Source organism: Caretta caretta, chromosome 10, assembly GCF_965140235.1.
Source record: "Caretta caretta isolate rCarCar2 chromosome 10, rCarCar1.hap1, whole genome shotgun sequence".
NCBI lineage: Eukaryota > Metazoa > Chordata > Testudines > Cheloniidae > Caretta > Caretta caretta.
In genome coordinates this window covers 70,580,113-70,651,061 of record NC_134215.1, presented here as the reverse complement: position 1 = coordinate 70,651,061, position 70,949 = coordinate 70,580,113, and the positions used below count along the sequence as shown (strand labels likewise).

At 47.0% G+C, this 70,949-nt stretch overlaps 2 protein-coding genes and 1 long non-coding RNA gene across 6 annotated transcripts; all 3 read left to right on the top strand.

The window, feature by feature from the left end:
• The first annotated feature begins 12,587 nt into the window (after nucleotides 1-12,587).
• Nucleotides 12,588-16,511, top strand: AEN (apoptosis enhancing nuclease). The gene is made up of 4 exons (XM_048866898.2): nucleotides 12,588-12,658; nucleotides 13,321-14,104; nucleotides 14,712-14,912; nucleotides 15,540-16,511. Exons 1-4 carry the CDS (start codon nucleotides 12,597-12,599, stop codon nucleotides 15,735-15,737), a joined length of 1,245 nt encoding a protein of 414 aa, XP_048722855.2. The 5' UTR covers nucleotides 12,588-12,596; the 3' UTR covers nucleotides 15,738-16,511.
• On the top strand, nucleotides 12,605-33,016 carry ISG20 (interferon stimulated exonuclease gene 20). 4 transcript variants are annotated; one of them, XM_048866899.2, is made up of 4 exons: nucleotides 12,605-12,658; nucleotides 24,176-24,413; nucleotides 26,246-26,446; nucleotides 31,922-33,016. In XM_048866899.2, exons 2-4 carry the CDS (start codon nucleotides 24,183-24,185, stop codon nucleotides 32,012-32,014), a joined length of 525 nt encoding a protein of 174 aa, XP_048722856.2. In that variant the 5' UTR covers nucleotides 12,605-12,658; nucleotides 24,176-24,182; the 3' UTR covers nucleotides 32,015-33,016. The 4 variants fall into 4 exon arrangements, with proteins under 4 accessions (XP_048722856.2, XP_048722857.1, XP_048722859.1 ...); XM_048866900.2 differs by lacking the exon at nucleotides 12,605-12,658 and adding an exon at nucleotides 15,858-15,940; XM_048866902.2 differs by lacking the exon at nucleotides 12,605-12,658 and adding an exon at nucleotides 18,868-18,980.
• A 16,867-nt stretch (nucleotides 33,017-49,883) lies between these two features.
• Nucleotides 49,884-54,154, top strand: LOC125643761 (uncharacterized). Its single transcript, XR_007358813.2, has 3 exons — nucleotides 49,884-50,025; nucleotides 53,178-53,256; nucleotides 53,746-54,154. It is a non-coding gene; the product is annotated as an uncharacterized LOC125643761 (long non-coding RNA).
• The last annotated feature ends 16,795 nt before the right edge of the window (nucleotides 54,155-70,949 follow it).

The following is a 70,949-nucleotide window of genomic DNA, read 5'->3' as shown; positions in this document are numbered from 1 at the left end:
TCAGGTGAGAATTAACTTAGTCCTGGCTTGGACACCCTGCTACCTGTCTCTGCCAACCCAAAGGATTCTGAGCCTTTCTATTTGAAATAATGTCTGTGACTATTCCACTTTCCCAACAAGTTCCTTTGAGTGAAGAGACGACCTCTTACAGAGGAGAGAGGCACTCACTAGAGCCATAGAAAGAGGGAGTCTCAGAGTCTATGGGTTTGCCATTGACTTCAATAGAGCCAGGATTTTCACCCTATGTGAACTACTGATTTACCAAGGGATTGTGCCTAATTTCTTAGTCAGGCACCACTGTGTGTGTGTGCATAAACCTGAAGCGCGGCATACAAGGCAGGGGATGTCAATGCACTCGTTAACATCAACATGATCTTAACAAGAGTTTGCACCAAGTTACCAGCAGTTACCGATCATGGACGGATTCAGGGGATCATTAAATTAGGGTACGTCTACACCAGAAATTAAGGTGCTATTACAGTGCAGGTAAGCTGGCTGTCTAGCCTTGAACATTTCCAAGAGTTTGCACAGCTTTGCTGGCTGGAGAAGCCAGGATATGTATATCGCTCTGTACCTCCCAGCTGTGTGCGGGAACCAAGGAACAATAGCCCATTTCTGCTAGCTGCAGTGTACATGTAATTTCTTCCTGATGTACTTTCTACCAATCTCATTTCCAATGGCAGCTGCTGGTAACTCCGTGCAATTTTTCTCAACTGTCTTGGTGCACCTGGTATTTCTGCAGACAGAGTGTTGAAGGACGAGACTGCTGTCTCCTGCGGAAAGAATCCTCTCAGGTACATTAACTGCACTTTCCAGGCCACTGAGGAAGACATGGCAGCATTATATAAAGGTCACAAAATGCTACCAACCTGCTGGCTGCTTTTGAGCTGGAACAAAAGGAGGTGGTGGAGAGAGAAAGAGACACAGAGCAATAGTTCTCACATGATCTCAGCCCCGTAAATAGCTCTGCCATGGAAAAACTAGAGCTGAGCCTGTATTTCCCAAAATATTATTTATGGAATAAATGTGATCTGTTCTTCTGCTCACATAATATCCGTGCCCTGATGATGGTTCCCAAATGTAGTCATTATCCTAAATAAATCCACTTTTTCAAATTTATTTCCCCATACAGACTGGTCTGCAACAGTCCCCTGTGAGTGTCCAGTATGCACTATTCAGGCAGTGAGGGCTAGCTGTGATTGGCCAGGTAAGTCACATGATCCTGGGCTTGTTTCTCTCCTCTGATAGGGTGAGCCTGACAGCACTTCCTTTGCAATTCCGCGACTAGTAAATTAAGAAATCAGTTTCTGTAGAGGTCTGTGCATGCCTTCCACGAACGCCTGCGCTAGGAAAACTCAGCTGCATTCATGGTCATGGTCATGGAAAGTGACCACAAAGGGGGCTTGAATGGAAACTCAAGGACCAAATTCTGCTCTGATTTACAACGGTGCAAACCATGAGTAACTCCACCAAAAAACAATTAGAGACTCTCACTTATCCCAGATTATCTGTATACCCCATATTGGGGTCCCTGTGCAGCCAGCTCCCCGGCATGTTTTAGGTTCTGAGGACTTCTGCAGTAGGAAAGGAAAAAACAAGAGGGGATTTTAAATGCATAATTGACTATGGAAAAAGCTAGTGAAGCTAAGCAAAATAGCAACTGCAGTTCAGGTAATAAAAAAAAAACTGTAACAGAACTAATCCGCTGTGACGCACAGAGAAGGCTGTCTCCATAAACCTGTGCTAACAACTCCTACTCAAGCTCTTGGCATGTGTATACCTGCACTGATTATGGTTTTTGTTTCTCTGTGTGCAAGTTCACTTTTGTTTCAATGGACATGGGCATCGTATTATGGTCCGATCACTCCCCGCTAACAATTACTTGGCAGGATAAAGCAAGGCCAGCGATTCCAAAAGAATAAAAAATTAAGAATTACCTACAGCAGTATCCCATGGGCTCACAGAATATAATAAACAAGATTAGAAATGGCTACAAAACCAAATGACCTTCCAGGGCCCTCCTAGGAAGTTATTGTGGGACTGTCATTAGGGGGGAATTAATTAGCTTAGCGGCAGGGACTGGGGGGAAATGTTTGTAATAGACGGCTGCAGATTTAGGGAAGAGGTTTAATAACTAGGAGAAATTCATAAAAGGAGAGGAACATAAAAATTAAATTACAGTTTGAAGCCAATTTAAACCTTTTAATTTCTGAAAAGACAGAACAAGCCCTCAGGTGGTGAAGAGGGGAAAGCAGCGAGACTTAGACTTGCTCAGCCGACAAGCTTAGGGCAAAGAAGGAGGAATGAATGGCTGCAGCAATGAGACTGCAAAGGGAGGTGTGCATCATCTCCCAAAAGATATTGGTTCTTATTCCCCCCCACCCCGGGGTACTCCCACTACTGACATCAATGGAGTGCCCCTGGCATCACGCTGGGGTAAGAGAGAGGAGAATCAGGCCCAGACAATGCAAGCCACCTTCTTTAAACAAAGAAATAAGAAGGGTCTGGATTTCTGCTCCCAGCTTCCACACCGTGGGTGGGCAGGACACTGAATTATGAAGGAGCGAGGGGAGTGGAATTCCAGCTTGTATGCTTTGCTGATTTCCGCTCCCTCTCTGCCAGGAGGGGGGATGGGCTAGCAAAAAGGCTTTTGAGTTTCCCATGTTACGTGAGTGCGTGCAGGGCCATGATGGCCAGTCAGAGGAGGTGAATTGTCTCACAACAGAGCTGGTTCTCCTTGGGCCTGGGTCAGCTTTCCAGGTCCACTCTCTACAGAGAACTAAAGCTGAAATGAGTGGGATGTCTGACCATGCCCAGCCAGCACTAGAGATGATCAGGTGACATGCACTCGTAAGTACCGTGATCTATGGATAATTTTACTGCTACGACAAAGGTCACAGCTGGGATCTCCATGGACACTAACTGCTCTGAGCACTGCCACAGGCAATAACTTTCCCGGTATATGTCTGGGCTGTTATCAATTTAAGCCCATTGGAATGTCACATTCAATAACAACATTAGACACTCACATCCGCTCCCATCTTCAGAGAGCTTCACTGCATTCCTGGCTGGGCAGAGAAAGGGTACCAGTCCCAGAGGACAGATGGGAAAACTCAGGCACAGAGGGGGGAGTGACTTACCCAAGATCATGCGGTCAATCGACGGTGCAGCTGGCCAGAGAACCCAGGAGTGTGACTCCACGTTCCCTGCTCTGACCAGCTTGCTCCTGCCTGGAGACAGAAATGGATCAAAGGAGTCCTAACTTCAGTGATCTCTCTGGCCTTCTTGACAACCTGGGCATGAGAGCCTGCCTGCTGATTGCCAGGCTTCCAGCATGTGCAATAGGCATATCAGATATTCACTTCATTCATTGGAGGTGGGCATGAGGGACAGACTCACTGTACATGACCTGTCACAGGTCAGGGCAATTGCACCTGTATTTCCTTCTCGTGGTCCAGCAAGGGCACCCACTCCAGGCTCCTCAGCCATCACCTCTCTTGGGTGGAGACATGCTGCTCTCTCCCTCCTCACGGGGGTATTTCCAGGTTGCATTGTTCCCCAACTATACTGTGATATCCCCACAACACCTCAAAGATGGCACCAAGTGTGATTGCCATGGTTAAGCTGCTGCACAGCTCTTTCTAAGCAAGCACGTTTATTCTTAAGGTGAAAGCAGTGCAGAGAAAACAGATTAAAACAATGAAAGAACCCACCACAAGTGCTAATAAGCTTACCAGAGATCACCCCAACTCCAGCCAGGCTCTGGCTGGTGAACAGTTCTGCAAGTCCCACACAGGGGTTCTTCTATGGTCACAAGTTCCTAACAGCTCTCACTCAGAACAGGCACCCAGTCTTACAGGGCTTCAATAGGCCAAAATCCTTTCAGCCCCTTCCTAAGGTTTACCACCACCCCCGGATCACAGGTCCTGTCCATTTGCTGGGTCAGAAAGGAGGCCCTAAATCAGTTTAAACTCAGCTTATTTATCTAAAAGTCCTTCCTTTGTCTGCTAGTCTCTAGAGAAGCCAGTCTGACCAACTATATGCAAGTCTCTCAAGCCGGGGTGGGGGAGGGAGGGTTCCTCTTGGGAAGTGTTACACCCTGAGTGAATTTGCCTAATAACGCCCCCCTGGTTTTAGTACCTGGAGGAGCCATGGTTATCCTCTCACATGGAACAACATACAATCCCTGGCTCACAATGCTACATACATTTAATTCAATAAGGTTTGTCCAGGACATTGTAGGAAATTGCCAGCTCTGTCGCAGTATGTAAAGGGAGCACTCCCGTAGCCTCTCAGGGACTGACATGGCTCGGCGAGATGTAGAATGGGTGCTCTGGGCCTGGCTGGGCTCACTCGCCCAGCCCCTGGGGGGTGGACATTGAGTGGGTGAGGTGTGGATTGGCTGCTGTGCTCACTGGCCCCGTCCCTTATGGAAGACTAGTGATTTTGTTGTTCTATAGCTCATCTCATGACAACAAGTCACAGTCTGCCTTATGGTGCATGGCCTCCTCATCAACACTGTGCCCCGCACTTGCTGAACTGTTGAACACTGCCTGCGCCCCTCCAGCTCCCCACTGTTGTGCTCTTTTTGGGGTACGGCAAGGTGAATGGAGTGCATTAGGGGTGTGATTCATGGATACCCTGGGGCAGCCAGATGCCTCCTCTCTGTTTCTGATCACCTCAGTTGTTGCTTTTGTGAGCATCTCAAGGGAAAGCAATGAGAGGGTGGGTCTGAAACCCATATTTACATCTGCCAGAGCAAGCAGCATCCAGCAACCCACCACTGTCACCCCAGGGAACCTGCACTCCTTCCAGGAGTCCGATCAAGGCTAGTTAGTACCTGGTCATCAGCACAGGCCAGAGGGAGAGAACCTGGAGCTCTGGGCATCAGTGATTCTGAGCAGACCTTCAGACAATGTCTCACAGTGGGGTCTGTGTATGTGCGTCCTTGAGGGTTTGTGTGTGTACGTGTGAGAGAGAGCTTCCCAGCATTGTGTGTGAGAGATCAGGCAGCTTCCCAGGATTGTGCACATCTCCAGCTCTGTATATCTGCACACTCTGCATCTCCCCAGGCTTGCGTGTGGATCTTTGTGCACTTGCTCACTCATCCTCTCTCCTGTCTGCTGCTCCCCATCCTGTTCTCACTCCATTCCTGCCTTTCACTGATGCTCTGCTTTTCATTCACCTCCTGCTCTATTTCCCCATGTGATTTGATTGGTTAAGTGCAGGGGGCTGAAGGAAATGCCATTCACACTTTCGCCCTGCAGCAAGCCTTAAAGAAGCTGTTCTTCTCCAGAACTCAAACCACAAAAAAGTTCACTTGAGTTCTACTATCAACGCTCAGACTCACAATGTTCAAGTGGCTTCAGAATCCCCTGTGATGCACTTCAAGTGTCTCCAACGAGAAGCAAATGAACGTAACCATATCCCTACTTTTATCAAAGGCAGAACCTGTGGTTTTGCAGTTACTGTAGTTTTTGGAACCACAGCAACAAAATACTCCTTGGCAGTAATTTTAAGGGCAGCTCTCTCTCTCTCTCTCTCACACACACACACACGCTTCAGGACTTCCATGTGTGTCAGAGATACAAGGTACTGTACGGTTTCAGAGTGACAGCCGTGTTAGTCTGTATTCGCAAAAAGAAAAGGAATACTTGTGGCACCTTAGAGACTAACCAATTTATTTGAGCATAAGCTTTCGTGAGCTACAGCTCACTTCATCAGATGCATACTGTGGAAAGTGTAGAAGATCTTTTTATATACACACAAAGCATGAAAAAATACCTCCTCCCACCCCACTCTCCTGCTGGTAATAGCTTATCTAAAGTGATCACTCTCCTTACAATGTGTATGATAATCAAGTTGGGCCATTTCCAGCACAAATCCAGGGTTTAACAAGAACGTACTGTACGGTGACATAAATGGATCATGTACATTTGCTATAGCTAGGCAGGGTAGTTGAAATCACAAACATTGCAGTAATGGCATGAATATCCACAGCTGCAATGACATGCAGAGGGAGGCAGAAAAGCAACCCGAGTTCGTCAGTGCTCTGTCACCGGTCAGCACAGCCAGTATGCTGGTAAGTTGGTGCCCTCTGCTCACTAACTATTGGAGGACTCAGCATCTCTTGGCTTTCCAGGTGCCTGGTTCCACACCCTTGTACATTGTTTTCATTTTAAACGTCCATTTTTTGTCTTTTTTTCCATTTTCAAAAGCACGTGTCAGGGCCACGGGGCCAGGCATTGCCTGGGCAGCCAAGCTGTGGAGCAGGACATAGGCATGCCACCGCCTCCTGAATAACACCACCACCTTGGAATTGGCTACAGTGATCCACATCCCCTCAGAGAGGATTGTATTAGTATATTTTAAAGCCACAATGGACCTTTAGATCATCTAGTCTGATCCCCTGCACCAATTAGGCCATAAATCCTCACCAGTGACCCCTGCATCAAGCCCATCACTTCTGGTTGAGCTTTTTGAAAGCCATCCAGTCTTTAAAGGCTTTAAGCAATAGAGAATCTACCATCCTCTAGGTGAGACAAAGTCTTTATGACTAAGAAATAGGGAAAAGAAAGGCGCCCCACTCCCTCCACCACGCTGCTCCCAGGACAAGAGAGGCAGACAGGTTCATCTGCCAACATGCTAAGCAATAGCAAATTGGCCTTGCTGAAAGATCTGGGGCCAGGTGGCTTCTGACCCAGCTCACTGAATTGCAGCACTTCTGTGTATGTACAGACTCATAGACTCTAAGACCAGAAGGGACCATCGTGAGCATCTAGTCTGACTTCCTGCACATTGCAGGCCACAGAACCTCACCCACCCACTCCTGTAATAGGCCCATAATCTCTGGCTGTGTTACTGAAGTCCTCAAATCTTGATCAAGTTACAGGGTTCCACCATTTACTCTAGTTCAAATCAGCAACACACCTGTACTCCATGCCACACAGGAAGGTGAAAAATCACCCAAGGTCTCTACCAATCTGACGGGGTAAAAATTCCTTCCTGACCCCAAATCTGGTGATCAGTTAGACCCTGAGCATGTGGGCAAGAGTCACCAGGCAGATACCTGGGAAAGAATTTTCTGTAGTAACTCAGAGCCCTCCCCATCTAGTGTCCCGTCTCCAGCAGTTGGAGAGATTTGCTAATAGCAGTCATGGATGGGCCATATGCCATTGTCGGCAATCTCACTGTACCACCCCTTCCATAAACTTATCAAGATCAGTCTTAAAACAGGTACAGGGCTGCTGGATTACTTTTTATAGCAGGGGTGCTGAGAGTCACTGAATCAAACTGTAAACCCTGGATATAATGGAAACCACATGAAGCCTCTAGCACCTATGAACAGGTTAGGGTTTTTGCTCCCACTACTGCCCCGGGAAGGCTGTTCCAGAACTGCACTCCTCTAATGGTTCACCTAATTTCAAGTCTAAATTTATTATCGCTAGTTTATAGCCATTTGTTCTTGTGCCAACATTGGCCTTAATTCTGCTCACTCCCTGGTGTTTATCCCTCTGGTATATTTATAGAGAACAAGCTGTATCTCCCTGCAGCTTTTGTTTTGTTAGGCTAAACATGTCACAGATACTTCCCCAGCCACAGCTCAATGCTGATCACAGTGTGTGTGTGTGTGGTGGTGGTGGGGTATTACTACTCTGTTTATTACTGGTAGCACCCCTAATGTACCCTACACTTTCCCAACAGTGCATGATCCTTGCCCCAAGGAGCTCACAGTCTGAGTCACAGGCAAAATGCTGCCCTTTACTGTAATAGGATGGGTCTGCCCCTTTGTTTCTTTGGGAGGAATGGAGGGAAAGACCAAGGTGAGAGGGAGAATATGGGAGGAGTGGGGGAAGAGTTAACAGAGAGCAGTGAAAACCGAGGGGTGCAAGGAAACCGAAGCTAGCCCGGGGGGGCTGGGGGCAGACAAGAGGGCATGGAGGAAGGAGAGGAAAAGAGATGTTGCTTTCCAGAGAAGAATGGAGAGGAGACAGAAAAGGAGCGTTAGCTGGGAAGGAGAGACCAAGCAGGGGATGGAAGGAGTAGAGAAGGGGATAAAGAAGTGGGAGTATGCCAGGTGGGATCAAGGAAACACACAAACACTCTGGGGTCCGTGGCGGAACTGATTGGCATCTTTTATCTAAACCTTTTTCCCAACCAAAAAATGGTTGTGGTGTTTGTTTGCCTGCAATGGACATTTTCACTGAAAGCTTTTTTGTGGTCAAATTTTTTTGGTTTTTCAATGAAAACCCCCAATTATTTTTGGTACCCTTCCCCCCACCTTTCCAGCTGGGAAAAAAGGAAAGAAACAGGCGTGTGGGTGGAGAGGGAGGGGACCCGATTGATTTTTGTTTTCATTTAGTCAGAAAAACTCCACAAAGTATTTTGGCACACAACACCCTTTTTTCTCGTTTCGTTCAGAATGTTTCATGGAAAGAACGGAGCAATTTCCAGCCAGCTGCACTGAATGCAGGTCCCTTTCCTGGGACTGTCCTGGCCATCACCCTTGTTCTTTACACTTGTGGGAAGAGGTGGCTATTTGGAGTCCTTGTTCTACCAGCCCTGCCAGCTCCTCTGGATTCTATAGTTAAATAACTGGCAACCCCAGCCCCCACCAAAAATAGCCCCAAATTCACCAGTGTGTGTACACAGCCCTGCCCAACCCCTCCCCTGGGCCTGTCTGCCTCACACCAAGACCTGGCATCCCACAGCAAACAATTCCATTTCAATAGCTGTTCCTTTCTGAGAGCCCCCAGCAGGCATCTGTCCCTATTAGAAATCTTATTTGCACCAGAGGAGAGTGCAAATTACGGTCTCTCTCTGACATGGATTGTAATGCAGGGAGAGGCTGAGAGCAGAAGCTGCCATTGTTAATAAGGGGTGAGCGGGCGGGGAGGTAGGGAGCCCTGAGTGGCAAATAAAGGAATACAGTAACTGTCTGATGTAGCTAAGGCAGGAGTTGTGGCCTTTAGAGCACTCCGAAGCAGCGTCTGAGAGCCCCAACAGTGCAGGAACAACATAAGCAATGCAACAGGCTGTCGCATGATGCTGGGCTCTCTCCCTTTTGTCTTGATTCATAAGGCAGCGATCGAGTGGGAGATGCTGCTGTTTGACAGATACTGTAGATGGACAGATACTGCAGTGCGGCTAGAAGAAACAGATACTGCAGCAGAGGAAGACGCAGCCTCAGCGGGTTCAGGGTGGTTAGCTGAAAGTGTGTGGAGGAGCCGTTCAGGGTTCTTCAGTTGAAGGGTTACCAGCAATTCCCACTCAGGATTTCCTATCTGACCTTTGCAAGCACCTGTGCTGTCTCTCTTCATCTCCCTCATACCGGCTACACGAGAATTGTGTCGACACTAATGCGAACTCACCATACATGGCCAGGGCCCTTTGCCTTGTGAATGGAAGACAGGGAGTGAGGAGGGGGAATAACACACAATGCGAGCGAATTTCCAATTAATCAGAAACAGGCAGAGCTGTTAATGAAAGTCCTCCTGGTGGCCTGACAGCATGTTGAGAGCTGGCCAGACCCTGGTATTTGGGGTCTGAGTGAAGCACCGAGTCCTTTTCTAAATCCACACACTTCCTGTTAAAGGGTCACTCCTGCCCTTTTGGGCATGGCTAAGATTTTGGGGTGCTGCAAAGCATGCAAAGAGGGCTTGTGGCTGTGACAGCTCCCACTCAGGGTTCCTTTTCAGCTGGCAGACCTGCTATCTTCAGAACAGAAGTATCCCAGGGCTGGCCTCAGATGCACATGAAGCGAGCCTGCCTTCAGCACTGGGGAGTCTGTTAACTCACGAAGCTGGCTCTGCTTTCAGGCCATCAGTTAGCAAAGGTCTGCGTATGTCCAAAGGTGTGTTAGCTAAAGGCCTTTGGGGCTGTGGGGCATTTTATTATTTCTTACCTGAACCACTGCCTGTCCACAGGGGAAGATGGAACATAGCTCTTCTGATGCAGCCCAGTCCTGACCTGCAGCACCCCTTGCTACTCCCATCTCCACCACACATACACGCTCCCTCTCCTCCACCACTGCCCCTCAACCCTAGCCCACAGTTTCCCTACTATTTCAATCCTGACAAACCAGTTCAGCAATATTGTGGGCTCAGTTCAACAGCCTGTCAAATCCCCTCATGTGCGCTCATTAATCTACATTTAGTGGCATAAGACAGTCAGGTGAGTACAGGAGAAAACATCTGTGCCTAGTTGAAGGAGTTCTAAATTACCTGTGTACCGTGTCTAATGCAACAGTGAGTTCTGGGTGGCCTCCTGAGGTGCAAACTGATGAGCATCTGGCACCCCCACCCTAGTGGCTAGCAGCCAAAGGCTAATATGATTAGTGTGACCCATTCTCTGTGCTTGGTGGGCGGTTTCATTATAGTCCTTTGATGCCTAAAGTCCTTCCCTGTGGTGAAAGTTCAGTTCTTTGTTACCACTGGGGTAAATCCATCTCAGCCACCATAAAGTGGGAGTAAAAAGCAGAATCCCTGCAAAGACAAGAACTTGCTTGTGACTCTTGAGCCGACCTTTCCTGGGGACAAAAACGAGCCAGCAGAGGAAGGAACAGATGAAGGAGAGGAGTTCTATGAAGCGCCCTCTCCTGGGCATGAGAGATCACTGCATAAGTACATAAAAGGAAATCAGAAAAGCTGGATGTGAAATGGAACCACTGCTGCTCTAATGACCCTGGGGTATCCGTGAAATCCACCCACATGGTGACAAGGAGACAAGAAAGCACTCACAGTCTCAGTGACCCATAGATGTTTCTGTCCCTGTAACACTTGGTGACACTCGTTATAGCTTGTCATACCAGTAAAAGACCATTGTCTTGAATTGTATTACAAAATAAATGATGCAAGCTACTGGCTTGGACCTGCCTGTAACTCCCACGGGCCTATGTGTTAGAAGAGATACCAGCCCTTATGGTCAAATATCAGAGAGTGACGTTCACTGTCCACACGGTACACTGGGACCCGTTCCTTTGGAGCAAGCAGATTTCGTGTTGCAGGAGAATGCTGGCCTGCTCAGAAAGCTCTGCGCTCCAAACAACCTGGGCATCAGACTACGAGCCCGGCTCAACTTCGCCCAGGTCTATTTTGGACTAATCTGACAGTCCTGAGCAGCGCTAAGGCCCCACATACTCTTGGATCGTGACTACCTTGGGGCAGCTGCTAGAACAAGGTTTGGCCCAGTTCACACAGGGGAGACTAAACTCTGCATTCATTTTAGGTGATCTCTAGGTCTCTTTCTGAAGGAGATGCCACCAGGAACCCAAATCCCATGGTGATGGGCACGGTATAAATACAAAATAGAGCAGAATGGGCTTGTCTACACAAGGAAGTTTGACCAGTTATACTGATGTAGTTAAAATGATATAGTTATACCAGTATAACTTCTCTGTTATTCTTATGATTATATCCTCATATGTTGTACTCTTCTTCCAGTACGAGTGGCTTTTTTAGTTCAACTTAAACTTCTGCCCAAGTGACATAAACCAGATTGGAAAATGCGCTGGACTATTGGACTAAGAGTTCACATGTGTGTGTGTCACACCAGTAGAACGACATCAGTTTAAATCCACATTAATCTTATACCTCATGTAGACAAAAGTGCAAGCTCATTGGGCCAGGGTCCCCCATTTTATTCTATGTGTATGCAGCACGAGGATTACCATGAGGTGGCTGTCCTGGGAATTCTGTGAGGGTGCTTGGTATATGCTGCCAGCTGTCCAGTTTTATGGGCTCATGATTAACCCCGGGGGGGGGCAGTTTTTTGTACCTCAGAGGTGGTGCAGCCCTACCTAGAATATAGCAGCCATGGTTGTGGGTGTTGCTGAAACTCTCGGGAATAGTACTGTAATACAGGTTTCAGAGTAGCAGCCGTGTTAGTCTGTATCCGCAAAAAGAAAGGGAGGACTTGTGGCACCTTAGAGACTAACACATTTATTTGAGCATAAGCTTTCATGAGCTACAGCTCACTTCATCGGATGCAGTGAGCTGTAGCTCACGAAAGCTTATGCTCCAATAAATTTGTTAGTCTCTAAGGTGCCACAGGTCCTCCCTTTCTTTTTACTGTAATACAATTAACCCTGAGCATCATGCCTCTGCTGGCATAAGATATCTGCTGCTTTCTGCTCTCCCCACAGCTTCACTATGCCACAAGGATAAATGAGAGCCCTACCATCAGTGCTCCCCAAAGGGCAACGGGACCAGACTGCTGCGTGCAGGGGAATCTGCAGCAGAGCCCCGGGGAATATTCCCTGCAGAGGTGCAGCAGAGTGTGTGGGGCAATATAACCCGGCCACCCAGCCCTCTCGCGGCCAGGGCCTTGCCCGCAGGTGGGCAGGGACCCCAGGCCCAAGGGGCTGCCGCGCCTACCTGGTCCCCAACGCTCCGATCCAACTGGAGCCCTTGCCCGAGACAGACGCCCAGACGCCCCGGGGAAGGGCGCTCAGGGAACCGGCCCAGCGCGCTAGGAAACAACTCAGGCAGGAGCAAATAGGCCGGCCCCGCCCCTTCATGCAAATCGCATCCTGCCCCGTGCCCGCTGAGCCAATAGGCGGCGGGGGGGCGGAGCGTGGCGGCAGGACTTGCCCGGGCATGTGGGAGCCATTGCAGCAGCTGCTTCCGGGAAAGCCACGTGTGGGCAGCCGGCTCGCTGGGTAAGAGATGCGGGGGGCCGGTCGGGGACAGGGAGCGACCCAGTCGGGAGGGCTGGGCAGAAGGAGGGGGACCCAGGTAGGGGGCAGAGGGCTCGTAAGCACATGATCTCTCTCCTGCTATTCCAGTTTGAGTCCTTCCGTCCCAGGCCAGAGCTGGCACCGCGGAGCCAAGCCGTGGGATTGGGATAAGCGCCAGCTATGGTCGTGCTAGCTCATAACCCCCCACCCCCTTACCCTCTCGTGGCCGTATTACTCCACTATGCCTGGGGTGATCCTGGGGCCCCCAGGCCCGCGTTATGACTGCCGCAGGCTCTTCCTGCGCTCTGGACCGTGGGCCCCGCCCTGCCCTAACAAGGCCTGACTGGGTGACCAGCTATGGTAAACCCTGTGACCTGAAGCAGAGCTCTGCGTAGTTTGTAAGCGTGTCTCTGTCACCCACAGAGATTGGTCCAGTAAAAGATATGACCTTACCCACCTTGTCTCTCTAATATTCTGGGACTGACATGGCTACAACAAGACTGCATGCGATAAACCCAAAGTGGGCACATCATGTGCTATCTCAGCTCAGCTGTGGGAATGGGATAATCCCTTTCAAATCCAGGTGAGGAGCATCTCTACTTACCAGGCACTGACTAACCCTGTGTTGTGGGTATCTTTGGCAGGATGCCTTCTGGCCAGGGTCTAACGCCAGGTGTTATGAGCACAGTGAAGGTCTGTGAGGTGGGGCAGAAGGGTGCCGATGGCCGGTTTCTCGGGTACTCCAACTCCAGAAGGGATCTGTGCTGCCCTCGCACCAAAGGCCACCTGGCTCGCAGAACAGATGTGGAAGATCGTGGCTTGCTGCAGAGCCAGAATAAAAAGAAGAGTCGGAAGCACCAGCGGTTTATGGCGCACAGGGCTCTGCTGGAGCAGAGGGGACTGTTGAGACCCACACTGGGACACAGGACTGAGCCAGTGGCGTTCACGGTGCCCAAAGAGGGCCTGCTAAACAGGGAAGCCAGCAGATGTGGCCAGCCAGCCAGCGAGGCTGTATCTCTCGTGAAAAATCAGTCTGGGGGGGAAGTCCATGTAAAGCTCACAAAGCTCAAGCGGGCTCTGATGCAGTCTCTGCCACTCCCTTTGGAGGGTGCAGGTGGGCAGTGCTCCCTTTCACTTTCTCAAGACTCAGAGAGCAGGTTACCTTTGCCTGGCAGCTCCAATTCCTTGTCCCGCTCGCTGCAGAGACCTGGGAAATGTGTGGCCATTGATTGTGAGATGGTAGGCACAGGCCCTGGCGGGAAGCTGAGTGAGCTGGCGCGATGCACGGTGGTGAACTACAACGGAGATGTAATCTATGACAAATACATCCGGCCAGAGCTTCCCATCGTGGACTACAGGACTCGCTGGAGTGGGATCACCAAGCAACACATGCAGAACGCTACCCCATTCAGTGTTGCACAGAGAGAGGTAAACAAGAGGCGTGGTGTGCATATCTGTACAGTCTGAACAAGGGCTAGATTTTATCCCATCTTTGGGCAGCTGTCAGTGCACTGCTCTGCCAAGTCCAAGGCTGTCACTGTTCTAAGACCCAGTGGCAGGTGGCATGCAAACAACCAGAGTCTGTCACCTGCCCCCCTCTCCTTCCAGGCTTTCCCAGGAGATATTAGAAAAGCAGCATGGTCTAGAGACATGAACGTAGGACTGGGAGCCAGGAACTCCTAGTTTCTAATCCTTGCTCTGAAGCTGGCTTGCTGTGTGTCAGCCTTGAGGTGAGAGATTCTGTATCTCTCTGCATCTTCCCCCCCCCCCCACTTTTCTCCCCCTTCCCCAAATTTCCAGCCTGCCCTGAAACCAGAGGATGCTTTGGAACTGGTCTTCTCTGGGAGATGTAGCCCTGCTTCTTCATTGATTTGTGATTGAATAGCTATTACTGGGCAGTTGGGGTCTGTGACATCAGAGACTAGTTGTGGGGTTAGATAGAGAGGGAGAAATCAAAATCAGTGCAAGGAAGGACTTCTAAGTCCCTCTTTTACTCCCACTGTGATGCCCAACTAACCACCTCTGACACTTCCAGATCTTGAAGATCTTGAAAGACAAGATTGTGGTGGGACATGCCATCCACAATGACTTCCGAGCCCTGAAATATTTTCACCCCAGAAGCCGGACTCGAGACACCAGTCGAATCCCTTTGCTGAACCGGAAGGCAGGACTCCCTGTGAAAGCCAGTGCCTCTCTCAAGAGCCTGGCAAGGCAGCTGCTTCACAAAAGGATTCAGGTAAGGGGCCTTCTGGGAATGGAAAGCAGGATGTGGGGAGTTCTTAACCCCTTCACTGCTGAGATGGCTAAGGCTGCAATTGGATCTGTGTGGGCAGACCCAATGGGAAACCATGTGGGCATAAGAGTCTGCTTGTGAGAGGCAGGATGGCCTATTGGTTAGGGTACAAGTTGGAATGTGAGAGACCTGGGTTCAATTCCCTGCTTCAACACAGACTTCCTATGTGACCTTGGGCAAGTCATTTAGTCTCTGTGACCCTCTGTTCCCCATCTGTAAAAAGGGGATGATAGCACTGCCCTGCACCACCAAGGTGGGAGAGTAAATCCATCAAAGATTTTTGAGGTGTTCAGGCCCAAATGCTCAAAGGTATTTAGGCATCTTGCTCCCATTGACTTCAATACCTCTGGGCCACAGATACTGTGGTGGGGGGGCAGGGCAGAAAGTACTTCAAACAGACTGATGTGCAGATCTGATTGCAAGATGGAGGCCTTGGTGTGTTCAAAGCCCAACAGAATCTGATCCAAACACCACTTATCCACCGGAGCAACAGCACGTTTTGCTGGGAGCTTGGCTCTGGGGCCTTCACGAGCCCTCTCCTCTAGCATGGCCTTTTCTCTTTGCCCTCAGGTTGGCCAGAAGGGACACTCGTCGGTGGAGGATGCTCGGACTTCCATGGAGCTTTACAGACTGGTGGAGGTCCAGTGGGAGCAGGAGCTTGCCAGCTGCCACCCCTGCAGTCCCCCTCACACTCCTACGGACAGCTGCACAGACCACTACATGGAGGACCAGTACTGGCCCAAGGACCTGAATATAGTCTGCAAATGAAATGCTCAGTCTCCATCTTCTCCTTGACGGTTTTTCCTCCCAGTAGCGACATTGTCACACCTTTGGATTTTAAACCGAGAATAGCTGTCTGCTCCAACTTAATCTTTGCTCCCCCAACATTGCAGCTTGGTGGTGGTGTATGAGAGCCTGAAAACGACACTGATCAGTCCAACTGCGTGGCCCAAGCTGGACAAAAAGCAAATGTAGGATGAGAAAATAAGCTTTTAAATACTTTCAGCTTCATTAACTTGAAGTGTTAGTCAGAGAGGGAAATTAACCCAACCCCCCCTCCCCCCCCACTTCTCACCTGCCAATGCCCCTCCCATGTTTGAACACTAGGGAGAACTAAGATGAAATGTGAGGCACGTCTCTGCCCTTCTTTGGCTGCTATGGAGCCTGCATTGGTCCCCTGGTGGCCATCAGTTACACTGCAAAGCATGATGTGGGGAGTCTTGGTTGTGTAGTAGATGCAGAAAGAGGGAGGGGTAGGAGGGCAGCAGGTGCAGACCCTCAATGGCATGGAGTGCTGTTGACTAAAGAGAAGTTCTGGGACCTTGCTTCCTAATTCCCACCACAGATAAACAGCTGCCTGCAACCTTCCAGGCAAGCTAATCTTGTTAGAGCCCTGCCAAAAGGTCCTTTGACCGATGGCAAAGGAAATGTGATTATGCTTGTTTCTCAATGTCAGGGTCAAAATGCAGCTGACATTCCCAGTTCTGTGACCAGAGATGATACAAGGTGTGTTTCTACACTGCAATAAAACCCATATGGCTAGCCCATGTCAACCTACTCAGGCCGGGGAGGGGGCCTAGAAAATGGCAGGGTAGATATATGGGCTCAGGCTGGAGCCTAGGCTCTGGGACCCCATGAGGCCCTTAGGCCCTAATTCTCAGTTGTTCCATTTCAGTCCCAAGTGCAATACTGGAGGGAGACCAAGGTGGCTCTAAACCATTTTTGTGCTCCCCAGACTCCTGGGACAGCAGTGGCATGGCCCGCCTGACTCTCCAGTAGAGCACAGGGCCACTGTAACTTACACTGGGCTTTGTGTGGCTGTAAAGCAACAAATAATGGAGCCCTGAGATCCAAGTCTGGATCAAATGCAATGTCCTGCTTTTCAGGCAGCTTCGCAGTGGGTTTGACTTGACAGAAAGCAGACTTGGCCCCTCTTTGCACAGCTTGTGGCTCCTGGATTAAAATCTATTACATGCCTGGCTCCTTTCAGTACTCCCCACCCATGCTCCTGTGCTGATTCTATCAGATGTAAACCACCTGGGCAGATATAAAGATTATTTCTCTAGGCTGCCCTTTATGTCCCACCACCCTTTAACAGGATGGATGTGTGATGGCAATGTCCTCTTGCCCCGCCTGTCTGCTCAGACCATCCTTCCACTCTGTTTGGAACTCTGGGACTTTAAATTCAGAGCGATCCTGGGGCTCCACCACAGTCTCTGTGTGTTGCCCCTGGGGTCTGTATTTGGGATCTCTCCTTATGTCCTTCCAGAGATGGGGAAAGCTACACACTCCCCTTCCCGGGGGGAAATGTTCCACTCCTTGCAGAGTATATACATCACGCAGAGCTGGGCCCATGTCGGGCAGGGCTGACTCTGCCTCCTAATCAATTTTGGTTCTGAGTTAATGGGCAACTGCACTTTGAAATGATGCAGTGGGATATCCACTCAGCAGGTTCTAACGAAGGTTAATGCCATGCTGCCGTATAGAAACATGACATGCACTCTCCTCTGCCCCAACCTTCCTTCATGTGCCTATGTTTCTAAGTTTTATATGACCTTTGTATGCATACCGCTGAGCTTTGAGCCTGCATCACTGACTCTTCATGGGTTAAGTGAAAGGATCAGAGGCGTGGGAAATGCTTCCAATCTGATTTCTGTGATAGCAATCAGCTGTATGTCTTAAAAGGCTAAATGTTTCTCTGGCAGAGCTAGAACTAGAGTCTTCGTGGTGGGGATTCTGAATTAACCACCAGGAAATCCCAGACAGTGCATTTACCTCCATTCTAACCTGCCTCAGGTGATTGTGTTATGCGTAAGGCTGAGTAACTTCAACTATCTCCAAGTGCACTGATTGTGGAACTGCTCTGCCTGGTGCCCTATCATTGTTACAGATGAAACCCACCCATAGAAATAAGCCAGAGTTGTGCAGTTAACTGGGTTTTATTCAGCCATTGTCAGTCAGAAAGCTCTGTCTATATGCAATATCCTAAGGCCAGTTCATCCCGTAGCCTGTGTGGGCCAGTGACAGCCATGGTGTTGAGGCTGTTCAATGCTAAGAGAAGTTGACTTTTGTTCTCCTCCCCCAAAATGTTTAATTGTTTTGTGGGAGGAGGAAGGGGTACCAGGATGACCATAGGTCTTACATACTTCTAACTATTCAGCTGTGGTATAGTGCTCTGTGGCTGATGGCTTCCTTTATTCTTCTGTCACTGGTTTAGTCTCCTTCTGGGGCAGTTTGAATATAGAGGGTGGGAACCAGCCACCTTGCCTTGGATCACACTCCTTTCTGCTTAGCGATGCTGTGTTTGAAGAGAAGCATGCCTGTACATACTTTCTGTAGTAACAGGCCAAGGAGAAGGCAGATGGTCCTGTCCTGGGGTCTTCCTGTCAGTTTCATACTTGTCCCCACAGTCTACGCAGACCAGTAGGAAAAAAGATTCTAGCCTTGGCTTTGAGGATGCGCCCAATGAAAGTGCTGCACTACAGTCTTCCTGAATGTGCAGTCTCACAGGCTGAGAGAAAGTGTGAGGTTTCCCTCATTCAGTTCACCCCTTGGTGGTTTAATGTGGCCCGACTGAAACAATAAAACTGGAGAAAATTCAGAACCCAACTTCATAGCCTCTTGAGTGAGGAGCTTCCTGTCCCAGGTACCAGGGTTGTGATGAACAAACAAAACCCAGAGTCTCAACTCTATATCTCTCTAGAAAGAGTGTAAAGTGTGTAGTGTGATGCTAGCATTTGACAGTCACCAATCCAGGCACTGCCTGATGTGCACAGACTGTAAAAACTGACTGCAAACAGGTCTCCTAAGACAAGTCACTTTCTATGTAGGGATCAAATCAATAACAACCTTCATTTAAAATGCTGTTCAAAGGTGGGCCTCTGGGGAGGGAATTCCCTGCCTCTGACCTCAGCTGTTCTGAATGCTCCTTGGTGTATGCCCTGTCCCAAACACCTAGGACCTGATCCTATCCTCAAGACAACTTTACAATGGATTCCCCACCTTTAGAAGGTAAGAATGCACCAAATAAATGTATTTTCTGAAACTTTCTTGGGAGAGGATCCCATTGCCCACAAGTTTCTTGGCCACAGCCATAAAAGATGCAACACAATTGTTCCTTGTATGTTCCTCTGATTCAGACATTATAATGGGGAGAGAGATACTGAGCAGTAGTATCAGCTGTTGAGGGATTTTCTGATTGGGCTGCACTAGGGAAGGTTGCCCTATATCTAGTACTTCTCCATTATTGAGAAGCAGCAGTGGTGACTCCTGTTAGTTAAAGATGGTGACATCTAAAGCCTGGTGCTTCTGCATGTTAAAGGAACATGGGTGCCTTGAAATCAAGTCAGGTCAGAACACATGAATCAATTTAGGTTCAAATCCTACACCTGCCAGTACCTGGTTTTACAGTCGCCCTTTCCTCTGTTTACTATGGCTTTCCACTCCCTAGATTGGTGTGACACCCCTTCCCCCCGAGCTTCAGGAGTGCAAGTGTATAGTAGAAATATCCCAGCCTTTTTCAATGTTTGGTGGCCTCCTGTTTCAGGGCTACTGCGTGTTCTGAAGATGAGAAGGGCCCAAGAAGTGCTAAGTATTTTCAGCTGTTCTACCTCAAGGACAGAACAAACCAATAAAAGGTGTTTAAAGAGACTCCATACCTATTCTGGGCGGAAGTGCTTCCCACACCCTAGCCTTCTTCACCTTGCAGAATGAAGCTGGTTCTCACAAATCATGCCTGCGCTCGAAAGAGAAGGAGCATCTTGCCAGAATTACACCCACTGATGCTCATAAAACAAAACAAACTGCCTTGATCAAATGTCATAAGAATGAAGTGAGTTTTGCAAGGGGCAGGAGGCTTGCTCAGCCTTATTTTCCCAAAGCTAATCATTATGTGAGTCATGCATATTTGGTAGGATAATTTTATTTAAAATACACTATGGTTGGTGTTCTGAAGCTGCATCTTTGCCTGCCCTTCCCATCTACCAGAAAAATGCTTTGCTTAAAGGAAAACTGCAGTTATTTTGATGACGGAATTAGATGAGTGCAGAAAAATGAACTTAAATCAGAATATGGAAGGTGAACCAGGCAGGCTCAGTACTGCAGCTATAAATACCTGCAAATATTTCAGGATCTCCATTTATATGAATTGGGAACCTTTATGAGTCCTGGAGGATGCTATCAAAATAATTCTACTATGAAAAACACAGTAATGAGAAGAGGGGAGTAATGTTGCAAAACAGGATTTGTGACTATCTGAACAGTGGTGTGGAGTGACAGGGTATAGGGGTTTTGTTCTCTTTGCCACAAATACTTGTGCAAATAGATTTTTGTTCACATAATCGGGAGGGAAATGGCTCCTCTTTGTGCAAATGCCTGTGTTTGCACATCAACAAAGGGATTTGTGTGTCAATACAAGAATTCACTGTTCAAGCCATAAGTGTTTGGTCCAATCAGGATGTGCAAACACAGCCATATGATTGAGGTGACCAGTTACCCATCACTAATTGTGAATAATCAGAGATAGTTGAAAGAAGTAGCCTACAGCAGGTTATTCACAAACTGAAATCTTCTGTAACGTGACAGACTAGAATGAATAATTTTACCAAACTGTTTGCAGACAATTCAGCATCAGGAAAAAGAGAGCTACGTTCAGACTTTTTTTTTAGAGTAGTTTGCCTGGTACATGGTTTTAGATGCCTTAAAAATCCGTACAACACAGATCTCTCAAGACAGAAAGATCTGAGCTGCAGAACCATGTACCCTGCACTGACCTCCACCTTTACTTCTCTGGCTTCAGAAGATTCAGAGGGAGCCTGAAGAGTCAGAAAACCCTTGAAAATGTTACAGAATTTGTCTAAAAAGAGCTGTGAAGATCTGCAGTCCTTTTTAGCTCTGGCTGTGGTTCTTGTGTTCCTTTCTCAGTTCAGATCACCAGCCTTGAGCTGGTGCTGCTTCCTCCATTATTTTGATTTTTAAAAAACAGTAGGATGTCTATAAGACATCCTAGTGATTTAACCATATTTTACATTGTATCATGGGGTTAGAAAATAGTTAATGCTCCATTGCAGTTTTTCTTTAAAATCTGTTAACTCAAACTTCAGTTTCAATGTTTTTGGCATGCTAAGGTAACCACTGTTGCCAAAGTTAATATACTGAGTAGGTGTCTGGCTTTGGTTTGACGTGGAAGTTTAGTGTGTCAGTTAAACCAATGACCATTAATCACAGGACTCCAAGGGTGTTAAGAGCCTCAACCAACAGGCTGTCTTGGTAATGCACTAAAAGGTGCCACGTTATCTCCCAGGTGCATGCAGGAGATATGCAGCTAGTTTGAAACTCAGTGATTTGCTCATCACTTATATTTGCGTTCTTTTCAAAAAGGGACAGTGGAGAGGATTTATCTTGAAACCTGTTCTGATGTCCCCTCCCCAATGTTAATTGCAACCTGTTTGCTGTAAGGAGGGAAAGTGCAAACACACAATGAATGAGGTTGGGGGTACAACAGATGCGGAGTGCAGAGTAGGCTGATTGGAAATTGCATTACCTTGTGAGTAAAACAGAAAAGAGTCCAATCTTCTGAAGAAAGTGACTACCCATGAAATGGGAGTCTTGCCATGAACTTCACTAGGGCCAGGATCTCACCCAAAGTGTTTGTTTATGCAGATCCCAGGGTCACTGTGTGCGTGAGAGAGATTGCAGGCAGAGAGTAGCTGCTGCAGGAGAGAGCGCAGGCAGGTAGCCAGGTAACAACTTGGAGAGCACATGGTCTCCCTAGCAACTTGCTCTTGGCTCCACCTGGGCATAATTAGACCAGAGCTGGAAGAGAGAGATTCTCTGGGAAACTACAGGGTCTCTAATTCACCTGGCAACAGATAGCAGAATTTCAACTGGGGGATATTTAAGAGTCATCTCCAGCACCCTACGGAGCTCTACAGTGAGGCTTGCAGCTGTGCTTCCCTCTTTCAATAAAGAGGCACAGCACACAGACAAAAGGTGCCAGCATAACCTGCTTCACCTTGAGATAACTAGCCTTTGTGTTGGGCCGAGCTAGAGTATATTAACTCATTGGTAGTACTGCCAACCCCCCAAAATTCAAAAACCAGGGGTCAGGCCCCACAGATCGTGGGATTGGCTTAAAAATGGTTACAATTTTTTTTAATTTGGATTATTTCTGTTTGCCGTGTGGTTTTTGAGACTTCAGGGAGTGCTTAGGCTCAAAAATGAGACCCTTTTCCACAACCATGAAGGCTAGTAACTTTTTCTAGTGAAAGCTGAGATTTTCACATACTCGCTTCCGGGAGCTGGAGCTTTAAGTACCAATAAATTGAGAGAGCTGGCAACAATGCTTAAAGCAGCATATCTAAGGCTGGCCCTACGCTAGGTTATAAACTCCTTGGGGCAGGCAATGTGTCTCCCTCTGTTTGTACAAGATTCAATAAACAATCTGCTGGTCCCTTGAATGCTCGGCTCTCAAGGTTGTCGTCTGAACTGAACACCGCCCTGGGGAACCGCCTGTGGCAAACAATTCTGCCCTGGCCCCTGCTTGGGTCTAGATAAGATCAGCTAACAGGCTGTTCCCATTTCTAACCTGTATGATCTTTGCTCTTGTAAAAATCCCCAAGCAACCAGTGTCTGCAGTGCAGCAGAGTAGTGGAGTGGGAAGGACTCAACTAGAAACAAGTGTCTACTTTAGCTGATTGAAACCTTTGTTTCCTGGGAGACTGGCTGCACTGACTCTCACAGGTGGGGACTTTTTGCATTTGTTCCTGTCGGGATTGCATATATTTAACTCCTTAAGGAGAAACTTTGCTTACCCTAAAAATGCTAAACATGCATTGGTCAGAGCTAAGCTGTGCCCCAGACCCCCAGCTCCTCTGAGAGGCCATGGGATGCTTTGCTTGTCCCCAGGACAGCTGGGCCATTTTTCAGGTGGACAGGATTTCAAGGTCAGCTAGTATTAGGGACTGTCTTTTTGTTCTGTGTACAGAGCCTAGCGTAATGGGGCCCTCATGACTAGGGCTCCTCGGTGCTACTATAGTACAACTAATTTAGGAGGGAAGGAGGCGGTTAAAGGTCTGTCCATAAGAGAAACCGGTGGAGGGATGCGTCACAGTGTGTTATAGTGGAGGAGTGGGCAGTGTGAGCAACCCGTTGCGGGGAGTGAGGCCTGCCAGTTGGGCAATGGCACTATGCAGCCTCTCGCTGAAACCCTGCAGCATTCCCACCGTGCCAAAGGTCCTCGCTCCTGATGGCAGCGAGCTGCCTTTGGCATGCCGTTCTTACCCTTACTCGACCTCCACCCTCCCCTGCCAAGGGCCCTCTAGCAAAGGAGTCTCCTCTCCCCTGCAAAGGTCAGGCGTCCTCCACAGGCTGGGATGGGCCGATGCAGGGTTACAAACCAGGACTAGTGCATTGGCCTGGGCGGCGTAGCCGTGTCGGTCCCAGGATGTTAGAGACAAGGTGGGTGAGGCAATGTCTGTTATTGGACCAACCTCTGGTGGTGAGAGAGGGGGCTGAACTGGGAATGGGGGAGGAGCTGGGACTAGAGGCAGAGCTGCTCTGGGCACGAAGAGGGAATGAAGGCAGAGCTGGGCTGGAAGCAGAGCTGGGGTCGGAGGTGGGGTGGGCTTTGGGCAGAGGGGGGCTGTGGGCAGAGTGGGGCTGGGTGGTGCTCCCTCCCTGCCCCTTGTGGGTGCTGGCCTGGGTCCTGGCATGTGCCCTCCCTAAACATTCCTCTGCACCCCTCAGGGGGCATCCCTCACGGTTTGGGGACCACTGATATAAATGATCGGTAGAGGATCTCCTGCATGGGGGTCAGGGAATGTGCTGCAACTGTGTGGGTGGTGGGGACAGTGTTCATTGGGGTGACCCCATAGAAAAAGAGTCTCCCTCAGACAGTTACCTTGCTACTGAAAAAGGGTTATACAGTGAGGAGCGTCTTGTCTGAAAAGTGCTGGTGTTTCCGACGTGGGGGAGAGAGGGAGGTCTTTCTGGCAGAGTGAAATGGTGATTTTTGCTGCACATGATTCTAGAGGGATGTGGAACAATCACTGTGTTTTTACAAAATGCTCCTGCAATGCCTTGTGTGTTTTCTAAGGGATTGAAGCACATTCACGCTTGCTGTCTCACGCTCACTGTAACACACACACATCCACACCCAGTCTGCTTAGATTTATTGCACATGCTGTTTTGTGTAATCTTTAAACCAGGCTGAAGATGGTGGAGCCTTCTGACATCGTGGCCCTGGACTGCGAAATGGTGGGCATGGGACCATTCGGAACTGAAAATGGATTGGCCCGTTGCAGCATCGTAGATTACTACGGCAACGTGGTCTATGACCAATTCATCCGACCAGAAGGTGTTGTAACAGCTTTCAGGACCCCTGTGAGCGGAGTTCGTCCAGTGGACATGGAAGGGGCCACACCATTCAGGGTTGCCCGGGAACAGGTAAGAGGAATCACAATCCAGCCTTGTCCAAATGAAACACTTGGCCTTTTGTTGGGCAGAGAGTGGCATTCCTCTCTGAGTTCTGTCCTGGAACTGGCACCATGGCATGGCTCTAGATTCATCGTCCAGCGCATGTGTCAATGTGTCACTGAACACTCCCCGCCCCCTACCACCCCGATATAGTTTTCTAGCTGAAATCTATAGAAGGTCGGGCCCAGCTGGTGAGGTATGAGGCTGACCGACCAGTTTGGGGACATGTTTATCTAGTTTGTACAGTAACTACGTCAACAGGAGTTGATGCTGGCTGCCACACACTTTCTTGTCGCTGCTGTAGAAAAGCTAATGAGAATAATCCTGGTTGCAGTGACTTGTGGGTTATTTAGCTGTTTAGGGTCACTGCTGAAGCTGCCAGCAAGGTGGCTTGTGTTTCCATTAGTTCAGTTAAAATGGGATCCTGATCCAAAAGAGATTAAAAAATAGATAAATGGCACAAAAGAACAGGGAGCACGTGAAAGAAAATGCTCACAGTAAACAAAGGTAGGTGAATGTGCTGTCTTTGCAGATGAGGGACTGATGACGCTCTGTAGAACCCCAGGCTAGGCAAGCAGCCTTCCTCAATTGCCAATCCTCTCCCTACATTCCAGGCTTGGCTCAGCCTGGAACAGACACCGCAAATCACATACACCACTAGACTCATTGCATGTGGGTTACCAAACTGCCATCAGATGGTAATGACTTTCCGTCACTAAGGCATTGATACTTTGCTTGGAAAGATTTTGGTTTTCAATGTTAAATGCATACAAGGTATTTTTATCAAAATTAGAGATCCTCCCTCACAGAGCAAACCTGTGATCCAATTGGTGATCCTTATCCTATGACGATTATAAATTGGTATTCTAGTAGCACCTAGGAGCCCTAGTCCTAGATGAAGACTCCAGTGTGCTAGGCTCTGTACAAACATACAACAAAAAGTTCCTAATGCTGGTTGACCTTGAAGTAGGACTCTAGACCAATGATTTTCAACCTTTTTTCATTGCAGATCTGTAAAAAAAATTTGAATGGAGTTGCAAACCCCTTTGGAAATCTTAGACATAGTCTGTGGACCCCACGTTGAAAACCACTACTCTAGACCCACACTGGTCATGGAAATTGTTTTCACCGTGTAGTGTGGTGGCCAAAGTTGAAATACAGGAAGCTACAAACTAAGTCTTATGGATATGAGCACTTACAGGCCCTCTGACTGATACTGCATTTAAATAAGATACCGACAAGAAAGGGGAAACATTAAGCAAAATAAGTAATGCAGAAATAACGATAAAATACCACACGCTAAAGAAATGGAATTGAAAGAACATTTCTAAAGTGCTGCACATTAAAATGCCTCAGCGTAGGTGATGTTCAGATTTACAATTGTGATTTGTCTTGAGTATCAGATATACGAGAAGGGGCAGGTTTTCAAAAGGGCACAGCACCCATAATTGGGCCGAGGTTTTCACTCATTCAGTGCTGTTGAGTGCTGAACCCTTTTTGGTAATCTGGGCCCAATTGTGGGTGGTGAGTGCTTCTGAAAATATCACTTAAATGCATGTGTTTCTGTGTGAGGCAAAGAGAAAATGTCAGAAGCCTTCGGCAAGCATAAGTCTTTCAGAGATGGGTGCATGCTGCACCTATCCTCGTCTCTAAAAAGCCCAAAGCCCCGGTTCTGAACAGTTCCCCGGCCTTTGGGAAAGTTTGACTATGATGACACAGGTAAGGCCCAACCGTCAGGTGCTTCTCTTGGCCTTTGGGGCTTTTTCGTGGTGTGAGCATTGCTTCGCTGCCGCCTTTTCCAGATTTTACAGATCCTGAGACACAAGCTGGTGGTTGGCCATGATTTACGCCATGACTTTGAAGCACTGAAAGAAAACATGTTGCACTACCGGGTCTATGACACGTGCAATGACCGGCTGTTGAGAAGGGAAAGCGGGCTGGGAAACTCCAGGCGCGTCTCCCTCAAGGTCCTTTGTGAAAAGCTGCTCAAGAAAAGCATCCAGGTAAGGAGGAAAATCACGCCGGGGCTAGTGGGTCGAAAGGGCTGTAGCTGGTGAAAGGGGTGTAGTTTCCTGATGACCCAGTCTGGCTAGTGGAAGAGAATGGCAGGCTGGAGTATTTGCTATGAACAGCTTTACAAATGTAGTCCCTTTGCTGCTTAGCGACTCATTCAAGAGCAAGTGTGGAGTTTCTCAGAATGTTCGTGAATATTCACCTAAGTGTCAATGAATCGCTGTTTGCGTCAGATAGCTATTATCTGCATTGTTCTATCGCCTGAGTCACATGGTGGTGTTTCTGCTCCCTGATTGGATGACTGAACACTTTTTTAAGCAAGAGAATGACAGGTAGTGAATGTGTGGAAGAATATCCATTATGCTAAATTTCATGTCACTTTTAAGATTTGCAAATAAGTGGCTTTCATCCAAATACTCCCGAATAATGACTAATAGAAGCCCAGGAATCCTAGCAATGCGAACTCAAGGCTCTTATAAAAAAAATTTTTTTTTTTTTTTGGTCAAATTAGCTTTTCAATCAGCTGCAATAGCAGGTAACTGACGAGCCTGTCACTGAAGTGAATTTTAACCAATGAGGGAAGGTGAGGTGACACACAGACATTTATTTCTGTCTAGCAACATGTGACGATTCCAGCTGAGCTCTGCTTTCACATCTTTCTTATTAAGCTTTTTTCCCTTTAATTCTGTTAAAAAACATTTTTCGTAGAGGGGCACCTTGCAATTTGAATCCTATAATGGATCATCCCCCTGACCTTATGTACATTCCTGGCAGCTTTTCCTCTCCCACAGGTGCTTGGATGTGGGGGAAGTTAATGGAACCATCAAGATATGCATGTGCCTCCATCCCCAGTCCTGCAATGAGCTCCGCTCCTCCCCGGTGCCCCACTATTACAGCTGCACACTCGTATGTCTATGGACTTGCCCATTATTAGAGTCAGTGAGGCTGCATGTTGGTGCAGGGGTCTGTCTGTGCAGAGCTCGCTGCAGGATCACAGCCTTGCTGAGTAACTGCATGATTTTATTGTTCCACTTGTGCTTCCTTTCCCTTTTACCTCCTCTGTCTGTTTGCATCCTTCGCTCACTGTGTATGTCTAACTGTACCCTCTCTGGGGCAGGGGCAAGGTCTCTGCTTGCTTGTTTTGCGAGGTGTCGACTCTAGATCATTCTTGGGGGCGGGGGCTTGAAACAGCAGCAGCAGCAGCAGCAAAGGGAGACAAGTGCTGACTCTGAGCTGGGAAACTCATCTCCCGGGATTTGTCACTAGTGACCTGTTGCCTCCGATTCCCTGGCTCTCCTGGTCCTCTGATGGAAGTGCTGGGCTATGGATTTTCTGATGCACCCAAGTAAACTCTAGCTCTTGTGGAGCTGTTATTTGTATGGGGCCTCCAGTAGGGGATGGTGAGGAGAGGATCTGGAGTATTTTACAATGCTCAATACGATTTTCTTTTATCACAGTTCTAGCTTTAAAAGGCTGGACAAAGAAAACCTTGCAGTGCAGCAACCCCAGATTCCTGAGACTAGAAATGGGAGCTGTCTATTTCTATTACAGTAGCCCTTAGAGCAGGGGTGGGCAAACTTTTTGGCCCGAGGGCCACATCTGGGAATAGAAATTGTATGTTGGGCCATGAATGCTCACAAAATTGGGGTTGGGGTGAGGGCTCTGGTTGCGGGTGCAGGCTCCAGGGTGGTGCCAGAAATGAGGCATTCAGGGTGCGGGAAGGGGCTCCGGGGTGGCGTGTGGGGAGTAGGATGCGGGGTCCAGCTGGGGGTGGGGGAGTAGGGTGGGGCTGGGAATGAGGGGTTTGGGGTGCAGGAGGGCGCTCTGGGCTGGGATCAAGGGGTTTGGAGGATGGGAGGGGGATCAGGGCTGGGGCGGGGCGTGGGGAGAGGCTCAAGGGTGCAGGCTCCAGGTGGCACTTACCTCAAGCGGCTCCCAGAAGCAGTGGCCATGTCCCCACTCCAGCTCCTATGTGGAGCCGCAGCCAGGCGGCTCTGCGTGCTGCCCCGTCCGCAGGCACTGCCCCTACGGTTCCCATTGGCCACAGTTCCTGGCCAATGGGAACTGCGGGGGCAGCACTTGGGGCGGGGGCAGCATGCAGAGCAGAACCCTACACGTAGGAGCCAGAGCGGGGCCATGCCACTGCTTTTGGGAACCGCGTGGAGCGACCCCCGACCCTTCTCCCCGGCCAGAGCGGGGCAAGCCCCAGACCCTGCTCCCCAGTGGGAGCTCGAGGGCCAGCTTAAAATGGCTGGCGGGCTGGATCCAGCTCGTGGGCCGTAGGTTGCCCACCCCTGCCCTAGAGGTTCCATTGTGCTAGGTACATTCACTACCTGTCACATAATGAAGGACAGTTCCTTCCCTGAAGAGTTTACTGTCTAAATAGACAAGACAGAGGAAGAAAGGCTTGTAATCCCACTTTCTAGATGGGGAACAGAAGCACAGATTAAGTGGGTTGGCCAAGGCCACACAGGGAGTCTGTGGCAGAGTCAGAGGTAGAACCCAGGCGTCCTGCGTCTTGGCCCTGTGCCTTCGCCAGATGAACGGCCGCCTTGTTTCTGTTGGGATTGCAAATTTGAAGGCAGAAAACCTACAGTCAGTTAAAAATTAAAATCACAGGAGCCTTAATAACCTGCTTGGCCAGCAGAAGCAATAGGTGTGAGCTAAAAATGAATAGGCACATCTGCCGGTCACTTAGCACTTCAGCTGCTGGTGTGTGTGAACTCCAGCAAAGACCCACTGATTGGTTGCAAGGAACCATTTTCACCAATGAGAGGGATTGGTGTGGCCTAGCAACAGCCTTTCCCTAATGAAAACAAGCCACTTAAACAATGTGAATGTCTGCAGATAAGAGAAAATGGCAAGATCCTCTCAGAAAGTGCCCAAACCTGGGATGCAGTGAGTGCCCTCAGCTCCCATGGACGTCAGGAACTGAAGTCGATGGGAGCTGGGAGGACTTGGGACTTCACAGGTGCGGGATAACGGAGGCAGAACCACTAATGCATCCTGCAAGGTCACTCCAGTTCCTCCTATCAGCCTCTGTGCGCCCAGAGCTGAATGTTAGCAGCACAGGAAGAATTCTCCAGGCCGTGTAGAAAAGAAGCGAAAGCTGGTTGGGAGCTGTCTTGCTACAACACTGAAGCTTGTGCAGCACTGTGGGAGAAACGCACCTCTCTGAGCCAAAAGCGCACTCTCCTCTTGATCAGAACACGTGCAGCCCGATGGATGAGACCCAGACCCAGATGCCACCAGGATGGCAGAAAAATGCCCAGAGCAAAAGAGAGTTCACAGACCTGTAGGAGCTCAGGGCATGTCCAAGACACAGCCCTTGATGGTTTTGGAATCAAGCTGGGTTAAGTGGGAATTGGACCAAATATGAGAACACCCAGCAACAGTCTGGGGGTTGCACTGCAGGTCGTGGCCACCTTTTGTATAAGCAAATTATTGCTCAGCATTCCTGTCCCCAGGCCCTGGAAGTGATCATCTGGAACTCTCTTCATGGGAAGTAATAGCACTGATGAGCTAAAGCAGGGGACCCACGCTAACAGAGCTGCCTTTGGGCCCTGTCCAGGAGAATCTCAGTTTTAACTTAAAACAGACAATTTCTAGTCCTTTTCCTTGTGCAAAGGTTTGAAAATGCAACTGATGTTAAACTGATGCAAACCAATGACTACAAATGAAATAAATAGACAAGCAGGTTCCATGCTGCAGCATTAAACCGGAGAAGAAGGATCTAACAATCCTTTGCCTGCAAAACACCCCCCGATCCTCAGCCCGGCTCTGGGCACTCGCCTGTGACTGTCACAGGCAGAAACTGGTTCTGTTTGGAGGTAGCCAACCACAAATTGTTTCTGACCAGCCCCAGAATGCCTTGGCCAGCTCTGCTCATTAGTGTTCAGCCCCCTGAGTGCTTGCTGCAAGGGGAACTCCCCTCCTGTGTCCTGAGGGACCCATGTAGTCCCTGCACCATGGATGCAACTCAGGAGCAGGAGAGGGGCCAAGCTGCTGCTGTACAGAGTGGGGAGACTCAGTCCCCTGACTCCCCAGCAGCCGCCCCACTGCCAGAGACTGCAGGAAAATGCACCTGCCCCTGCTGTCACTGTGAAAATGGATGTTGGGTATGGAAGCCACCTAGATGTAGCAGGGAGGGGAAGAGGTGCAGAGCTGGAGAGTGTAGTGCAGGGACTGATGGTGCTGGGAAAGAGAAGAATGTTTTGCCCCACATCTCACTGAGGGTGGAGAAACCTTGTGGAAAGAACCCCTCGTTCATGTTTTGGCGCCACTGCTCTGAAGACCATGAAATATTGGGGAGGAGCTCTATGGAGTTTGTGAATGTCTGGGAGAACTGTCAGGCTGGGCCCTGGAATTAGGCCGAGGAGTCACAACCTTTGGGCAAGTATCTACTGTGCAGTGGGTGGCATCAAGCTAGTGTGGGGAGAGCTGGAGGGAATCCTGCCCTGCCTCATCGGGATTTCTGCTCTTGGCAGAAACAAGAGCCAGCTCTGCACCAACTGGCACCTTTATAAACACAGTAATAAAATAATCACAGTGTCACTCGGCCTGGCTGTCGAATGAGTGATGCATTCTAGGGACTGCAGAGAAGTTGTTATGGGGCTGACGCGCTAATCACAGAGCTCATTTCTATGCTCGCTACAGATTGTGGCGGAGACTCTGGAGCGCTGAGCTCTGGCTTGAGCTTGCTGAGAGCCAGTCCCATTTTGCAATCCCAGCCTGGCACCTTCTCTTCAGGCATCTCTGCCTGGAAATGGTTCTGCCTGGAATTGTATCATTATAGAAATGATACAGTGCAGTCAGCATTAACCTCCCTGGAAACCAGCATGGAAAATAGAAGTGTGGAGCTGATGGCTCCAAGGCGAGCAGATGGGAGGGCCTAGGACCAGCGGGCGAGAAGGCCACATGCTGCATACTAAAGGGCACACAGACTCCTACTGAGAGACTGTCTGACTATTCCCTCCACCCTCCCTGTATTTTCCTTTAGTAAAATCACTCTGGTCTGTTGCTGTTTCAGGAGGGTGCAGGGTTCCTGCAGGGAATGTTGCAGCATCTAAGGCTCCTCTCCTTTATCCCACCTCATGATCAGAACGAGCACCCTCCCAGTCCTGAGTATCAGGATTTTTCCACTCTTTGGGGAACAGCTGGACACCATGAGTTCTACTCTCCCCTTGATACATGTGTGTAATTCCCATTCGGGGGCAGGTACCTGGTGCAAAGGGAAGAGAGGATAGGACCCCTCCCAATCCAGTATAATACTGCCCTTGGGTTGTGTATGTGCCTGGATGCCACAATGATCCCTCAGCCAGAGACATAATACACAGCTGAGGGGTGCCTTATTGTCAGCAGGGTTGTCTCAGTAAAGCCTGGAATGTCCATCTGGAGACCTTGATCTTTCCAGGCTGGTTTTGCTTGCACTACGTCACTCTTGGGGCCCTTCTTTTGTTTTACAGACTGACAGAGAGGGCCACTCCTCTGTGGAAGACGCCAGGGCGGCCATGGAGCTCTTCAAGTTTGCCAGATCAAAAGGGGATGGCTCCATTTAAGGGACTTCTTGCTTTTCTGTGTCTCATCAGGTCACATGTGCAGCTGCGCTAAAGGTTACGGGACGGGCTCCTAGTAACATGTCCAGTGATGATCTTGTTATGGGCTGAGTGAATGTCCCATGTGGGTAGGGTGACCATATTTCCAAAAGGGAAAACAGGACACCACATGGGGCTGGCCCAAGCACCCTCCCCCATCTCCCCATGGGGCTGGCCCTAGCTGCTCACCTGAGCCCCTGTCCCTATTCAAAGCTGGGGTTGCTGCTCATTTGAGCTCTGTCTGCCTGCCACTCATCTGAGCCCTGCCTGCCGCTCGAGGCTGCCGCTGCTCACTTGAGCCCTGCCTGCCCCCTAGGGTTGACATTGGGAGGGCTGCCCTTTTGCAGGGATATGACCCTTTTTCTGCAATATAAAACCACCATAATATTGCTCAAGAATCAGAGGGGTTTTGATCACCCCCGGGTGATGTGCTGTGGTCACTCATCTTGGATATATGTGTAGAAATACAAGCTCAGTATGGATAATGAACCCATCGCATTAGTCTTGAGCCAACCATCCCATGGGTGCCCAGAGCTTCTGGTATGACTAGCTGCATAACTTAGGCTCCATATGGAATAAAAGCTAGAGATCCTTAATGGCTGGTATAGGAACTAATATGTAGTGCTAAAGGGTCTTGTGAGTGTTTTGAAAGAAGTATAAACCTGCCTCGTGAGAACCGGGCAGCTGTGGATTGAGGCTGGGAGTCAGGTGACTGAGTTCTAGTCCCCAGCTCTGCCACTGAAACACTGTCCCATGTTGGCCCGAATAATTCCTGTGTCAGCTTCTCCGTCTGTAAACGGGGAGGTAGGGAGCGATGATGCTGCTTGCCCAGCTTCGTGAAGTGCTTTCAGGTCTCTGGACATGAAGTGCTATAGAAGTCTGATTATTGTTATAAATGAAGCTCATGGTCCTTGCATTGCAACACAATGTCTTGAATAAAAATAAAAGATGCTGTGAAAATCAAAATATTAACCTCTCTGCTCCTTTGACTGGTGCCCTCTTGACCTTAGTGGGGCAGGGGCATGCAGACACAATGCCGATAAGCCCAGGATAAGAACCCAGACTGATGGTATCTATCTGGTATATCGTCCATATGGATAGGGGCAGATCCTCCAAAGGTGTAAATGATCGTAATTCCATTGTAGTCAATAGAACTATGACAGTTTGCACCAGGGGAGGATCTGACCCATAAATTAATACTTTCTTTCTCCCACCTTTTGTCTGTCTTTTATATATTTAGATTGTAAGCTCATGGGGACAGGGACTGTCTCTTAGCATCCGTTTGTACAGTGCCTTCCACCAGGCACCTTTGATTTCTGGTGGGTCCTCTAAACAACACTGCAATACAAATAACTAATAAGGATAGATTGATAGATAAGGGCAGGAGCAATAGGTGACTATTCCACCACCTGCATTGCTGAATACCCAGCCCTTAGTTACACAGTCTTCTGTTTTATTTCTACCAGCTTAGGGATTTAGGGTCATGTTTGTAGAGTTGTTCACTAGGTGGTGCCCTTAGGCTGCTTATTTTTGTCTATATCATACCTACCAGCTAACAGATGGGTATATTTTACACACCTCTGGCAGGCAGCCATTTAGAGGAGAGACTGAGTTTGCCGGGGAATGTTTTAGGATGGTACAAATGTATCTGAGCAGAGAGAGAACCTAAGCAAAGTACCAGCCTTTCACTTTTCTGAAGACCCGGATTTGCACGTGACATGGGTCACAAACAAAATGAAACTTGGTCATTCTTAGCCTAGTCCAAGGCTGGCACCATTCAGTTGGGCCCAGTGCAATTTGGATCCATGACCCATGCATCAAGCCACACCCCAGCGCAGCTAAAAACCATGCTTTTTGTACCTACAACTGGGCTAATCAAACTACTCCATACGTGTTGGCCACAAGCACTTTGATTAAAAACAATGATAACACTAAAACTGAAATAACAGTGCTGTGATCGTAGTTGGAAGATGCTGAAACAGCAATATTGTGCCTAGCTTAGCTTGAGATACAACCAGGAGGGGGACAAATATTCATCTAGCAAGGGACTGTTCATTCCCAGGGGATAATTTGCAAAGGGATGCACAAAGCACAAACACAAGGGCAATGGGGGGTGGGTGTTGGCTTTGAGGTACACACTTGTCCACCCCTCCTTTGCAAACTAGCAGCGTGTTCTGGCTTATTCCTGAGGGACATAGTTTAGTTTTTACATGGGCTTTCCTAGAAGCCAGAGCAAAAGGGGTGTCCCAACACAGAGCGCAAAACTTGATTGCTACCCAATTAAAACCACAAACCTGGTCTCTTCCAGTTCTTTGCATTTATTCAAGGTTAAAGTAAATCAGAGTTTACTGGGGAACCGAAGGAGCCTAAGGCAGCAAGGAAAGCCCGGAAGGGAATCGCACTGTGAAGGTGTAAGTTGGAAGTGTTTCCCCATCTTTCTGAGCTGGGATCTCCTTTGCCAGTTCCTAGTGTTGATGGGCTTCACATGGGGGCTGATTCTCCCCCTTCCTGCTGCACTGGTTCTTCTCCAGTGTCTTTCCATGCTGACCTCCCAGCTGCCTTCCTCTCTCTCTCTCCCCTCTACAGCTCCTGCATGGATTTCTGACATTATCCCAGACCCATTCCTCGTGCTGCAGAGCATCCATGGCTCTTTCCTCTGCACGTGACTTTGGTTTTGGAATCCCAGAGTCTTCACTTCCCTGCTTGCTTCCTGGCTCAGTAGCTCCTGACCCCTCCCTCAGACAGTTTCCCAAGGGAAAAGCTTGGGGATGCATCACTTGGGACTTGTGAAGCTAGGTTGGATAAATGGATGAGAGAGAACAATCTTGCATTGACTGGTGAAAGACTGGACTGGCAAGGACTTAATAGAGCAAATAGGGCCCAGCAGAGGTTTCCATCTTGTAAAATCTATGACTCTTCCTGCATTTCCCCCGCTCTCTATATGTGGGGTCCAATCTTCTTGCATTCAGTAGTCAGGCAGGGCAGCAGGTGCTCTCAGCACCATTACCTGATGTTGCCCATCAGCATTTGAATTTTGCACCTTTGCCTCCATTTGGCTCATGTAGACAGACATTGAGTTGCTCAGAGCAGATGAAGCAGGATTGCCCCACGGGTGGAGGTGCAGACACGATTTCCTGAACACAAGGAGTGGGACTCTCAACCTTAAAAAGCAAACACTATCCACCACCATCACTTTTAAAACCCAGTCACCACATTGCTGACATTTGGGAGGACTGGCTCAGGAGGTTAAAAACCCCTAGCTAAGTGGCAATTTTAGCCTTGGCCCGAGAAGATAATTGTTCACTTCAAAAATCTAATGAACAATAGGGCAAGATTGCCAGTCTCTGTGAGGGAGGGGCCGTGGATAGGAATAGCAAGGGATGATGTAAGTCAAGGTTGTGGGACATCAGCTGAGTAGTGTTGGGATCCAGGGCTAGAATAGCAAGGAGTGTTGCAGGTCAGAGGTAGAGTATGTTTGCAATCCCTTCATGGAGAAGTTTGGATGGTTACTGTTTCCACTCACTCTCCAGCTAACCAGTACTGAGAATTTTTCATTTTTACTAGAGCCAACTTCTCCACATTTTTAAAGGGAAAGCCACAATAAACTGAGTGGCAAATTCCACTGAGAGAGTCATACAAGGTCGCTCTGTTGTGACATAATCAGGGCATGGTAGTGTGCCACTTGATCCTTGTGTGTCTTAAAATAACAGAAAGGTGGAAAAGATCAAAGCAAGCACCACATAGGGCAACATTTGTTACCTTTTTAGGATGACATTAATATGTGGTTACGGTCAGAAAAGTCACTCTAAAAACAGTACCCACGATGCTGAATATATCTGTCCCTCAAAAGCAATTTCTGAGTCATAACTGCAGACAGAAACAAGGTTTAGCTAGTTTGGGCCCTGTAGACCCAATATAGATGTGGAAGTGTAAGCCACAAAAGCCATACGTTGTCCTGACTTACACCCCATCCTAAAATCTCAATTCCTCTTGATGAGTGATGTATGCATTAGAAAGAACGCGGCATGAGTTTAATTTAGATCATGCTGGCTGCTCGAGTTCTTGTTTTGACTTGTACAGTGGGCAAAGTCAAGCTGGAAATCACAGAGGTTGACTTATTAATCGTTTGTTTCTGGTAGCAGCCAGACCATACTGGGCACTTTCTGAAGTCCTCACAGCCTGAAGGAAATAAAATGTTACTAACCCCATGACCTTTAGTATGTCAAACCACTGTCCCTAATAAAGAGACGCAAAAAAGGTCAGGTGTCAGTCACAGCCCCCAAATGGGAATATAACGTTTATGTAGGGTCACGGACAAGACAGATTTTCCTCACACTGAAAGGACGAGCCAGCCTAGGCTCCTGCTGCTCAATTTAGTGACTCTGGGACTCTTGTCTATACCCTTCCCCCCTGCCCATGTATTTTGTCATTTTGAGGACAAGGTAGTAGATTACATGTGAAAAAACAAAAAGCGACAATTGCCACTGGGGCTCTTTGTTAACCTTTAAATCAACCACTAGTAGAGAAACGATTAGCCAAACCACAAAATAAAATTTCAGACACCTATTAAAATTATTCTCCAGCTTTGGAAAGATACACACCAATCCTGTGTCTCTGAGTGGGTACATTCCGTCCCCCGGACGCTCCCACTTGAAAGCATATTCATCTCAAGAGTATAAGGCAGAACTGTTCCATAGTGCAAGGAGGCCTACAAATAACTTTCTACATTAAAATGGCTCAGAGAACCTCATTTTTATCCCACAAGTGCAAGTTAATAGATAATCTTGCAGCCAGGTCATATGCTATTGTACCTCAAATAGCAAATTATATATTTTTGTGTTGATTGGCTATTTGGAAGCATCCAACTTAATTTCTTTTACCTTAATACAAAATGCAATCAACCCTTTTCCAGTATGTACTGCATTTAGTATCAGGGTGTCTTCTGTATGCTGGGGATGCATTTTATAAAAGGATATTGGCCATGCGTTTAGTAATATACATGGAACATTGTTTAAATTATTCCAAAGCTGGCTGCTTCCTAATATTTATTTTAAATATATATCAGGGTATAAAACCTATGGGGAATTTTATTCAAACAGGTGAAGCCATTTTAAAGATGGCCTCATATTTTGAATGTCCGGAAAACTGACCAGTGTTGTGTATTTGGATGGGTTTTGTAAATATGAAAAACGTTCCACAAAGCACCATATACTCCTTGGAAAATATATACTCCCTCATGGAAATATTTAAAATTTGAAGGGATTTGTAAGCTCAAAGAAAGCTTCCAGCTTATCCCAAATTATTCCATCCTCCAGCCATTCAACACACATTGAGTGGAAGGGCTGGATTCCCCCACAACATGAAAGACTGGAGGATTGTTCCTGAGAAGATAGATTAGCAAACACAACTGGTGCGTCCCCAGTTACTGGGAATTAAATGCGCCTTAAATCAAGGCAAAGACTCCCTCCTAGGGAGTATGTGTCTGAACTGTATGAACCAGGCCTGAACTACACAGGCATCTGCCCAGCACTCACTGAATTCCCAAAGTCCTGATTCAGCATAGGCTGGTCTCAGTGTGTAAACTGGGATGGATTCTTCGGGGGCTAATCTCTCCTTTGGTTATTCCAAACTCCTGGTCAGGAACTGGAGGGGAAGACCCCTCTCCCCAGACAATGCAGTCAGATTCACCTTTATAAAACAGGGCTGGCTAGTGTCACTTTGGCCTGCATCCCAGCTGAGAGCTCACACAGTCAGGTAGGCCACTGCGGTTGCTTGTCCAACCCTCTCCCCAGCCGCCTCCTGGGAACTACTGCACATAGGTGGTCTCTGTCTCCCCTCTTAAAGCTCCCTCTGTTGATGCTGGGCAAGCACAGAGCCCTGGGGCCCAGGGAGGAGGAGGTGGTCAGTGGTGGCAGCAACTGCTGAGAGGGGCCAGGGCTGGAAGGGGACAGAAGTGGGCAGGCTAATGGGGAGAGGGTTAGAATGGTGGAATCCTCCTCAGGTTGCTACTATCCACCCATTCCCCCCTGCCACAATCCCCTCAGGCTGCTTTAGGCTTCCACTGCTCCCCCCCGCCCCAAGCTCCACTGCTCCCCAGCCAACCCTGCCCACCCCCAGCAGCCAAAAGCTCCCACTGCCCCCCACAAACCCCTTCCTTCCCAAATGGGGTTCCACTCCCATTGATTTGGGCAAGTCACTTCACCTCCATGTGCTTCCATTTCACCACCTCCGAAATGAGGTAATTAGGGTGTAACAAGTCAGCAGTTCTCTCGGAGGTCCTGGCTTTCACAGTGCTGCACACAGGGGTTACCTGGACCATGAAAGTGACAGCAGGACTAGAACTCAGAGCCTCCTGTTTCCATATCAAAGGCTGCTAGCACCTGAACTAGAAGGGAATCTTCGTTAGCTGATAGCAGTGCAGGGACTGTGACACATGATTGAACAGTTCCAACTCTATCCAGCAAAGGACACATGCATGCTAGCCAGCTCATCGGAATACCTACCAGGCAGAGGGGTCAGATGAAAGATGCTACACAAAGGCAGGGTTTTGTTATTTATACAAATTCAGAGCACCACTTCTGTATTCACCTTTTGCAAGTACATGTGAGAAGATTTAATCCTGATCTGTGAATTTCCATCCTTATGGCATGTGTGTCTTCACCTTGGGTGGGAAGAACATAGGAACAAACCTTTCGCTCTTAGGCGCTGCTGGCAACAATACAGAAAAGACTGTTTGTTTATATGCGACAGCCGTGCTGAGCATGGGCCATGCCTGTCTGTGCAAATGGCCACTGCGGGTATGTGTGTGTTTAGAGTTTCATTTTGTTCCCGGGAGCAGGGCATGCATCGACCTGCTGCTTCTGGGTGCCTGATAACAGAACGTTTTGAGCATGGGCCTTATGAAAACGCTTTTCATGGGCCTCACAGAAGGACGGTTGTTTCTGGGCCCAACCATCTCCCCCCCGCCTCCTACCTCCCCATGTAGGACACTTGTCTGTTTGAAATATATGGAGCCCGGAGAGAACAAGACAAAGTGAAAAGAGGAATTTACGGCTGCTGAGATCCAGCCCTGGGCTGTGATTCAAGCCCAGCAGCAGGCGTAGCTGCACTCAAGCAGATTTTTCTGAGCGGCCCCGGCCCTGTGGGAAGCAGGGAGAGGACCTCATCAAGGCCATCACTGTAACCAGCTGACGCCAGCATCGCTCTGTGGCCTGAGGCCCTTCCAAGGAGTGAGCCGCGGCACAGATGTTCCCATTGTGCATCTGGGGAGCCTTCTCGGAAAAGTCAAGCCGCTTCACTCTGAGTCTGCTTTTTTAGCTTTAGTTATTAATTTTTATTTCGTTTCTTTTTTGGAAAAGAGCCTTTTCTCTCCTGCTTTTCGTTACGAGTTGCCAACTTCCTCTGGCCAACTCCCTTTAAGCCCCCTCTCTACCCTGAATGATGTCTGTGTCTGGTAGGTTGGCACCACTCTGCCTGAATGTGATATCAGTTTCGCCAGGGACAGCTCTTCTGCATTGGGAGATCTGTTGGACAGCGCCAAAAATGAAGCAGATGAGAAGAAGGAGGGTCTTGTGGTCAGAACAGGGACTCTGGAATCTTGGATTCTATTCCCCACTCCACCATTGGCTTGTTGTGTCACCTTACAAGATCCCTTCACCTCTGGGCCTCGGTTTCCCCATCTTTAAAATAGGGAGATTAATAGTTACGTCATAGGAGCGGTTTGTAATGCTCTAAAATCCAAAGGTTTTTCCATAAGGAAAAAGGCAGCTAATGGAGGGAAAGACAAATAAAGAGGCAGCTATCAGAAAGCAGTGATGTTAGGCGAAATAGAAAGGTGATAATTTAATCATTAGATACTATGGTGATGGACACCATGTAAACATCTGGTAGGGCAGACATAGCTGAGGACAAAAGGCTGGGGTGAGGGATCAGAGTTTCCCATGAAGAAGAAATTTACAACCAAATACATGGCTAGGAATGGAATCAAGGAGGCAGGGACCTTATAGGGAAGTTGGTAGTAATGAATATAAATCAGAAGCTAGGAACTGTAGAAAAGTGATAAGCCAAGGAGAGGGACACAAGGAGAAATCTATGGCCAGCAGAGTTTAAAAAAAAAAAATCAATCCTCCTTATTGTCCTTATGTATATTAGGAACAAAAAGAACCCTAACAAAGATATTGTTCCATTACTAGAGGGATATGGTAGAATTATCAATAACAATGCAGAAAAAACAAGTATGCAATACATATTTCTGTTCTATATCTGGGGGCGGGGGAGAGAAATATGATATAGTCATATCATATGATGATGAGAACACTCTTTCCATTGATAGGGGACTATCCTGGGAAGCAGTGACTCCAAAAGATTTGGGGATCATAGTGAATGATAACTGAACATGAGCTCCCAGTGTGACATTGTGGCTAACAGGGCTAATGTGATCCTTGAATGCATAGACAGGGAACCTCAAATAAGAGCAGAGAAGTTATTTGTATTTGGCACTGGTGCGACTGCCACCAGAATACTGGGTCCAGTTCTGGAGTCTACAATTCAAGAAGAATGTTGATAAACTGGAGAAGGTTCAAAGAAGAGCTACAAGAATGATTAAAGGAGTAGAGACTATGCCTTATAATGATAGAGTCAAGGAGCTTGTCATGGGGTCACTCACCACACTAGCACCTTCTGGTGGGCATTTTGGGAATTAGCTCAGTCCTTGCTAGCACCTGCCCTTTCCCAGATGCTGGGCTTGCTATAGTCCCCTAGGAAGCCAGTCTTCTCCTTAGGACTCCCTGTAGCAGACTCCTTTGCTCTGGTCTGCAGCTTCCTTTCATATGGGCCGTCTGGGCCCCAAATGGGTGGTCCAGCTGCCACCCTAATTGTCTGCAGGCACCGCCCTAATTGGCTGTTTCCCCTACAGCCACTCCTTTGGCTGCCTGCTGCTCAGCCTCCCTATGCTGGTTTTAACCCTCTCAGGGTTAGTGCAGGGCAGGCGCCCCATCACAGAGCTCAATCTACTTATTAACAAGTAAACAAAGAGAAGGTTAAAGGGAGGAACTGGATCACAGTTTATAAGTACCTACAGGGGAATAAATATGTGATAATAGGCTCTTCAATCTAGAAGACAAAGGTATAACACGATCCAATGGCTGGATCCAAATTCAGACTAGAAATTAGACCTACATTTTTAACAGTGAGGATAATTAACCACTGGAACAATTTACCACTGCACTGACAAAGGGATGGATTAGATGGGCATTTCCCCCTCTAGCTGCCACACCACTAGGAAAAGAACACTGAAATAAATACAGTGAGCAATGGCTCAACACATTAATAAATGTTTTACTAATGTAAGAAGAAAAACAACGTGTTTGCTCTGTTTGGGCCACTGATTCATAAAGGCTGAGGATCTAGCGCTTTGAGACCACTTAGACTGTAAATCTTCTGAGCCAGGGACTTTCTCATCTAGTAACTATACTGGATCCAAATCAGTTTCTGGGATTGGCTCATGAAAGGGGGAATGATCCCAGGTGTGTTCTGAGGTCATTACGGGTTTCTGCCCTAATGCATATATGCCTAAAATATTAGCATATGAAAATCAACCTCTTACAGAAACAAAAATGCCAAGAAGAAAGCACATATTGTTTTTATAGCTGGTAAGTGACTGGAAGAGCAAATTTTTAATAGCAATCAGAGGCAGGAAAAACTGTCTTTCCAAAGGGACCAGTGGGTGTCTTTATTTAAAAATGATCTGCACAATTGGGAAGTGGAATTTAAAAAGGAAACACAATTCTAGGAGACATTGAAAAAGCCACGTAGCAGATGGATGAAATTATACTTGTATCATATGGGGCATCCCAAGGAAGAATAAGTGTGAATACAGTTTAGGTCCAGGAAACAAGGGGTGCCCACTGAGTGGAAGTGACCAGGTTGCCTCTGTGGGATCATCTACGTCCTGGTTATTCTCACCTTCTCACTTTGACAGCATGCACAGCTGATTGTGCCCTCAGACTCTGCTCCTGCATGTTGGGAGGGTTGGAAGGTGGGATTAATGAATATGTTGTCAAGAGGAAAGAAGACAGAACTCTGTCTCAGCCCTCAGTCTCCTCCAAACTCCTGAGACGATACCAGCGCTGTACTTTTATCTGTACACTTTAGATATATTTTTCATGTCCGTTTCCTCCATTAATTCCGTGGCCCTTGAGAATTAAATGCATTTCCCTCTCATTGTAGCCTTTGTTTCCTCCAGTCTGTTTATAGCAGAGCTGGAAGGTAGCATGGTCCTTTTCTTGTTCATGTGCTAGCTGTGTTAAGAAGTGTCAGCGTTGCACTTTCAGGGAATAGTGTTTAACAGTGGCTCTTGCAGAGCTAGTAGACGGAGCACGGCATTGTGTTTGTGTAGGACCATGCCTGGGGCCCATCCATTGCACGTGTTTTGGTAGATACAAGAGAGTTCTAACTCCACCATTAACATTTATAAACCAGAGATCACAGAAAGGGAGCGTGATCAACAAACACAGCAAAGTTAAGCTATGGCAGTTCTAGTCACAGCTCTCACCAATTCACTCTAACTGTAAACAATTCACTTCACTTGTCTGTAAGTGGAGATAATAGTTACCTACCCCCAAGCAAGGGTTAGTGTGAGCCCTGCTATTACTTATTTGTACAGCATCAGCGTACTAGGCATTTTACACACAGATACAAAGACATGGTCTCTTCCTCCCCAGGGCTACTAAGCTTTGAGAGACATCATACATAAAGAGAGGGAGAAGGGAAAGAGCAAAGGGATTAATAGTGGCATATCCATCCTATTATTGTGCATTTAAAAATATGTTTGATGCCCTGATTTTTTCAATGGGACAGGAGTGCTGGAGATAGGGATGACCACAGGAGACTCAATTAATGTGTATAAAGCACTTGAATAGCCTCAAAAGGGAAGCATTACTGAACCCTGGTTACCAACACAAGACAGTTAAGGTACATCTACACAAAGATAAAAGACCCACAGCACAGCTACAGCTGGCCAGGGTCAGCTGCCATAGGCTCACAGGACTCAGGCTGTGGGGCTAGTGAAGTGAAGCTAGCTAAGGGTGGAGCCCATATATCTCCACAGTAATTTTGAAGCCCCAGAGCCAAACTCAGCAGACTTGAGTTTTTTACCCCTGTGTAGACATACCCTTAAGGGCCGGCCTTCCTTTAAGCCATTATGGTGGCTTAGGTTTCTCTCAAGTGTTTCTAATATACTCATCTCCATAGTACCTAAGCATCATTTGTTCTAGGCTTCATAAGTATCACTAACTCATTTCCCTACAGCAGCCTCATCTGTATTGACAACAGCCACTCCCCTATACTCCAGCCCCCATAGCAAAAGGAAAAGCCTAGTTTTACTGAACTGGCCTTTATACCTCTGCCCCAGGAACAGATGGGCTCAGCTTTGTTCTGGGTGGGTGATTCTCTAGAACCACCCTATTGGTTCCTATATAAATCAATAGCTGCACTACCCCTGCCCCTAAAGGGAGATGTATCCACTCTTCTCAGATTAGCAGCCTTGTTTGAGGTTTTGGGGGTTCCTCTCTTGTCTGAGCTAAATTTAGGGGCCATTGTCAGTGAATCAGCAGCCAAACTCTTTATCTACAGAGGATTTGACCTCAGCATGGTACCACATTAAAAGCAGCTGGAAGGGCTTTTTCTTTCCCTGCAGAGAGTGGTGTGTCTGTATGCACTAAACTCATCTAATTATAACTGGGATTGGCCTAGGAAAGCCAGAGTCAGACCCTACTGCCCTAGAGCCCACAATACCTAAGTCTTACCCCAGGCTCTCTGATCCTTTTACCTTCCTGCTGTGAACGGCTTTTCAGTAGTAGTCCTGCAAGGTCACACTTCAGGTCTTTTAATTTTCTTGGTGCTGTCTCTTTAACCCCTTCCCTGCTGCAGCAGTAATGTTTGCTGGATCCTCTTCCTGAAGCAGGGCTCCTTTTGGCTTTCTCTTTTCTCTGCTGCCAATCATGTGGGCGGGGGGGGGAAGATAGCTGTAGGCGCATTTTATTTATCAAAAATGAAATTTTAGGCAGGATGGTAGGTTGGCTGGAGGTCAAAGGCAGAGGGACCTTCTTGAGCTGAGCACTCCCTCTGTGATTGGCATTAGGAGAGGCAGGTGCTGGTGCTGCAGCAGGAGCAGGAGATGAGCTAAAGTGGTGCTGTCCTGGCAGTGCCAAGGGGGAGAGAGGATTATAAGCACTCAGTGCTAGATATGGGACCGATCTGCTCAAAAAGATGTGGGGGGAGGGGCATGCACATCAGGACTGTGGTGCCGTAGTAGAGCTGTGTTGGGTTTAAGGCTGGCAGTGCAGGGGGTGTTGCAGGTCAGGGTAGAGACTTTCTGGCAGACGGTGTGAGAGGCCTGTACTAACTTAGACCTAGCTGGTGCTATTCTTTCTCCACTTTCACGGGTGCCAAAGCTTCATAAATATTTATAATGAAAGGAAGAGCTCCTAAGTGGCTGTGGCTGTTTGGCAGATGTGCTCAGACTATACCATGCAGGTGCACCTGCCCTGAAGTTCCCGTGAGATGGGGCATTCTCTTGCCCAACAGGTGTGACTGATACCTGAGGCTGATTTGGAGCAGATTATATGTAGGAGATAGGTCCAACAAGATCAGCAGCTTCACTGTGGGCTCTGTGCATTAGGTGATCAAAGTACTGTCAGCAGCATAACATCTATTGCTTGAAAGAAATCAAAGGAAACAAAGACTGCCGTACTGGAAATGTTTTAACTCTCATACACACACTTTTGATTGCTATTTTTTCCCTGAAAAGCTTGATAGGGTTTAGGTCAGGGGTGGCCAACCTGTTGTTCCAGAGCCCCCTGTGGCTCTTCACAAGTTAACCTGGGGCTCCTTGTCTAGGCACCGACTCCGGGGCTGGAACTACAGGTGCCAACTTTCCAATGTGCTGGGGGGGGCTCACTGCTCAACCCCTGGCTCTGCCACAGGCCCTGCCTCCACTCCACCCCTTCCCGTGCCCTCCCCTGAGCCTGCTGTGCCCTCAGTCCTCCCCCTTTCCCCCTGCTCCGCAGCCTCCTGCATGCCATGAAACAGCTGATCGGGAGGTGCGGGGAAGGAGGAGGAGGTGCTGATCGGCAGGGCTGCCGGTGGGTGGGAGGTGCTGGGAGCGGCAAGGGGGGCAGCTAACGGGGGGCTGTTGATGTATTACTGTGGCTCTTTGGCAATGTACATTGGTAAATTCTGGCTCCTTCTCAGGCTCAGGTTGGCCACCCTGGTTTAGGTGATGTGGCAGGTTAATGCTACACCTTGAGATCTCAGAGGCCTGAGTTCAAATCCAGTGTAGATCACAAGCAGAAAGATCAAGGACTAGAATAACAGGAGTAATACTCATTAGGATGTATGGGAACCCAGGACTGGAATAGCAGGGGAGGCTCTGGTTCTGCAGACCTGGAGTGAGTGACCATCATTGACAGAGCTGGGGAGCAGGAAAACTTGCATCGACCCCAGACTCTTGTTTCAACATTTACCCAATCCTTTCAAAAGACAAATCAGGGAATGCCTTGTTGGTTGTTCCAAATTAGAAAGAAGGAGTTGATTAGCCATAAGTTTGCCCGTTTGGGAGGATAACACATACTGAGCTTGAACATACTCCCATTGAATTCAGTGGCAAAACTCCAACCATTTCTTCATAGAAGCACATCCCTGTGTATAAATCCTCTGTTAATTTACACTCCGAGTCCTGACCATTCCTTGCAGATCTGGACCTTGCCACAGTTCTGCTATATCTTCATGCAAACGAGGCCTCTTGGATTCTGATTTGCGGAGCAATTTGTGTGCAAATCACACACCCCCCTCACTCTTCCTATGTGAGAAATGCTTAGGGTGACCAGACATCCCGATAAAATCTGGACTGTCCTGATATTTAGTTATTTGTCCCATGTCCCGACAGACGTACAGTCGGGATGTCATTTGTCCCTATATTTTGCTTCGACGGCACTCTAGTATTTTTTTGGGTTTTTTTCGCTTGGGGTGGCAAAAAACCTAGAGCCGGCCCTGGTAGGGGGTGAGCCTGTGGCTGCCCCCCCACATGTCCCGATATTTTGTGCTTGTCATCTGGTCACCCTAGAAGCGCTGCAGCTGCCTTACAGCTGATTTTATTAGGCAGCAGAGTGAACATGGTCCAGGAGCTTCCAAGCTCTTTGATTTTTTTCTCCTTTGAGATCAAACCTAAAAAAAAAAAGCCCTTTGTCAGCATTTGCATCCCAGAAACCAGGTGCATGCAGCTCCTGAGTGCTGTCCACTCCCACCTGACTCTGATAGTGCTGGCAGAATGTGGGAGGGGAGGAGAGACACAAGCCCTTATTCATTTCACACAAACACGCTAATCACCTCTGCTCAATTTCTAAAACAAATAGCCATTTTCCTTCTCTGTTTCAACTTTTCTGCCAACGATGTGCACCAGCCCCACTTCTGGGACTCCACGGTGTTTGCAAAGGACAATGCATACAGGGCTGAGCAGGACACCAGGATGGGTAGAAGTCTAGCAACATTTGCCTTAAATGGCTTGAAGAGGAGTAAGTGCTTCTCTATGCTTGTAAAAGGCTCATTTAATTCACCTTCCCCCGCCCCCCCCAGGCCTTACTGGCATCCAGGACACAGGGACTTTTATTACGACATGAAATACCTGGAATGTGAAGTGATTGAACAGTTTTAGAGGAAAATGCGTCACTTCTTACTGGCCATCAACCCTACGTGCCTGCTGCCACACACCTACGCTCCGGATAGCCAACAGGAAGGCTTGTCTGGCCAAGGTCTGCTTCGAGCCGAAAGCCACACACAAGTGGGTTTTCTATTTTAATGGGAAGAGCTTGTTCAGCAGTGTTTCTGGTCAACCCTTGGTACAGTTAACAGCACCCAAAGAGACTACACCAGCAACAGCACCGACATTTGGTAATTCACCCCTTCCTTGGTGGGCATGGGATGTGGCAGAAAGCTTGAGGGTGCAGAGCTGAGTAAGGGCCCAGGACTGGAAAAGCAGGGGGTGCTGCAAATCAGGGCTGAGGGGCACTATCAGAGCTGTGTGGGAGCCCAGGACTGGGACTGCTGGGGCAGGGCTGGGCTGCAGATTAGGACGGAAATGCTTTAGCAGAGCTTTGTGGGAGTCCCAGATAACAAGGGCTGTGGCTAGTAACACCTTGACTAAGTTCTTCTGGACCCTGATCATCTTCTGTCTGTTACTGCAGTGGCCTCCTCTCCAGTCCTCTTGAGCCCCCATTGCCCCTCCCGTTTGTCCAAAATGTAGCTGCTAATATTATTGTACTCAGCCAAAGCTCTGACTGTGCCTCTCCCCATCCCCCACATCCTTCTGTGGGCTCCCCTTCCCCACCCAATCCAGTTTACATCTCTTGTCCTCCTCTGCAAGGCTCTGCCCATCTCCATCCCAGCCTACATCTTGGCCCTGCGCTTTGAGTGTGTCTCCCCAGCCCGCTCCACCCAGCCAGCACCTCCTTGAAAGGCCAGAGGGGCAGGCTGCTGGCTTCGAGAATCCTGTTTCCAGCTTTGTTCTGCCAACGTGAGGAGCCTGGAGATCAAAAGTCCACTACTGCTGCTCCGGGGGAAAGGAGGTGCATGGGGGGGCTCACTTGTCAGAGGCTGTCTAAGGAGACTGGTTGACACAGAGAGACTCTGCAGAGGGAGTCTAAAGCAGTTGGGCCTTCCCAGAGCCAGGGAATCATATGCCTTAGATGACCCAGAGCCGATGTTAAACTTGTTGGCTGATGCCAAAGCCTGAGCCTCTCTGCTCTGGGCTGAAAACCAAGCCCGCGGGCTTCAGCCTGGGGTGCAGGGCTCTGGCTCCACCCCATTTCCCTGCCCTCCTGCCCAGGGTTATGGAGTAATTTTTGTTGTCAGAAGGTGGTCACAGTGCAATGAAGTTGGAGAACCGCTACCTTAGGGAAAACCTAGACATGCGTACAGTCTGTTTTGTTGTTTTAAGAGCTGTTTTCTCTGAAATACTGTGGTTCTAACTAAATGATATTTTGCTTCAAGGAGGCTGCCTGGTCACAATATTAACCACTGGTCCCTGCTTCAGAGGGAACAGAACGGGAGGGTCTGAGCCTCTGTCAGACCTGCTGAGGTAATCTCAGTTAGTATCAGGGCACTGCAACCCAGAGACCAGTCTGAGAGTGGCGCATCCTGTGATTCCATCAGAGCCAGACAACATCCCAAGGCCTGAGCCTCGGGAGGGGAGCGCTCGACAGGACTGCGAGGGGTCAGAGGTGCAGTTCGCCTGGGAACTGTGACAGCTGCCCACAAACCATGAGACCTTAACAAGCAGCCCTCCCAGCATGTCCCATCTGTCCTGTTTGTATCTGGTATCGTGTGAGCTACTATTTCAGAGCTGGGTGCATTGCTGACACTTAATCCCTGATAGCACAGGCCAGGGGTGAGTTGCAATCCGAACCGCCTAGCTAGGCTATTGTGATATGCCCCACTCTTGAGGAGCACGTGGAATGTTCAGCTGGTGCGGAATGAGACTGCTCGCCTCCGGAGCAGGGTGGGTCATTGTGAGCCCATAGAAAACATACTCACCCCGTTCTTTGTTGACTATCTGTGCTCTTCCAAGGACAATTCCAGTTGCTAATTATAATCTTCCAAACCCTCCAAGATCTGGGACTCATTTAGAGTCTGTGGGCTGGATCCTCCACTGGTGTTAATTGGCGTAGTTACCTTGGAGACAGTGGAGCTATGCCAGTTTACACCAGCTAAGGATCTTGTTCTGTTTCCCTCCCTGCTGCTCAATCATGGCAGTTGTGCTTCCCTGGAGCACACTTTTTATTGCAACCTGAGTTTACTTCATCCCTCGCCTTCCAGGACACTCCATCCTCCAGATCCCCAAGTGTTTGGAATTTGGCTCTTGATTAATTGACTCCGTTTGACATACTATTAAGGCCAGAGATTTCGCTGGGCAGGCGATGGATGCTGAGTAGTTGCATTGAGACGACTCGCATGTTTTTGTTTGTTTTTAATAAGCTGTACGGCGCCCGGCTGCTGCACTCTACCAGCCCCACATAAAGCCCTATAAATAAACCCAGCAAATAAATAACATTAGCTGTGTGGGAGGCCAGGTCTGTAGGAGCAGGTGCTGCAGATCAGAGGTGCGTCGGCAGGGCTGTGCGTGGGAATCTTGCACAGCGCTTGCCCATACAATGCCTGACGCGATCTGAAATGTTTGCAAATGCTTTTAATTCCCTCTGTGGACCAAGCTGTGAGTGAGGCACACAGCAAAGCCATGAAGTGTGTGTGTGTGTGGGGGGGGTCATACTCTGCATCAGGAGGGACTGGAGATGAGGCACAAAAAGAATGAGACTCATGAGCAGAAATAAGCCTGAACCCCAGTATTCAGATCTGGGTCAGAACATCACCCAAGTTCAGGTGCTGGACTTTGGATTTTGATTTGATTCATAGATTTTAAGGCCAGAAAGGACCATTAGATTATCTAATCCAGGGATCGGCAACCTTTGGCACGCAGCCCTTCAGGGACAGCCGCTGGCGGGCCGGGCCAGTTTGTTTACCTGCAGCGTCTGCAGGTTCGGCCTATCACAGCTCCCACTGGCCACAGTTCGCTGTCCCAGGCCAATGGGGGCTGTGGGAAGGGCGGCCAGCACATCCCTCGGCCTGTGCCGCTTCCCGCAGCCCCCAGTGGCCTGGAATGGTGAACCGCAGCCAGTGGGAGCTGCAATCGGCCGAACTTGCGGACGCTGCAGGTGAACAAACTGGCCCGGCCCACCAGCGGCTTTCCCTGATGGGCCACGTGCCAAAGGTTGCCAATCCCTGATCTAATCTGACATCCCTGTATATCACAGGCCATAGACGTTCACCCAGTTACCGCTGCGTTGAGCCCAATGACAAATTTTCCAGAAAGGTAGCCGGTCTTGATCTGAAGACATCAAAAGATGAAGAATCCACCACTTCCCTTGGTAGGTTGCTCCAATGATTAATCACCCTCACTGTTAAAAAAGTTGTTGTGCCTTATTTCTAATTTGAATTTGGATGGTTTTAATTTCCAGTCTCTGGTTCTTGTTATGTCTTTCTCAGGTACCACATGGGTTGGAGGGGTCCAGCTCTGTGCAGGCTTCACGCCTTGCTTTTTCTGCCCCTTCAACTGGATGTGCACTGTCTCCTGTTTCAGACCTTGCACTAAAGCTTTCCCCTGTCCTCCTATGAGCACATTTCCTTCAGTTCTCTCTGGGCCGATTACCCTCATTATCTTTGTCCTTTTACAGTATGTTCATTTCTCAGGGCTTGGCTGTTTCATAAAATATATCTGAGGCCCAGGGAAGTCTCCAATTAATGGATCAATTCTTTTGCTAAACCAGTTTTCCTTTGTGATTTCCCCGTGTCCTGCTAGAAGCTGATTGCATGTCCCTTAGATCTGTCGGGCTTTGGTGCATGGAAAGCATATGCTCTTTAACAGGAGATCCTTTATGTAGGCATTCTACTGTCCTTTGATAAAGGAAACAAGCAGCCTCTTGATACTTTTCAGCACTGTGGGCCCTACGTTAACAATTCCAGCCCTCAATATAGTAAATGGACAGCTCAGTTTAGGGGAAAACAGTAGTGAAAACAAATTACTTTCCCTCATTTGCTGTCCCAGCTGTTGAACATTCAGGGCCAAGATCATCCCTTGTATAACAGCACCACAGACAGTAGAATTAGGCCGGGGATTACTCTGGCTCTGAGTGTGGCACTCCCTGCTCACCACCAGGTGACCTGCCAGCTGCAGAAGTCTAAGCCTGAATGAAAGAAAGCTAAATCCCATGCTGGAACAGATGGATACAAAATTTGCCAGCAGCTAAATACTTAATTAAAACCTCTCTTGGGCTTTCACCCTGTTAAAAAGCTGAACAGAAATTGGAGCCATTCTCCAAAGAGACACTTTAAGAGTAAAAGACACGTGTGTGCCAATCTATTTGTCTAGTGTATTCTCCCACTGCCCCCTTGTCAGCTCTGCATTATTTATTGTCCCCTGCCTAAAGGGTCTCAGGTTATTCATGTGTCACATAGTCTCCAGGGGAGAGTTCTCCATCACCCAGCCAGCACCCCATTTCTCTCTGTTCCTGCTCCTTTTACACTGACTGTAGATTGCCTAAGGAAGGGTGGCAGGGCTGTGGTGGAAGGAGCTCACTTAAGCTGGAAACACAATGGGAAAGTTGGGACCAGGAATTCTCCACTGGTGGTAGAAACGAAACGGCAGAGGCTGCAGCATAAACATGGGTCAAGTGTCAATACCCCGTGCCATCCAACCTTGCTCTAAAATCATTAAATATAAATCATGTACTATGGACATGTCCTCATGGAAATCAATGGCACAACTTCCATGGTGCCCCCCCAAAAAAAAATTTTTGGGGGTGGGGGAGTATTTCATGGGATATAGTATTTTTAATTATATAACTAATATTGCATTTGGGAAAGAAAACCAAACGACTAACAATAAAGTTGTTTTTCCTCTTAATATATGTAAATAAATAACAAGCAGAACTCATCCGCAAGGACTCATTACCAATCCAGTTCCTGCAGTCCTGATTTTGCTATTCAACTTGTCTTTTCCAATAGACTTTCCAGGTGCCATAAAGCCCAACATTCCATTCTTCTCCAAGGCAGACACACCTTTTTCAAGTATTAATCACTTTAGCAACTGTGATTTCCGTCCAGTAAAGGAGGGTGAGGTTCATGCTAAAAAGAGTTTTGTTTCCCAGCCACGTGGAGTCTCAGGGTGGGACAGTTGTGCTTACCATACGGAAGTCCTGCAAAGCGGAATTAGTTACACAATAGGAATAAGTTGTCTAGAATATTTAAAGTGATATCCAAACCTTGGAGAGGACATAAGCAGGTGTCATTTCAAACTCCCCTGATTCCAGGACATGCTTACTGTGACAGTTCTTCCAATTGGCAAGCGCAGATTTACGTGGAAAACAGATGGGCGCTTGTCTCTAACCACAGTAGTGTCACAGAACTGAAGCATCATCTTAAAATAAGCCTCACAACAATCTAATGATAGTGACATAGGGCCAGATTCTGATTTCAATTACACTATGATAAATACAGAGAAACATTGTTGAAATCAGTGGAACTACTTTGGATTTGCTCAAGTGCAGAAGAAAGCACATTTTTGGAATGTTTCCAAACAAGTTTTGTTTTCTCTTTACCCCACTCAGTTTCATACTCAGAAATTGTTTGCAAAGCACTATAGGCAAAATCAGTCAGAGCATCCTTGAGTGAATCTAAATCATGCAGCAGGCAGATGGTTATTCTTCCTTCCATAAATATCTTGAAAGGTGGAAAGGTCTCAGTTGCATGGCCCATCCTTAATGGGGAGAGGTGATGAAATAATGCTGAGGTCGCTAAGAAGAGAAAAATAAGAGTTTAAAAAAAGAAATGCAGGAATATGAGTGAGGCGGAACAAAACAAGATTGCAGTTCTCCACAGAGCCAAGATTTCAGAGTAACAGCCGTGTTAGTCTGTATTCACAAAAAGAAAAGGAGTACTCGTGGCACCTTAGAGACTAACCAATTTATTTGAGCATAAGCTTTCGTGAGCTACAGCTCACTTCATCGGATGCATGATGATCCGATGAAGTGAGCTGTAGCTCACGAAAGCTTATGCTCAAATAAATTGGTTAGTCTCTAAGGTGCCACAAGTACTCCTTTTCATAGAGCCAAGAGTTCCCCTTGTATACTTCATGCCTTTGTCCCACCTGGGGCTGCAGAATAGTTGGTTACACCTGGCTCAGACATGGTGATCTGGTAATTAGGATGCAAAGGAGACAAGGCAGGCACTTCTCATCCAATATTCTCCAGGGCACACTCAGGATCTCAAGAGCAGATTAAAACTATCTGCTTTGGAAATTCATGAGTGAAACAAATGGAAGTCAAATTATGGTGTCTGGTTAGCTCTCCACTTGGCTAGGCATGTTAATGAATATCCTCTTGCCACAGTAAGGATGGGTGAGTAACTGGCAGTGAATAATTTATTGCATGAGTTTTGTCTCTTCTTTTCTCACAAACTGCAAAAATAGTACAATTTTCTCAAATCTATTCAAAATGATGCACCCAATAATTTTGCTCTCTAGATTTCACACAAGCAGATCACAATGGATATTTGGTATTCAACCTGCGTTGCTTGCTCTGATGGGACTCACAGCTCATATGGTATGTTTCTGAGCCCTTACTGAATCCATGTAATTCCTAATACTCTCTAATAATTGCTGTTCACTTTTTCTACATATGCCCTGCCAGTAAACTCACTCACTAGAATACTTGCAGGTGCAATCAGAGTCAAACAGAAAAAAAAGCCAAGTAATCCTAGTCCCCAGAGTTATGTTATCACATATGTTATCTTGCATGAGGGTGCAAACTTAAGGTTGCTATTAATAACTATTATTATATTGCTAATAATAACCTTCAAAGGCAAAGTGGTTACAGAAAGGAAAACTTGCAGTTAGTAACCAGGTCCAGTTTGTGCAAACACAGCCTGACTCACAAAGCCCTACTCAGACGGAGAATGAGAGCTCCTTCTGTTGTCTCAGGCCTGGCTCTTTCCAGCCCTAACTGGGCTGGGTGAGTTTGAGGATGAGCTTTAGCCCAGGCTGTTTTCTGTACCAAAGCCTACTGTGTGAGTAAAAATAATGTGTCTCTCAGTTTCCTTCAGGGTGACGCAAGACCTGATTTAAACCTTGGCTCTACGCACACACCACATTGCTCCTTTGGGTACACTTCTATTTGCAGTTCATCAGTTACAGAAAAGAAGATGGGATAAAATCGGAGAGAGGCTGAATGCATTGACTCCTACTGACTTCATTAGATGTTTAGGGGCAAAACCCTTTGTAGGAGGATCATGCTCTAATCTAAGTGTGCCAGTTGCCAAAGGGTCCGTTCAAATGAAGAATCCGATGATTCTTTCCAAGTATATCCCGCGACAGCGATGGCATCATTTGCCTTAAATGGGAGGTGGTGTATCCTGTCCTCTGACATACATTTTCAAGTCTATACCCCAACTGTCCGTTGATCACTAATGGTTTTCTGTAACAACCACCCCTCCTCTCCATTTGGAAACAGGTTCTTGAAAATCGCCTTGGATTTACTAAGAGGTAAAATAATCCTGAATAAAACGAATATACATTACAACATACAATATGCTGCGACTCCCTTGCACAAGTTGCATTGTTTCACAGAGGCATTGGGCATCATGGGTATTGTAAACAGAGTTGGAGCTAATGCTGAAATATGTGTATGCACTGGCCAAACCATTGCCTCTATCTACATTCTGTAGCTCTCATCTCCCTCTGGTCCTGTTTTTCTGAGGGGAAAAAGGAGTGTTTTTCAGTGGTGCTCGCTCAGCTGTGTGTGTTTAACATGATCAAAAAGCCCTGTCAGAGGTAAGCTAACAGCTCTGAAGCTGTGTTACCTGGCTGTGATGTGTAGCCTAGGGGGAAGAGAGCAGAACTTTGCCATCTCATTTCCATAGTGTTGGAAAACAAGCAGTACCTCGCTGTTCCCCTCTGCGTCAGATCTGGTAGATGAGCTGTAGCTGAAAGAGAGAGATCACATAAGGAACTGCGCATCGGGTACTGCAAAGTGCTGTCATTGCTGGCACAGACTGGGCCTTCGGTGCACTGAGCCAGTGATGTATTTTTGTCATGGAGCTTTCTTGATCTGCGTAATGCGCAATCTACTAAACCTCATGGCTTCCAGGGCATATCCTGCTTGACGCCCAAGGTATTCTAGAAAGGGCTTGATATCAGAAAACAGAAGGCTGCTTTGCAAAAAAGAGGCCCTGAGACCATATGTAATAGATGCAGAGATAAAAAAGTTTCTGTACAGTAAGCAACAACATATCTCCAATGTGCTGCGTCAGACCAGAGGCTTCCAGTTCATGTGTTCCAAGGGCAATTACAATGCATTTACAATGTACTGCTGTCATCTTTCTCCCCAGACATCCCGGCTCCAGCCTCATTGGGTTTCCATGGGAACCACAACAGCTCTGCCAAAACTCACACCTTCTAAGACCTTTTGAGTGGAAACTCCATCTGTGTAATTTCCACATTTAAGAAGCTGCCCCCTTCCCCAGATACCCTCTTCCCCAGCCCCAGCCCCCCTTGTTACCTGACAATTCTACAGATTAGGCAGCCCCACTCATTTCAGCACTCCGTTTTTTTTTGAAGCTGTGGGTTGTGTTTGCCATTGGCATTTTCAATGGAGCCATTGATAGTATTTTTTAGTTAGTTTGGGCGTCTGGCTCAGCGGCTCTGATACCTTGAATCAGAGACACTGGCACTTACCCGAGCCACATCTAGGAATAAAGTGTTTCATGAGGAATCTAAACTCCTAGTCCTGGTGAATGCAATTGAACTCATACAAGGACTGATCTGAGTAATTCCCTTATCTCCAGATGGTCACTACAGCAGATACATAAGGAAATGAACTTTCCAAGGCAGGTGCCTGCACAGTAGAACAGTTTCTGGGCTTTTGGGGTTAGGACCTCAGGGAGCTTGTAATTCTCCCTGTTTTTGTGCCGGCCCAGCCCCAGCATGAATTGGAGCAGGCTAGGTGCTGCTGTAATTTATGCCACTGGTACAAGGTCCCTAAAATGCCACCATGTCCCCTCCCTTCCCCCAAGCTAACTCCTGTATTGGGGAGTACGGTGAGGACAGATCCAGCTGGTGTAGGGGCTGCCTTGGCTGGCTTTATGCCAGTGAAAAGCTTCTCTCCACACATTAATTCTGCTCATGTCATTTGCAGTCAGAATCTGGTCCTCAGCTTAGCAAGGACAGAGCCAAGGTCCCAGTGTCATGACTTGTGGGTTCTGGTTGACGAGTCCTAATGTTCTGTGAGATTGTGGACTTTTGTAGCTTACAAATGTACAAGTCACGCATTTTATAGACCAGCTGGTGGGAGATTTTTTTTAAGCTCTTATTTGAAAGTGGCAGTGAAACTATGAATGTTTCTTATTCCTGAGCTTCTCACATATTTTAACCATGTCTGTTCTGAGTCATTGTTAATGGATTAGTTACGTCTCTCTCTCTTTCACTTTAAAGTTAGAAATAAAGACAAAGGGATATTAAATATAGCAATGGCTATTGCCAGAGAAGAAAGATGGGACACAGACCTTTCACAGGGACTATCCCAGGTGATGTGGGGAATCTTGGCAAGACCAGTGTGTGGTTTCTTTACCCTGAAGTGAACAGCTTAAATTTTTGATACAGTAATACTATATACTGTGATGGGCTCAGTCACAGAGACCCCCTTGGGACTGTCACCTGACATGCTGAAACTACCTCTGAGCCTGTTTTCCCTGTCAGCTTGGGACTCCAGAACCCTGCCTTGTTGAGCCAGACTCACAAGCCTGCTACAACACAGACCCAGGGTCTGAACCACGTCCCACAAAAGCTGCAGGCTTTAACTGAAAACCGCTCAGCAGGTACTCCTGTCTCCAGCACCCAGACACCCAGTTCCCAATGGGATCCAAACCCCAAATAAATCCGTTTTACTCTGTATAAAGCTTACACAGGGTAAACTCATAAATTGTCCACCCTCTATAACAGAGAAAGAGAGAGAGAGATGCACAGCTGTTTGCTCCCCCAGGTATTAATCACTTACTATGGGTTAATTAATAAACAAAATGATTTTATTAAGTAAAAAAGTAGGATTTAAGTGGTTTTAAGTAATAACAGACAGAACAAAGTAAGTTACCAAGCAAAATAAAACAAAACACGCAAGTCTAAGCCTAATACATTAAGAAACTGAATACAGGTAAATCTCACCCTTAGAGATGTGCCAATAAGTTTCTTTCACAGACTAAAAGAAAAGGAGTACTTGTGGCACTTAGAGACTAATAAATTTATTAGAGCATAAGCTTTCGTGAGCTACAAATCTCATGAAAGCTTATGCTCTAATAAATTTGTTAGTCTCTAAGGTGCCACACGTACTCCTTTTCTTTTTGCGGATACAGACTAACACAGCTGCTACTCTGAAACCTTTCACAGATTAGACTCCTTCCTAGTCTGGGTTCAATCCTTTCCGCGGTACAGGCCTTGTTAGTTCCAGCAGGCATCTTAGGTGAAAAGCAGGGGATTCCACATGACTGGGACCCCTTTGTTCTGTTCCACCCCCTTTTATAGCTTTGGCACAAGGTGGGAATCCTTTGTCTCTCTCTGGGTTCCCCCCCTCCTTCTAAGTGGGAAAGCACCAGGTTCAAGATGGATTCCAGTATGATGTGACATGTTCACACGTCCTGTGAGACTTCATTACCCACTTGCTGGCACACACTTATACAGGAAGGCTTAGAAATAAACAGAGCCATCTACAACCAATTGTCCTAGTTAATAGGGGCTATCAAGATTCCCAACCACCATTAATGGCCCACATGTTGCATAACTACAATAGGACCTCAGAATTATATTTCATATTGCTAATTTCAGATCCAAGAATGATACCTTCATACAAAAAGGATGACCACACTCAGTAGATTATATGCTTTGTAATATGATACCTTACAAGAGACCTTTTGCATAAAGCATATTCCACTTACATCATATTTACACTTATAAATATATTTCCATAAACATATGGAGTGCAATGTCACATGTACACACTAGGAGAGCGAGATCTTTGCTAATGGTAATGACTGGCATTTAGAACGATGCCTTTTATACAAGGATCTCTAAGTGTTTTGCAAACTATCTGCCTGAGATCACCTCACCCACCACTGAAATGCAGCCCCCACTGGAGCAGAAAAGGACAGATGATTAACAGTGCACAGCAACACTACACAACAGTTTGGAAGACAGAGTGAAGAACAAAGTATCCAACTGAAACTGCAGGGTAATTTAGGGAGGCAGAATGAATACCCAAATTAGAACTTGGCCAGCACAACCGGGTTAACATCCCAAGTCTTGTAAGAAGTGCCATGGAATCTTTCATGACCACAGCAGTCAGGGCCTTCATTTTATCTCTCATCCCAAAGGCAGCCTTTCACGAGGAGTGTAACTGTGCCCATTGTTTCCATTCGAAAAACTGACATGTGCTGACAAACTTCTTCATCAGATCTCATGAAAGCTCAGCAGTAGATGTCTGTCACCAAGGCATAGTAATTAGGAACAGCCAGCCTGTTGGTGTCTTTCACAGAGATTGCTACACTGACAGGCAGAGACTAGTATTTGGAAGCAAGCTTGCATCTTGTGCTGTCCAGAGCATTGGAGATGAGGCTCTCCACTTCACCTACCAAGCGAAGAGGTTCATGTGTATTTTTTTTATATTCTCCTCACCTTGTACACTTATCTCTTCCCCCAAAATCTGTATAAATGAGATTAGGCTTGATTAGGGCTCTATCCTGAAACAACTTCTGGGTCTGTCTGTTAACTTGGTGACTGTGTATATTAATTATCATTGTTAGTAGTAGTATTTTATTAATGTACATTGCTGGAGCACCTAGAAGCCACAGTCACAGACCAGACCCCCATTGTGCTAGATACTGTACAAACAGAACAAAGAGATGTTGCCTGTCCCAAAGAGTTTACAATCTAAGAAGTAATTACAATCTAAGCATATTGATTTATGGCACCTGTCTGGGAATGGGAAGGAATACTCTGTTATTGCTATTTATTATTTAGATTCCAGTAGCACCTTCTAGGTAGGAGGCCTTTTCTTAACACTGAGGGTAACATAAACCTGCTGTGGGAGAGCTGATACTCTAAAAAGACAATACAGACAAAAGGGAGAATACGGAGCAGGTTGGTGACAGGTCAAAACTTATTAATTACATATATTTTGTCATTGTTGCTTTTTTAAACTAAAGACTAAATTGCTGGGGAATTCAGCCTTCTGATCTGGCTCCCATACCCATTTCTGGCTCCAGTTCCAATCTCCATCTTCCCCTGTCTCCAACATTCAATATCCTCCCTCCACGCAGATGAGCAATTCACTCCCAAGATAAATAGATGAGCTAGACTCTGATCCAGTGAAGTGCTTACACATGTTTAATGTTAAGCATGAGAGTAGTCCCGTTCCACAGCCTGAGCCGCAGTCTACACTACAAACTTATGTTGGTATAATTATGTTGCTCAGGGAGCTGGAAAATCCACACCCCTGAGTGACGCAGTGATACCAGCCTAATCTCTGCGGAGGATGTAGCATCTTCACGAAGTGCTACAGCGGTGCAGCATGGCACTTGTAGACAAGCCCTTAGCTAGTTTCTTGTAGGGGGTTGTAGGAGAAATGGGTTTCTGGGAGGGATTTAAATGAGGAGGGGTTTTGCAGATCAGCTGAGGAAGGACTTAGGGCGTGGCGTGGAAGCAGGCACACAGATGTTTGTGGGAGAAGCAGACAATATATCTTGTTATTGCAAAGGCTACCCTTGATAACACCAACAAGACCGGTTATGTCAGGTCAAGTAATCCAGAACCATGAGAGCCATCAGTGGCTTCCAAGAGGCTGTCATGAGACTTTCAGCAAGGCAGGAAAAGAAAAATAGACAAATTCAGTGTCTGAACTTCATTGCTGTTCATTCCCATCCAGTGGTGAGAGCTGGGATTGTTGTTTTCCCCCAAGTGGATTTCATGGCTCCCATAACATCTTTTAGAAGCTGCAGACACTTCTGCAGATTTTAAGTCCCTCCTGCGTTCAGCTCAGCGAAAACTGCAGACAGATAGACATGGCTGGCTGAAAGTATGCTCCTTCTGAAGACCTGTTCCTGCAGTCAAAGATTATTTCAAAAAGAATCTTTCAATTCCTTCATCTACTAGAGACCGATTGATATTTGAAATGTTATTTTCAACCGAAACTTGCCATTTCTGGCCCACTTGGGCCATGAACTTTGGTGTAAAGGTTGTTTGTGCAGCATCCTAGATACAGCATTGGAAGATGGAAATTTTACAAACAAATGGAATGAAATGTTGGTTCATGTAGGTCATACCCAGTGTTTCCCCTCACTCTGGCCCCTCTTCACCCTCTTCAAGTAGAACAGTATGGCTGAAGGACCTCTGAGTTAAGACCAAACTATGCGTATCAGCACAAGACATATTTCTTTGATGACAGAATGGGCTATACTTCTGCACTGATTGGAAGTTTGGCGTTAACTGTTTGCCTCATTTATCTATATGGCATTTCCCAAGAGAAGTATGCAGTCTGCATGTGGGACAGCTCTTATCCAGTGAATACTCATTTCCCCCAAACACAAACTGAATGAAAACATTTTTCAGTTGGTTCAGTTTCTGCCAAGACCTCCCAGCTGCTTTAGAACTTTTCCAGTTTAAAAAGTCAGTGACTCTCCAGTGGGCCTATGCTAGGCAGCCCCTTTGATCCCAGCAATTGACTTGAGCTCAGCAGCAGGACCCATAAATGAGCAAACAAGTGAGGCCCATAGCTGAGGTATGAATGGGGCTGAACAGAAGGGTGCCATTGCTAATATCAGTACAGCAATAAAGGCCCTGTCTTAAGGACATAAATGAGTGGACTAAGGTTCTACTAGAAAATGAACTGGAAAAGTCTACCCCAGTATAGACAGTCCATGAGTAGAGTTCCAGTAGAGACTCAACAATCTGTGAATGAAGTGGCCCTAGCAAAAGAAGAAGGTAACATTGCTTTGAGCTACCCTTCCCTGCATTCCTTCTTATTTTACTCTGTGGCCCTTTTTCTTGTCTTTTCCTCTCTCCCTGTCTCTTCTTCCTGTCCTCACTCCAACTGTCTCGTACTAATTCCCTGCATTTTTTCACTGAACGGGCTAGACAGAACCCTGCCAGTGCCAGGTTAAATTCCTAAAAACAACCTTGTTCTTCCTCGAGGAGGCCCAAATACATTCATTCATTGACTGGGCCGTGAGTTGATACTTGATTTCCCCCCTCCTGGTGTTTCAGATACATTTTTTATTATTATTAAACTGCTCTAAAAAGACCAACAGATTGCCTGTGAATGACCACACAGAGGAATACTACAAAGCTGCTATTCACGGCCAAGAAAATTGTACAATCCCAGTGGCACGGCAGAAAGACAGCTCTTTATAAACCAAGTTGCATTAGAGGTCAATGGTCATAAACCGCTCATCCTACCTTCCACAGGATTTAAGTTTTTAATAGTAATCAGATCTTTTGACTATTGTACGGAAAGATTTTTGTTTGTTTTCTGAGGATTGCTGGGGAGGCAGCGTATCATGGTGGGTGACGAATGTCACCAGCAGTCCCATAGTTCCCATAGTTGTTACCCAGTCAGGAGTTGGGCTGGACGGACTTGATGCTGGGTTTCTGATTTTTGGATCACTGGGCTTGAAAAAGGAGATCGAGTCATTTGGAGTGAATCTGATGTGAAGCTGGGAAAACAAAAGCAAACCTGCCAGAGAAACAGCATTAGTCCAGTCGTGCACATGGCCTCCAAATGGTAGAAAACCAGTGAAAAGAGAGGGAGACACTCAGTACTTGAACTCACCTGTAAGGAACAAAGTTCTTCCACCATGATTGCCAGGCATGGCAAAGTGCAGGCCTCTGCTTGAGTGTTGAGTACCCAGATTCAGATCACTTCCTTTGTTCTGAGGAGGCCTGTAAGATGCCCTCTTTCATAATGACAGGTTTCAGAGTAGCAGCCGTGTTAGTCTGTATTCGCAAAAAGAAAAGGAGTACTAGTGGCACCTTAGAGACTAACCAATTTATTTGAGCGTAAGCTTTCGTGAGCTACAGCTCACTTCATCAGATGCATCCGATGAAGTGAGCTGTAGCTCACAAAAGCTTATGCTCAAATAAATTGGTTAGTCTCTAAGGTGCCACTAGTACTCCTTTTCTTTATGCCCTCTTTCCTGGCCCTGTTAGTCTGTCTGTCTGGGTTCTGCATCTGTCCCCTGATGCAATAACTCCATGAGTCTCATCTAGGGTTAAATCTGTGAGGTCCTTAACTTAGTTTTAACCCTATCTTTTTTCAGATAAAAGTCCAGTGGATGTCAAAGAGGGATTTGCCTAAGCATGAAATAAAGGCTTTATTATGGGGCCTCAGCGATGTGCTGGCAATGAGAATGATTCTCATGCAGGTAAAACCCCTGTTAATATCAACAAGAATTAGGACTGTAGAATCAGGTAAATGGTTTGTAATAGGATCTCCCCTGTGCTGCTACCTGGGAATCTCTAGGCATCAAGAAACGCGTTAAGAGTGGCATGCCCCCACCGTAACTTTGAATTCCCTTAGTTTCCCATTGATACTAAGTTTAATTCCACCCCCCCCCCCATTTTCATAACTGCACTTGAAACATATAGCATGCCAAATCTATTTTGCAATAGGCAACCTATTACACAAAGTGCAATTGTCCATTTTAACATAAAGCATAGCACAAATGGAACTGACCATCAATTTCAAGGCATTCATATAGTATGTTGTAAATGTGCAACAGTCCTGCGCTACCTTGTCTCCTGGTGGGTATGGGTATGTGCAGGGGTGGTACTTAATGGTGGAAAAGAAGAGAAAGTTGGTGTGTGCTTAGTGGGTGAATAGACAGATAACATCTCCTAGCACTTCCCAGCGAAGGTGGCGGGAATGTCCCTCGTTCCATCTCAAGGATGTGATGTCAGTGCACCAACAGGATGGTGGCCAGCAGCTCTCATGACTCTTTTTGGTGGCAGGGAGAGCATTTTCTTCCTTCTGGTGTCTGACATTGATTCCTTTGGCTAAAGCAAGGGTATTTAGGGCACTTGTCCAGAGGTAGATCTATCTCTGTCTCCCTGCCTAGCTCCAGTTAGCAGAGTTGCGGGGAAGACATGGTGCTGTAGGTAGTGGTTTTGCTGGACTTGCCACAGACTGAGGCCCACTGGTGGGGAAGGCACAGGCATGGCTGGTGGAGCGATGAGTGTCACTGACTGACTATCGAGGTCCTGATTCTCTCTTGCCTGGCACCTTGTGGCAACTTTTCCACCTGTGCCAAGTGGCTGCAAAGTGCTGCCATTCAGATCTGGGAGTATTTTATACCCACCTTATCCTTGCTTAGCCCAGGTGCTGATGACAACACAAGGTGCACGGCAGTGGGGAACTGGGTCCTGTGTCTCAGTGACCAGCCCTTCCCGGGGTGAATGGATCTAATACAGCAGCTACTATAGGTGGCCTGTATGCTTGCTCAGGGACTGCACGAGAAACCGAACTTATTCTTTCTGGATTACTAGACTATAAAAGTTATTTTTAAGACTCAGCCTCATGGGTCTTTATTGGTACTTAGTGATGACATCATTTCCTGACTCTCAGTCACTTGCATCTCTCCAGTAAGTCTGTCTAATGGGCTGCAGCTAATTGAGACAGCTCATGTGCTTTTATGTTCAAGGGAGCATGAAACAGCAGCTGTTTCTGGAAAATGTTAACATTTTCCTGTTTGATACACTCAACTGGAATTCATTTTAAAGAAATGCTTCTTTTCCATCAGACTTCTGGGAGGGGGCTCCATAGAGGTACTTCCTGTCAGCTGCAGTTCATGACTAATATAATATAAAAAGGATCAGGGTGGCAGAATTTTAGCCCAGCTACTGCTTCAGGAAAGATGGCATTATTATTATTTTATGTGCAATGTTATATATGTAGAGTTGATAGGCTGCAGTGAGTTACAGGGAAATAATTCCACTGAAGAGATCTGGTGAAATCATAAACCATGAGAATGCAAAGCCTGCGTCACCAGAAACCCACAGGAGACTGGAACTTATTCCACCATAATTTAAGGCAGTCTATCCATTTGTTGGTGTTTGAGAGAGTCTCTTAACATTAAGAGTTTGTTTCAAGATCTTAATACATTTCCTAGGACATCACTACAGTATGTTAGAATGATTTAAGCTGTTAAATGGATTCTAGACCCTTTTCAGAGTCAAGGTTTGAAGTGGGATAATTTGAACTACAATTCCCAGAATGCTCCTGAAGTTCTCAAGAAATTCACACTTGGGAACAAGGATTTTTATAAAGTATGACTTCCCAGATAATGATTCATGCCATCCAAATTTTATTATTTCCATGTGATGTCTACTTTGGTGCTAAGTGTCATTGCATAAGACATAAAGGACAGTATTGATGCTCCTGAGCTGAGAACCCAAATAAGCTAGACCATAACCCCAAAGGGACATCCTCAGGTGTTTGCATTAAAGCATGCCAACATGCTGCAGAACTTTTTGCTCTTTCCAGAAAGTTATATTGCATACATCTCCAAAACCAGGGGAGATGGGTGTTGAGCAGGCTGGGGTATTTGAGATCAGCAGGAACAGGAAGGAGTTTGAGCCTCAAAGTCTACATACAGATGTACAACTAGGATGTACAAGGGTGCGGCTGTTCAGCTGATAAAACAGGGTAGCAGGGTGAGTTTCTGCTCCTGTATTCTTCTGCGCACACACAGGCTGCTCAGACACTCTGTAAACACCACACAAGTTTTATTTACAGTGTTCCCCTGCACCTTTACAGCATTGTGCAGTTCCTTATTTACAACAGCATACCATCCTCAGACCCCTACAGCAAGGATAGGAGAAAGATAGGAGAGTGCTCTTGGACTGACTCTAGAGTTTGGTTCTCTTGCCCTATCTTCCTCTGGTGCTTCCTTCCTGTGCCTTTTCAACTTTCTGGGCTAATAGGTTAATTAGCCTTGTAGCTTTCTCCAGCCCAACCCCAGTCTATTAATTAGGCACAGCTATTATCGTCAGGTTTACTCCCAAATAATTGGAGTTCTGCCCAGCAATCTGTCACAGGGAGTATTCAACTTTTTGGTGTTCTTTTTCTCATCCTTCCATCCTCTCCAGATTTTGCCACTGCACTTCTGTCCCCGCTCTCTCAGTCCAAGTTCTGCAACACTGGCTGGGAGAGGACGGCATATAATTTCCTCTCACACACTCATGATAGAAATATGTTCAGTCAATCTGTAGTTAGGATTGTGACTATCTTTCCATTGCAATCCAAATTTTGGCCTTTGTCTATAAACCCTTCACAAAGTAAGTTGTGCTTCACACATCACTTGTGTGGTGTGCAGCTAACTGTTGGATGTGTGCAAAATTTGAGACGTCTCCGATGCGCTGTTTCTAAAATATAGATCTTAAGGAAAATCTAGGTGAAATTGCTTCTTGAAACTTCTTCTAACTTTTTCAGTCTTGTCAAAGCTCAGAAAGGGCTTGCGCTAGAGATTTCACATGTATATCCTTTAAGACCCCTCAACAAATTATAGTTGGCCAGGACAATTTCTGGTAGAGTAAGATGCTTATATTTAGAGGGATTAGATATTTATACGGATGACAAGAATATCCAGAGTTATAATAGTAAATATTTTAAAAATAAACAAGACTTGTGGCAAGATTTTAAACCCCCATGCTTCGGGGCTTAAACTAACATCTAGCTATTAGGATTAGGAGGAAACACTCCCTGAGTGCAGGTTATCTGACAACTGTCTCCAATAGAGTTTCATGTATCTTCTCTGAACCATCCAGAACTGGCGACTGTTGGTGATAGAATATTAGCCTAGATAGACCAATAATCTGGCCCAATATGGCAACTCCTATGGGCCTGTGGTTTAATTAGTTAAATATTTGATTGTGTACTTGCACTGTCAGGGGGGGATGAAAGGAGCTGTCTGTCCTTGGCCTAGCCTTCACTTCTAAAACAGGTGCATTTTTTACCTCAGGGTTACTAGTGTGATCTATTCTGAGGTAAAAACACAATGAAGACAAGGCACTTTAGTTTGACTGTGAGGTAAACTAACTAGGCAAAGCCAAACCCAAGCGGGGATAGGATGCTTGTCTTGGCAAATTTACCTCACAGTATAACTAAAGGGCATGATCTTCACTGTGTTTCTACCTCAGGATAGCTCTCTGTGTTAGTTACCTCCAGATAAAAAACACACCTTTTCTGAGCAGGGAAGACATGGCCCTGATCCTCCGCAGTGCAGTGTTTTAAGAAACACTCAAACGCTAGTACTGCACTTTGGCCTCTCCATGGAGCGCAATGCCCATGCTTTATTCTTGCCAAGTAATTGCTTTCTCTGAAAATATAGACGGCGTTGTGGTGCTCTTTCTGAGCGAGAGAGAGATGGGGGGAAAGAGAGCGGCAGAGGAGGAGGTGAGAGAGATGCAGACATTTATTTCAAGACATGCCTGCTGAAAAGTTCCTACTTTCTGAGGAGTCATTCATGCATTTTCAAAGTTGGGACTCAGCCAAGGCTTAGTCCAGTGCAGAGTGAAATCAGGCCTTATGAAGAGATGGATGGTTGTAATTGAAATAACACACACACACACACACACTATGAAACCTCTGTGAAAACAACAATAACCTTTTTTCTCTGCCAACCAAATGAGCTATTCATGTAACCACCTCTGATCTGTGGATTCTTTAGGGAAACGAGGAGTTCATTAAGTAGACTGAAGGAGAAGCCTGAGTGGGATTTTCACTTTGGGAGACCAGGGTTTTGAATTTTGGATTGGGTCTCAAGTATAACAAGTGTAGCAGGGTCAGCTCAGTTGCTTGCGGCCATTTTACATACTCTCCATTGTCAAATAGCTGCCCATCACAACTGACAATAAATGATTGAAAAGAAATCATTGAAAAAATACTTTGCAATGTTGTAGCAGATCCTTAGATTTTGATAACTACCCCAGAATTGCCACCAGTGAAACTAGTACCATTTTGTCATAAACTGTTATTCATAGTAAGTGTGATAGAAACCGCAGAGAAAGTCCTCTGGATATGCATTAGAGTCAACTTTCAGGTGACAATTTCTTGGCTGCTAAACATACTTAAAACACAAAACACAAATTTTCCCCCTTGCACGTGACCAGGTGCCTGCCAAGCCCCAGCAGTTAGGATTCTATTTGGAGAGGGAGGGGAATTAACTAGTGCCAGAGGGGCCTTTGGGTCTAGTGTGATTTCAATGGACGTGTCTCAGTTCATTTTCCACAGCTCTCACATCTGGATGGAACAGCTATTCTGATAGCACTCATAGGCAAAACCCTGAACTGGGGCCAGATTCACTCAGAAAGGTGCGTGAACCTTAGGGAATGTCTACGCTGCAATTAGACGCCTGCAGCTTGCCCGTGCCAGCTGACTTGGGCTTGCGGGGCTGTTTAATTGCAGTATAGACACTCAGGCTGCAGCCCAGGTTCTTGGGCCCTGTGAGGTGGAAGGATCCCAGAGCTTGGGCTGCCTGAACAGCTACACTGCAATGAAACAGCCCCTGGGCCTGAGTCAGCTGGCACGAGCCAGCTGTGGGTGTCTAATTTCAGTGTAGACATACCCTTAGAGAACATTTTCTTGTTGTTATTTATATTACAGCAGCTCCAGAGGCCCCATTGAACACTCTGGCCCTGTTTGCTTCTGTATGAACCCATAGTAAGGCACAGCCCCTGCCCTGAAGAGCTTACATTCTAATTAGACAAGACAGAGAAAGAAATCTAGCATAGAAGTGGATGGGGAAACAAGCACAGAGAGATCCAGTGACTGGTCTGAGGTTACGCAGGATGTCTGTGAAGAATGGGAAATGGAAGCCCGGCCTCCTTGGCCTTAGAGCTGGGCACTAACCACCAGGCCATCCTTTCTTTCCATCTGTCCATCATCTTGCTCTGAATTTCAAGATTATAGCAAAACCAGAATCGAAGTGAGAGTCTTGTGTGATTTACTGTGCAATTGTGGGTGCTTTGTATAGCTCATTGCGTGCCCCAGCGACACAGGCCCTTTCTTGATGGTGGCTGGGGGAGGGAAAGGTGTTTTTCTTTTTTAATAATAATTATTCAGTCTTTTTGTTTTCTTAGAGACTGAGCTTTGCCTGCAGATTCTACAAATCCAGACTAGCTGCTTTGTGTCAACAGAGCAATCTGTGAGGCTGGATGCAAAATAAAATAAAAAAAAGTGTATAAATCTATATCACCAACTGCTTCAGTCTAATATAGGCTTCCAGAAGATGAATTCTCTGCTGTTCCCCCTTTGGGACATCAGTCTGCATAACAGCTTCCCACGGGAGAGAGTATTTGTGAAAAGGATTTTTTTCATAACCAGTGAAGGCATGTCTGTGGCTACCATTAACTAACAGCATGCCTATGGCTAGTGACATAAAGATATAGTAGCTTGGTAAAAAGCAGCAAGAGATCATTTGATGGTATTGGTTCCCTATAATTTGTTAGGGAAGATATTGGGTTGGAGCTTTTTAAAACATTGCAATATGCTTGCTTGTCAGTATTGGCCCAGACAATTCCAAAAATTAACATCACTGGTCATATTCCTCGGCACATGGAGACTACACAAGCAGCACCTATGGCTCCCTAACTAGCAGATATTACTGAGCAAAGAGTAACTTTTATGCCTGGTTCCCACTGCAGCCTTCCCTACCTAAGTGCCCAACTAACCTGATCTATCTTCCAGCCCAACCTCACTGAAGGAATCTGATGGGCTTCTCTGATGCTGTGTAATTCAGAAAGGCAGAAGGGGTTCACAAGACAAGCATTTAATCATCTTCTCTTCAAAACAAACAATCTCAGATTTCCATAGTCTCTGCTTCTCTGTCAGCCCTTGCATTCTATTTACCATTCTGCATTGTATTCTGCTCACCTGTACCTTACTCCAAACACGGTGACCAATCCTGGGCATTGTATTCCAAATGTAGTCACATCAGTGCTTTATAAGACTTGGGCTTCTACAGCACACCCCTCTTGACACAAACAAACCTTCTATTAGCCTTCTTTACTGTTGCTGACCCTGGCCTGAGAATGCAAGCATGGGAGTCTATCATTGTGTCCAGTTCCTTTTCCTCTAATTCACTGCCATTTAAATTATACTCAGTTTAGTCTCCATTTCTATCCCTATCTGATCCTTTCTCCTTGTTGGCCACATGCATATAGTCAAAGGAATAAGAATGTGGCAATATTTTAGAGAGATTTTCTGGCAGTTTAGCCACAGAATTTGCATGCACAAATGTATCTGAAAGGCTATTTACTTGTGCAGTTACCTGATTTGCATGTATGAAGGCTGCCATTTTGGCTGACACATGTGCTCTCCAGAGCTGAAAGACTGAGTCTCTACTACTTGAGCTGAAGAGCCAGGCTTTGTAGCTGGGGGCTGGAACAGACTCACATCCTCTGTGGATCCAGCACAGAGCAGAATACATAACACTCCCTGAACAGTGGGTCACACATGCAAAGTGCAGGAATTGCACATGCAAATTAGATGTGTAAAAGTGCACCCATCCCCTCTGATAATCTGGGCTGTTAGGGGAAGGTCCTGTTTATACAGCAAATGCTTTATTCCCTGTAATTAAATGAGCTGGAGTGATGCCTCCATATTCTTAAATCATTTCATGAAGCATGTTTTCTTGAGTTTGAGGAGGCCTCTGGGACGTCCATACTTGCCCCATTTTTCTCTCCTCACTATCTGTAGTGCCAGTTGAATGCAGACTCTCACTCCATCCCAGTGGTCTCAAAATGTCTCCCACCAGAGCTGTCATGTCCAATTTTACACTGGCCAGAGATTGGGTCACTGGAGAACCCAATCTCTGATGTGCATCCACCTCCCCACACTCCCAGGGCTATATGGAGCATGAGGTAATGGGCTCCGAGCCTCAATGCTGCTCCTGGCTGAGAGGCAGCATAACACCCTGCATATGGACCAACAAGCCAGTTCTTATTGTAAAGTACCTTCCAAATTGCCAAGGAGACACAGTGCATTCTCAATTCCGTGGGTCTGAACACAAAATAACGCTGTTGGTTTCAGTGGGAATCACTGTGGATTTGTACCATCATACGTGAGAGCAGAATTTGTTTCCACATCGGGAAATGGAATGGTTCAATTGCTATGTACATAATATAAGTGGCTGGTATTGCCTCTGCTCCTGTTTAAGAACAGTCGATTTTGAGCTACTTTAAATAAAATATGGCATGGGATTGAATGGCAAAGCTGTGTAGCCCCTTAGCAGAAAGTGCTGCCCGTTTTATTAATTTATTTTAAGAGAGAGCAATCTGAGAAGAATATTCAAGAGAATTCCCAAGAGGCATCAGGGGCTCCCTTGAAGCGTCCAGTTCCTTCTCTGAACCAGCTCTCAGATTCTCTGAATCCTGCTGCCTCCATACGTCTGTTTCCAGCCCAGCGAACAGGGCTCTGCAGTCTGGCGTTGTGACAGACTGTAACTTCTTGAGACTCAAAGACTGGAAGTGCTGTTCTAGGCATAAGGAAACAGTGTTTCAGAGAAGCCAGTTTCCAGGGCCTTCTCCCCACAACCTCTGTGATTATGTCATGTCTCCAGTGAGGTCAGTGTACATTTATCTAAAGGGAGTTTAAATCATGCTAGGGCTTCTTTCTCTTTCTCTCAGTACATTGCAAGGTCACCACCAGAAGCATACACTGAGGTTGCTTCACACCAGTGTTTCTTTCTTTGAGGGCCAGATCTCTCCCCTACCCTCCACACACACACCCCCACCCCCATCTCTAGAAAGAAAGGCGCTTTTGTTCCATGCCTATAGCAAGTAGAGAGCTTTAGGAGTGTAAATAGAAATGGCAAATTGACTGAAATCTGAATCCTCTCACTCTTCTGAGGGGGCCAAAAGTAAACTACTGACTTCCAGCCAGACTTGAGAAATCCCCTTTTCTCTCTTATTTTTTAAGAAGTCAACGGTTTGGCAACATTGTGTTAAAAATTTATATTTTCCCTCTAGAAACAATAAACTGTGTTAGTAATGGGCAAAGCTGAGGTCCGGGTTGGCCACACACTGAGAAGTTCAGCTGATTCTCCACACTGCACCCACACTATCTGAGTTGAGCTTCTTGAATCTGCAAAGCTGGGCTGGAAATTTCACTTCCTGGTGAGATTTCGGGACTTCCTGCTTCTGTTGGGACCAGAAGTACAGATGGAACAAGTGTTCTTTGGGTATTTTGGCTCTTCCTTCCCA

Coding starts and splice junctions, on each gene's coding strand:
- ISG20 (XM_048866900.2), top strand. Junction 24,414..26,245: donor TCAGGGTTGCCCGGGAACAG/GTAAGAGGAATC, acceptor CGCCTTTTCCAG/ATTTTACAGATCCTGAGACA. Junction 26,447..31,921: donor TGCTCAAGAAAAGCATCCAG/GTAAGGAGGAAA, acceptor TTTGTTTTACAG/ACTGACAGAGAGGGCCACTC.
- AEN (XM_048866898.2), top strand. CDS start 12,597: ATGTGGGAGCCATTGCAGCAGCTGCTTCCGGGAAAGCCACGTGTGGGC. Junction 14,105..14,711: donor TCAGTGTTGCACAGAGAGAG/GTAAACAAGAGG, acceptor TGACACTTCCAG/ATCTTGAAGATCTTGAAAGA. Junction 14,913..15,539: donor TGCTTCACAAAAGGATTCAG/GTAAGGGGCCTT, acceptor CTTTGCCCTCAG/GTTGGCCAGAAGGGACACTC.